General features: G+C 40.6%; 3 protein-coding genes across 8 annotated transcripts; 2 read left to right on the top strand and 1 right to left on the bottom strand.

Annotated features, from left to right (window-relative positions):
- Positions 1–8342: 8342 nt before the first annotated feature.
- On the top strand, positions 8343–11148 carry LOC311000542 (serine/threonine-protein kinase NIM1-like; the record flags this gene model as incomplete). Its single annotated transcript, XM_083991281.1, has 4 exons — positions 8343–8412; positions 8531–8806; positions 9962–10230; positions 10393–11148. The coding sequence occupies 4 exons, from the start codon at positions 8343–8345 to the stop codon at positions 11146–11148; spliced, it is 1371 nt and encodes a 456-aa protein (XP_083847407.1).
- Positions 11149–26757: 15609 nt separating this feature from the next.
- Positions 26758–40872, top strand: ranbp3b (RAN binding protein 3b; the record flags this gene model as incomplete). 6 transcript variants are annotated; one of them, XM_083991840.1, is made up of 17 exons in its annotated part: positions 26758–26811; positions 29045–29100; positions 29883–29919; positions 30021–30098; positions 30187–30258; positions 32486–32551; positions 32765–32857; positions 33670–33779; positions 34003–34122; positions 34551–34651; positions 34746–34821; positions 34938–35034; positions 36517–36641; positions 36730–36850; positions 37457–37599; positions 38700–38895; positions 39719–40872. In XM_083991840.1, 17 exons carry the CDS (start codon positions 26790–26792, stop codon positions 39760–39762), a joined length of 1557 nt encoding a protein of 518 aa, XP_083847966.1. In that variant the 3' UTR covers positions 39763–40872. The 6 variants fall into 6 exon arrangements, with proteins under 6 accessions (XP_083847966.1, XP_083847962.1, XP_083847963.1 ...); XM_083991836.1 differs by having other exon boundaries at positions 26762–26811; positions 36514–36641; XM_083991837.1 differs by lacking the exon at positions 32765–32857 and having other exon boundaries at positions 26762–26811; positions 36514–36641.
- Positions 40873–60138: 19266 nt separating this feature from the next.
- Positions 60139–61226, bottom strand: LOC311000935 (uncharacterized protein; the record flags this gene model as incomplete). The annotated part of the gene is made up of 2 exons (XM_083991854.1): positions 60914–61226; positions 60139–60575 (listed from the first exon to the last, which is right to left on the bottom strand). The coding sequence occupies exons 1-2, from the start codon at positions 61200–61202 to the stop codon at positions 60139–60141; spliced, it is 726 nt and encodes a 241-aa protein (XP_083847980.1). The 5' UTR covers positions 61203–61226.
- Between the last annotated feature and the right edge of the window lie 7415 nt (positions 61227–68641).

Genomic DNA, 68641 nt, shown 5'->3' with positions numbered 1-68641 from the left:
TTTTCTTTTTCATGGCACCTTACATGCAAGCCATAAAACGTCTTCTTCTTAGATGAAACACTAAACTGCCACAGAAAAGTGTTGTTTCACACTTTGATATCAAAATAAGGAGCTATTAACAACTTGCACGTGTGTTTTTTCAAACAGACATTTGAAACGTTGGGTCGCCTTTCATCTGCTTCTTCAAAGTTGTGTTCTCCCCGTTTGACCCTGATATTTATTCTAATTAGGTCAGATTTCACTGATTCAAACTCTTGACTTCTGCTTTTAAACAAGAAGTTCCTATATTTTTTTAATTCAGCTTTACAGAAATTACTTTAATGTATAAAAACAAAACTTTGGCCACACAAATTATCTGTTTTGCTGTTATTGTTGTCTAAGTTCTTGGTGATGTAGACAACCTGTGAAGTCTTTCCAACATATCCCATGATTCATTTGCAGTTTGGATAAAAATGTAAAATAAAATGTGTTGCAGTGGTCCAACGACAGTCCATACAATATGGTATTAAAGATGTGGTATTAAATTTATTTACAAAATTATCATTTTTACATATATTACATATAATACAATAATACTTTAGGGTAAAAAAAAAAAAAAAGGCTTCCAGCCCCCCCCCACAGGTCTCGGTAGTTGTTTTCCAGTGGGGGGCGCAGTGTTCAGTTCTGGCAAAAACAGGAAGTGATGGAGAGGACGGTGCGTAGCTGGCCATGCTGGTTGATGAAGCTGTGGCTCTCGTAGCCTTGAGGGATGCAGGACCTGGACTGTCTCTCCGCCCATAAGTGGCAAACTGCAGGATCAGTTGGACTCCTGTGGCAGAAAATAGAAAATGCATGAAGATTAGAATCACTTTGTTCAGTCTGTCAAACAACCCATTTATGTGCTGTGATTGCATGAGTCACTGTTACTGTGCAACAAGTAGGCTACAGCAACAGGTTTGTGGGCTCCTTTTGTGGTTGTGAGAAAAAAGAAAAGAGAGAATATCCGCACACTGGATTAAGGCTCCCATATGTTTAATTGATAAATGCAACGTTTTCGAAATGCAATGTTTCGACCAAAAGTGGTCTTTGCATAATTAAACATATGGGAGCGTTAATCCAGTGTGTGGATATTCTCTCTTTCCTTTTTTCTTTTTTCTCTGATCCTCTGATTATCCGGCACCTGGCCTAAAATAGGACTGGATGTGCGCACAACCACTCTGGTTTCTCCTTTTGTGGTTGTGCCATGTTAAGTGTTCATCCAGTGAAAGTGTTGATGACTCCTGTTGAGTCTTTGTATGAAATTAATCGTGACTTTGACAGCAGTGCTGATAAATTTGTGTTATCACTGTGCAGAAGAGATTTTACTGGTAAAATGAATCTAATTTAGACATGCATTAATTAGATTTAAATTAATTAACCAAAGTTCTATACAGACCGTGGGTTTTGTTATTCTACACTGTTATGCTGTTGGAGGTTTGACACAGTAGTGTAGGAATTAACCTAAAAAGACCAACATACTGAGCCGAGAGGGTGTTGGAGCTCACAGGCAATTGTAATGAGGAGGTGTGTGTGTGTGTGTGGGTGCAGCAGCTGTGGTTCATACTTACCTGAGAAGGCATCGGTTTCCTGTAGTGCAGCCTCCCAAACATCTGCCCACATCTATTTCCTGTGGAAAATTAGCAACACAGAGAGAAGGCAATGAGCTCACAGCTGGTCGCAAATATTGACCCACTTGAGCCGGGGACCAGCTGCTGTTTAACATGTTAACTGCTTTGATTCGACACCTGCGGGGACCATTTGTGTTTGCGCTCCACTCACACCTTTGGTGCTGAAACACAGCAGATGACCAAGTCTGGGGCTAAGGATTCAACTTCAACTGTCTTGATCAGGCCTCTCATTTAAGAAATGAAAATAGCATCACATATAATTACTTAGTTGTGTGGTAATGAGAGCGTAGTAGTGTAGACAGGTAACCCTTTATTGGGCAAGTAACCACATTCACCAACTTATCTTTGATGAATAAAATAAAAAAGTTATTTAAGTTTAAGCCAAGTACTTCAGTTTTATATATATTTGTTTTTTCACATATTTGTATGTATTAATAACTGTTCCTTTAATTCTACCAGTGAACCACCATAAATGGTAAAATAACTGACCTTGATTTGAAGTAAAATCAAATAAATAAATGAAATAACTCTTCTAATATCCTCCAATAGTGAGTGCCCTATAAAGGGATGAAATCAAGAAAAAACTGAATGGTCTAGTGCAACCTATGCAAAGCTTGGACTCCATGTAATGTGATGAGAATAAAGCTTTTGTGTTTTATGAGGGAATGCACTGGTTTCACAATAAAGTTGTTCTTTACTGTAAACTACAACTGCTGAAGGAGTTTATGGAGTCTATGCAGCCTATTTTCCTTTTCTGTGCACATTGGGAGGTGAAATGGCAGAAATCCCTGCTCTGTTTAAATTCAAATAAGGCCCATCAGTCTGCCATGTGTATTGTTGCAGGTTGTGCATGAATAAGCATACACAACATCCTGAAGTCCTTCACACCAGGGTGTGCGGTGCCAGCCACTGGCCAGTCCTTGATTAAGTGCTGTCTTCCACACATGTCTGATGAATAAAGATACTTCATTACTGTCTGGCACCAAGCTAGGCCCCCGTTTCCTCTCAACTTGATTACAAAAGAGAGTGTGAAAGTGGCATCACAAATGAATCACTGTCTAGTGAACATCGATAGAGGAGTCTGTGTTTCACTGCTTGTTTACTGAGTTTACACTTACTTTGAGCCTCTCTTCTTTGATCCCACCTGCGTGGTGGACTGTTTCGTAGTAATACTCCACATATGGGACCCTGTAGCAGCTTTCCTTCAGCTCACAGGCTGCAACCGTCTGGATCAGGTCCATTTTGTTTGGGGTTTCCACCAAGGCCGAGTCAAACTTGGTGGGGACACAGGAGAATCCCTCTGCAAATGATGAGTAAAGGAAACATTAGATTTATATGTGCAGGAGAAACAGCTCAACTATCATCTATGATCCAAGTCTAAACATCAAATTATGGTGAAACATGTTCTCAGATCTTTGGTCATTCCCAAGTAACTGACAGGTCTGTCAATACACAAGACAACAAATTACAGCTTGCCTTTTTTTTCTCTTGCTTTTAAAAGTTCGATAAGTTTTGTTTTGTTTTATCTTATATACCCACCAATTATATCTGTAGATTTAGCAAATTTTTCGAAATCATAAGAGCTTCAACTTTTTTTAGTATGGCCTCATTAGACCGTAGACTGCATTGTATATTTCTATACCCTAGATAGCTACTGTATGTAGTAAAATATCCCACTTAAATCTAAAAAATAATGCAATTAAAGACATTTTTATTGTGGCATTGATTGCATACTGATTTTTTTAATGCTGGTTTTAATGAGATGAGCCTACACCAAAAGTAAGTTAAACTTGGCCTATACAGTATAATCTTCTTTTTCAATTGAATGTAGCCATATTGAGTCACTTGGCCTCTATTATGCCACGTGTTACATCATTTGGTGTCTTACATGACAACATGGCAAAATCTTCTGTTTCTGTTTGTTGAACCTCTTCCTGCTTTTGTTTGTTGTTGTTTTAAGCAGGTAAATCCTCCACACGCACACACACACACACACACACACACACACACACACACACACACACACACACACACACACACACACACACACACACACACACACACACACACCTGGAGAGCCCTTGGACCGGGAGCATCCTCCCACGTCGATGACGGTCTCGTACGGCGTCTCGGAGTAGTACGTCCTCAGCGCGGGGACGCGGATGCACTGGGTCAGCTTGATCTCGCAGTGGCACTCCTCGATCACCTCCACCTCGCGGGGTCCGTCCAGCAGCAGCAGCCGGTCCACGCGCATCCCGGTCGGCTCGCACACCTGGTTCATGCCGCAGGACGGCAGCTGGTTCAGCGGCTCCGGGCTCTCTGGAGCTGCAGCTCCTCGAGTCCTCATCTTTTGAGAGGCAAGTCAGACATGTTAAAACTTGTTTCTGTGCCTTTCAATGGTGAATAGGCTATAATAAGCAATTTCCAAAATGCACTAATAGGATGAATTACTATGCAAACAATATTAGTGTCAGGCTTTTATATTTTAGTATATGTGCAAAATTACACTACCACTGATATTGATTCAAAAATAATGTGCTAAAAAGTTTTCACACTGACTTAATTTATGTCAGTTCATTTATAATCACAACGTCACAGCGCGCCCTAGTGGCGGTGTTGGGAACCATCACTCACTTTTTTGCTCTTGAGAAATTCCAGCATTGAGGCGTGTTTGGAGTATTCCTGCTGCTTCACTGGTTCATGTGATGGTCTGGATGTTGCCCCACAGTGCGACCTGCACATCCCCACATCCACACTGACAGGACTCCCAGAGATGTCTGAGGACACACACACACAGACAAATTAGGTTTTGACTTCAACTAGCAATAACAGGGGGGAAAAAAAATCCTGTAATTCCCACAAGCCTGAACACATCTTCTTAGGTTGTGATTTTCTCAAACTACTGGACAATTCAGGGATAAAATGTGTCAAGATATCATGACTGGGTTTTTACAAAAGATACAGAGACAAACATGTTGGTAAAATACATGCACTGAGGGAGGATTAAAGAGCGTTACCTTGTCCGATGTACACAAAGTTGCTCTGTCTCTTGCAGCACACTCTCTGTGTGAACAGGTTTCTGTGATCAGTGTGTTTGCCCGTCACTCCAGTCACTAGAAAAATAACACATAATCAAACATTAGTGGCTTGAAAATCACTTAATTTAGAGTTAAAAAACAAACAAACACAAGATGAGTGGTTTAAATTACAATTCCAGGAATCAGTTTTCTTCAAGGCCATTTGTTGATGAAAAACATTCATTAGAGGTATAAAAATAAAGGAATTAGTTTATTAAATGATCTTATATAACACAAGACTGAGCTCATCTGGAAATATTCATTTTGTATTTGTTGGGGAAAAGAAGAACAGACTTTAGTTGAAGTGATTTGTGCCCACTGTTGCACAACACATGTGACCACAAGACTCACATCTTCCAGCATCACACCCTGTCCTACCACTCTGGTTTACTGGCAACATAACAGTGCATTAGCAAGTATATTTGAGCAAACTGGTGTCAGTCCAGTTGAGTTAATAGCTGCTCTGTAATGTCCCGGCAGCAGTAGCAGAGTAGAGCAAAGCAAACAGTACTTACAGGTCAGGTAGAGGGCACAGAGGAGAAGAAGCAACGGCCGGGGGAAATCCATGGCTTTAATCCGTTACTGTTCCTGCAGCTGCCAGATCCCGAGTGTCCCTGTGCTCAGCGATGCCTCTGATATTTATATGCGATCAAGCTTCAACCCCAAATGTCGCCCGAAAACAAGGTCTCAGAGTGGTGTGGAGCCAGGAAAAAAGTGAGAGCTAATCAAATTTCCATGCTGAATGCCTTGTGGGATGGTGTTCTTACAAGCCGGGGCCACTTCAAAGGAAATCTCTACAGCTTTTCTGTTTCTGCTGCGAGAGGACCCAGTGGCTCGAGTGTGTCGACCGGGCCTGAGCTCACTCTAATGAAGTGCTTAAGTAGCCTTGAGCCATTAAAGTGTCGCTCATTCAAAGGCATTAATCATCTTTTATCTCAGGGGGAAGGTGTTTAGCACCTCTGACTTAAAACAAAACCTGGCCCAAACACATAAACAGGATCAGCGTGGGGGCCTGAGCCTCCCCTACAGAAAACTCCAGCACCTTTGTGTTTATTCAACATGACACCAAATGGCCAGACCTCTCAGCACTGCTCTTGAAATCCCAAGCTTCTTTTTCTCCCCAGGGAAAGTGGAAAGATTGAGAACAGGAGTGAGCATGCTGTTTATTAAACTGGTTTCCAGACGTGCAGGTTTATGATATTTATTCAGGTCAATTGGAAACACAGTATAGTACTGGGAAAAGGGACAAGAGGAGACCAAATGTTTTTTTCAATTATACATCTAAAAGAGGCAACCTATAGATAGTACTTCATTTAGTTATTTGTCACATGATATAGCATGTTTTATTTTAATCACTGGAAATAAGTTGATAAATTGATTCTCCATTCATATCTTAATAAGGTGTTAGTCCGTCTTTGAAGTGTTGATGTGATCCCCTCATTTACTCCGGGATCAACGGATCATCGTTCAGAGAGCCGTCAGCACTCAGACACCTTGATTAGGGTGATGTCTGCTGCAGTTTCTATTGTTGATTCCTTTCATTGAGTGACAACAAATCTTATTGAAACTCTGTCATAATCCTGGTAAATCCCAGATTCAGTCGTAGTAATTACTTGATTTAATTATGTAGATCCTACGATATGTTGCCAAAAGACTGTAAGCACTGAATAAAAGTTGACCACAAATAGTTTTAAATCTGGTTTTGGGGCCTTGAGGGTGAGGAGGAGTCTTCAGTATTGTAAAGTAATAATAAAAGTAAGATTCAGTCTTCAGTATTTGGTCCATTTGTATTTTAGAGGTCACCAGGGGTCACAGATTGAGACATACAACCAAATCAACTCTGAATTTTATAAGACTTAAAACTAAAATGATGTTAAAAATATCTCTAAAGTCATAAATAAATCACTCAAGTCACATGACCTTCCTTTACAGATGAAGGTTTCCCAGGTGTCGGCCTTCACATGCTCACTTTTCTCTTTGCTCTTTAAGGGTTTCAAGTCCACATTGGCCTTAAAGTTGACAATGAAGGACCCAATATTCTGATTTGACACAATTATTTCCAATATGATGTCATTTTACCAACTACTTGTTCCAAGGTCAAGAAATAACTTTCATCTAAGGAATTAGAATATATAGTATGTCTGTATGTTTTTCCTTCATCTTTTCATCCATTAGTGTTTATTTAAACCACAGATGATGAATTTCATTGTTATTTTCTGTTACTCAGAGAATGTCCTCTGATTTTTTTTTGTGCAGGAATAATAATGAAAGCCACCTGTCTGAATGCTGAATGCAGCCACTTTCCCCCTACAGTAAACCTCATTATAGAGGAATTTAATTCAACACTGCATGTGCCTAGATAATCACCGCAGTGGCGATGGGATTAAAATGAGTCATCGCAACATGAACATGCAGCTCATGCTCGATGGCTGCTGAGACAATCCCCTGTCCAGTCTGGGTGGCAGAGGTTGACGGGAGCGGCAGCTAACATGTGTGTACTGTCTGGCCGTGAGTCTGTCTGGTGCCATGCTCAGTATCTGGGTCATTGTGTTAGTGTGTAGCCTGGTCACAAGGCCACATCACACACTCTTTGTGTTCATTTATTTTAGGGTGAGGTTTTGTTATGAACATTTCTTGTTTTGATTTGGTGGAAATGACAAGAATTTGAAAGTGCAGCCTGTTTCAACACAGTAGCTTTTAAATCACAATGCATTAAACCAGTGGTTCCCAACCTTTTTTGGCTTCACAAACTTATGACGACCCCAAGACCCCAGCGTCAATCAAGATGCGCCATCTTAGATATTTTTGTATGGTGCATTTTATTTGAACTTGATTTATATTCGAGAAAGAGAAATACAGTTGTTTAAGATTGGGTGTGGTTTTTTTAATCATAATTTTAAAAGGAATAATAATTAGTAAAAAAAATGTTTTTATCAGTCTTTTTTTTTTATCAATTACTAGACATTTCAGGCGACCCAATTTGAATTCCAGGCGACCATTCGTGGGGGGCCCACCCCAGGGTTGAAAAACACTGCATTGAACTAATAAAGTAGCAATGCAATTAAAGTTTGTCTTCATAAAGGTGTTACACCCCAGAAACCCACATGCATCTTAAAATGTCTTCAGTCCATTGACCCCTAACAATAATGATGATCATATGCAGAACGTTACATATGCACATAATCCCATCAGTGTCTTGTTCATGCCACCGTATATCAGACTCCACGTTACGTCTAGGGGTTAGAGAGGGCTCCGTAAAGCCTGTCTATTGTCTGTCTGCAAGGGAGGAGTCCAGCACTCTGGGATTACAGCTGGAAGTTGTGGATTATACATCAGGAGACAATACTGCAGCACACGCTGAGAGCCGGTGAGGAAGAGCAGTGGGATTGTAACAGTACCTGGACAGGTAGCATCCGAGCATCCGAGAGAGAGAGTTTTTCCAGATGCATGCAGATGGTTTTATATCCAAATCATGCATCCTGTATCATTTTTTCCCCATTTTTTGTCTGGTGGAAATTTGTTTTCTTCGTAATTTACCAACTTTTCGTTTTCGCAAATCCCCCCCAAACTCAGATTACAAAGGAAAGCAGAGTATCCCGTGGTATCTGATTTAGGAATCATGTATCTGAACAACAGGAATAACGCCATCAACACAGAGAGGAGCAAGAAGAACATAAAAGGCAAAGCATGTAAGTACTGACTCATCTCTAAATGTACAATTTTGGATGTTATGATAAAAGTGCACTTTAATTAGACCCAATATAATGCAATAGCATGACACCAACTTCATCACTTTCTCCATCTCAGGGAGCCACATGAAGACGGCCTCATGTCAGGAGGAGAGCATCAACCTGATTTCCCCGAAGTCTTTGAAAAAGCTGGAGGTGAAGGAGAACAATACGGAGGAGCAGGATTCGGGACAGCGCACCGCGTTGGGGAAGGCCCTCCATGATCTGAACCACTCAGAAAAAGTGATGAATGATCTGATATTCGGACGACGGGTGGGGCTCTACGATCTGAGAGGGGAGATTGGCTCTGGAAACTTCTCCCAGGTTAGATTGGGCAAACATGACCTGACCAAAGGTGAGATACTGAGAGTTTGTACAAAATGTCTTTCTGTACCTTATTTTTTCACAGCTTCACTGATCAGGTATGTGACTCTATGTAAACCCTTTTAGCACTGACTGACATGTTTTGGTCACAGGGCAATGGTCAAGGTTGATATATTATTTCATGTTTTGGTTACAATAATTGATATCACTTGTGTTTCTAACTGGCACAATTAAAATGCAATAAACTGATCCAATAATTTACAGATATGTTGGCCAGGGATGGCTGCACCTCTTCTTATCATTTCCTGGAAAACATTTGAATATGATTGCACATGGTCATATTAGGTGGCATGTCAGACGTCATCCCCTTATGTATTGAATTCAGCTTGGATCTCATTTGATATCTCCCACTTTATGGGACAAGTTAAGATTATATTCTATATTTTATTTATCCTATTGTTTACAAAGGCCACAAAAAGACCAAAGCTAACATTAGACTATCCCTCCATCATTTCCATCTTCATCTCCAGTGGCTCCCAGACCCAAGCCTGTTTGTTTCTAATCAGATTGTACAGTATATACAAACATATATGACATGATGATATTATGGGCATTGTAGGTTTTTTTTTGCAATGGGAATACATCATGCTTTTATTTTAGCTGCTATTTTGGTGCTCATGCACTTGTGAGACTGGCTCAGTGTTCATAATAATAAGGAAACATGTCTTCCAGTTTTCCAACAGCCCTATATCTTAGACATTTGTTAGTTTGCTATTGGCTTTGAGGGATGGACTCTGTGACCAGACAGTAAATACATAATAGCACGTGCCTCATCCTGAATTTATAATGACTTATAAGACACTGCTGGAGTGAGCTCATCTTGGGACAGCAAGTCCAGTCTGGGTCACTGCACGTGTCAGAAGACAATAGATAATCTCATCAAGCAGCCACCTATAATCCACAGTGTTAGCCTTCAGCCGTCTCAGACTACACTGTACAGCTTGTGTAACTGATCATGAGCATGCATTTCTGAGTTGGAGAAAGTTTATGTCATAAACTTCCTCCAAAAGAAGGAAGGAAAACAAAATGAGTCACATCACAAGGAATGAGAGTGTTGAAATAAAACAATAGGGGAAAAAGTGCTACTTGTTGCTTAACTGCCTTTGTCAATGTCTTGATCTGACAGAGAGAGTGGCGGTGAAGATCCTGGATAAGGTGCGTCTGGACAAGCACTCCCACACGCTTTTCGCCTCTGAAATCTCCTGCATGGAGAATTTGGCCCACCCCAACATAGTGCGCCTGTATGAGGTGGTGGAGACGTTCAAGCGGCTCTACCTGGTGATGGAGTACGCCAGTGGAGGAGAGCTGTTCTCCCGCATCAGCACCAGGGGGCGCCTCTCGGACCTGGAGAGTAAACTTGTGTTCTCCCAAATACTGGCTGCAGTAAAACACATGGTGAGTCAACAGCAGAGACCAGAAGCTACTACTTTACTAACAGAGACTGTATGTTAGTATGTTAGAGTTATTGAATAGACTTGAAATTACTGCTTGTTATGTGGCTTTGCCTTTACAGTCAATGAATGTCTTTAATACGTGTCCGTTTTCTCTTTTTCCTAGCATGAAAACAATATTGTCCACAGGGACCTGAAGGCTGAGAATGTTTTCTACACCAGCACCTACTGTATTAAAGTGGGTGACTTTGGTTTTAGCACAGTTTGCTGCCCCAGCGACGTCCTGCACACGTTCTGTGGCTCTCCGCCTTATGCGGCCCCTGAGCTGTTCAAAGACAGAGCTTACAGTGGTCAGTCTGCAGATATCTGGGCGCTGGGTATCCTACTTTACTTCATGACGACTGCCACAATGCCATTCAAGGCCACTAACACAGCTAAGCTCAGACGTTGCATCCTGCAGGGCTCCTACACCATCCCCTCCTTTGTATCTCAGTCATGCCAGCGGGTCATTCAGGGCCTCTTGAGGCCGACGCCTGTTGATCGCCTCACTATGGCCCAGATCATGTCCAGTGAGTGGATGAGAGGCATTGAGTATCCGCAGGCCTACCCCTCTTATAGCCCGACACCTTCCCATCTGGTTGAGCCTAACTACATCCTCAGCTCAGATGAGCTAAATGTGAAAGCAGCGCTGGAGGACCTCGGCATCACCAGGACCCAGCTGCTCAACAACAACCTGGACATAAAAAGCCCTATTACCGGGACTTACCGGATTTTACTGCATCGCATCCAAAAGAGGAGGTCCGTGGAGGCCGTGGGCTACAGCCATTTGTGCGCCAGGGAGTCCCAGAACAGACTGCGATGGACAGCGGGCTCAGACAGCCAGCTGAACAAACGCCACTCTGTTGTCTGTATGATCATGTAGTTTGGTTTTTTCAAAGAATAATTCAACATTGAGAAACATTTTCTTATTTAACTTCTCCCAAACAGTTTGATGAGAGAATCAATACCATCCTTATACCTGTGTTCATGGAGCTGGAGCCTGGGGGTTCTGATTGTCATAAAAGATAGAAAACAAGGGGGAAAAGTCACCTGAGCTTCTCTAAAGGTAAAAAAAAAAAAAAAACAGTTTACCAGCACCTCACTATCAGTGGTTCTAGGGGGAAGTGACGGGCTTTGGCCACGTTTGGTGAACAGTTGGGTTCAGTGACTTCCCACAGTCTTGTTGTCATGGGTTTCCAGGCGACCAGTTTCTGCTTGTCAAGAAATAGTCAAGCAAACCAGATACAACATGGTTGTTGGTGAACTCTGAAGGTGCGTTAAGATGTATTTGACATTTGGAGAGAGATAGATCAGCTGTTTCCCAGGCTTTATGCTAAGCTAAGTTAAGCTAAGCTAATGTCCTCTGGCTCCAGCTCCACATCCTGATCCTGTTCTTTTCATCTAACCATCGGAAAGAAAGCGAATAGGCAATTGTTCAAAAATGCTGTATTAATGTTCTTCTGTGTTTTTAGTTGATCTAAAACAGTAGAACAATGTTTCAGATCTGAGTCTGGCTGATGTGAGTAAATGCTCCTTTGCTGACGCCAATCATGTGTAGACCAGTAGCATATCTGTGACCATACTTGGCAGTATTGTCTGCACTTAGATAACATCAAGCGTTTTTGAAGTGTGTATTGTATTTTAACCAACTGAGCATGAATGAAATTTCAACGGGGCTGACAATAAACCACAGATCCATCTTTCAGTAAAGAGACAGGAATGTGGAAATAAAACCACATAGTTTTTTTTCCCTTCTTTAATGTTTTGTATTTCTAATGAGTGAAATGTCAAACAGGAACATAGCAAGGTTTTAAATATCCTGGGGTCTGACATTTTCAAATGCAGTTGGATTTAGTTTCCATCCATAGATGGTGTATGATATGATATAGGATTTCAATAATATTTATGTTCAGGTTTTCATTCATCTTTCCTAAAGCTTAGATATGTTTTGATCTTGGCGATACAGTTGTATTGTAGGAATATGGAAATAATAGACTTATTGGTAATGAAATAGCCTTTCAGTAAACAAATGAATCAATTAGAAATGTTGTTCTTGCCATCATGCTTTTATACAATGAAATTTCACATGCTTGTTAGTTTTGCTTCTTGTTTACAGTACTAAATATGATTTCTGAAATTCTGTACTGTACTGTTTACTATAGGTTTTTCAATTACTTCTATTGAGAAGAAAACAATTATGTCAAAAAGACATTATACTGTATTTCTACCCATGGAATTTGTACAGTAATTTAAATCTTATGAAAATTCTATGTACATACTGTATATAATTATTAACATGTTTATTTTGGTCTCAGGACATGTCCTGAAACCTATACACGGTGAACTTACTTGTGTGCAACACCTTCACTATTGAACTCTTGAATGGACTAGTAAATAATTACAGAGCTGCAAGATATCTCCATCATACTTAAGAGCAAAGACAAGCTGTTATTCATGATGCTGTAAATACAGTTGACTGCTCACTGTGATGGAAAGTTTCTGTTTTGACAGTTGTAGGGATAAAAGGGTATAAAATGTTAAGGCAATAAATACATTGTCAGTAGACTCTGTGGTGTGCAGTGTTTTATGAATGCTTTAATCTTTTTTTGCCCTTTCTAGACTCTAGACTTGAAGCGTGATGTATTAGTATATCAACGTTATTATCTCTGGCACCAAACTTTCTGCTGACATGAAATTCAAACTTTCCATATGAAGAAGGCAAAGTTACAACAACAGGAAACAAAAGTCTGTTCCTTATCGCTTTTACCTGTGTTTTTAAATCCTCCAGCGACATATCAAAATCTTATTTTCGCCATTACTGACTTGTACGTGTTCAAACATCCCATTTGTGTCAGTGTCAAGACTTTTCCTCATATTGATTTCCAGTCTCATACTTTCCTCTCATGGTTTTTCCCTTTGATGAAACAAGGCTTAAGTTTCTCGTCTTGGTGCCAGCCAGTTATTTCTGTGTGTCTCAGCATGCAGAAGTAAAGAGCACAGCACATATTTCAGGAATGGTTGACATCCACTCAAGAAGAAACAAAGCCTTTCCACCAATATGTTTTCAAACCACAACCAAATTCTTTGACCACTGCTCATCACACTCAATGGAAATGTGGATGTCCATCAGTACTCTATATGCTCTTAATGTCTTGGTACAGTAGTTATTAGGTATTTATCAGGCTGTCTGTCACATGTACCTTTAGGCAAAGTTGGCGGCCAATGCAAACAAATACTTAAAGGGATAGTTCACCCTAGAATGATATTTCGCTCATTATCTACTCACCCTCATGTTGACTAAGGGCTGGAAGAATTATCAGAGTCCTCCGTCCCTTCTCTGAGTTACAGGGGGTCTCGGCGTAGCAGTGCATTTCAATGCAACGGTTGCAAAGGGACACCGGAGCTCTTCGTAAAAAAACACACACAAAAAAACATCCAAATACCTCCATGATGCTCGTATGTAATGTCCGTCTTGTGCTGAAGCCCCAAATTGCGGTTACTGCGAATCACCGCACTGACGCCGGCGCAAATCACGCGATATTTGGACGGACCAGGAAGAGGAGCTTCGAGAAGCTTCCGCTACAAACAAGCTTAAAATATAGACTTATTTAATTTTTTTCGGGACAATTACGCAATTTGGGGCTTCAGCACAAGACGGACATTACATACGAGCATCATGGAGGTATTTGGATGTTTTTTTGTGTGTGTTTTTTTACGAAGAGCTCCGGTGTCCCTTTGCAACCGTTGCATTGAAATGCACTGCGACGCCAAGACCCCCTGTAACTCAGAGAAGGGACGGAGGACTCTGATAATTCTTCCAGCCCTTAGTCAACATGAGGGTGAGTAGATAATGAGCGAAATATCATTCTAGGGTGAACTATCCCTTTAACCTTCGTGCGGGGGGAATTCTCTGCTTTTTAAATACCAATTGCCCTACTTTTAACAACAGTCACTTTCACTCACGTGTACTACAGTGTCTGAGAAGATATCTTGACTTCTCGCCCTCTAACATCAGATAATTTATACACTGCATTGCACAGGCTTGTAGTCCATGATGATAATGTTGCTGTTGTGGCACATTTCTAACAGTTTGCAGCACCGAGCCACTGCAAGGCATCGATGTAGGGAAGTCGTCAATCTACAGAGACACGTCAACATCAAACACAGTATTAGTCAGAGACTGATTTTATCGGCTGCGTGTCCTGGCAGTTCCTGTGAATGCCCATGGACATAAGAGGAGCACACATAAGATCACCCAGTAAATCCAGCGCATGTCAGACCAGATACTGTTAATGAGCACTTTGAATTCACAGGAACTCTCACTCACTTTTTTGTGCACTGCACTGGAACATTTAATCATGGGATTTTTCCAGTATAATTTGTTAATAGTTTGATCTAATTAGCTCTGCATCCTGTGCAAAGCAAATCAACTGCAGTCAAAGTCCTAGTGTGTGGTAAAACTAAGAGTGACGCTGCAAGATTCAATAGCTGAAGCAAAATATCCTCATGCTGCTCAAGAAGAATATCTGGAAAATGTGGAGGTTTTAGAGTATGAAATGTATAATTACATGGATCCCAGTATTCTGAGAGCAGCTCATAAACAAGAGCTTAGTGTGTGACGTTATTGCAGATGTGAATAAGCAATAAGTCTAGTGAATGTGTTACTTACTTTACAGTACATTGCTGCCTACATGTCAAGAGTGAGTTCAGATTTGTTGTGCTGTATCATGGTTATTGGTGGTTAAAACTGTGGCATTGAGGCCACTTCAAAGGTTTATTATGGTGAGAGGAGTTATACATCTACTGATCATGTTATCATTGGGTTTAATCATGATAACATCAGGTGATGCAAACATTGTAAAGAGTTTATATTAGGCAAGGCAAGGCAAGGCACCTTTATTTATATAGCGCATTTCATACCAAGGCAACTCAATGTGCTTTACGTAAAGACAAAACTTTTTTTTTTGTTTAAGAACAGCATAAAACACAGAGTTAGAAGAAAAATTAACAAGTAAAAGAAAAGAAAATAGATAAAGTTTAAAGTTCTTAAAAAGAGCTCAGCTATAAGCACATGAAAAGAGAAATGATTATTATCACTGTATACTAATCTGGGTCATTTATAAACTCTTGAATGTGCCCTATAGCATCTGAGTTTGAGGAAAATCATGAACTGATATGGGAAAAATATCCCTCTCATATAATGTCACTCACAAAATATGATAAATTCAAATCTAACAAACAACCAGAAACAGTAAAAGACAAAACAGTGTGAAAAGCCAGTTTATTGCTAAAATGCTTTTATGAAAACATATACTGTAATAAAAGCTAAATACAAATGCATTACATTTTAGCAATTTAGAAATTAAGAGTTGAGCTTCTCCATATGGCACACATTACAGACGATAATTTACATTTAACTCCACTCCGTCACCATTCATACAATCACATGTTATTGAGCATTAAATGTTCTTAACAGGCAAGAAAACGGCCACAATCAGTCCTATCAACCACGCTTTTGAAAGTATTTATACATATTGTGTGGAAAGACCACTCGCCACCAGCAGCCCGATCCCCAGGAGTGCTGCTGCGACTCTATACAAGCTTTTGACCCTTAACTCGTTGCAGAGCAAAAGCGAAAGTAATGCTACAAAATGGCCTCCTTGACTGCCGTCCGGTCAGAGGCCATAAAAGTATAAACTGCATCTCACTGAATGATATGGGGTCAGCGAGGCCAGCAGCCTATCGCCTTCAGCCTCTGTGCTCCCATTTTGGAGGGTGCTGTGAAGAACAAAGAAAAACAATTAAAAACCTGTCCCCACTTCTTTTAAATAAAAGTTCAGAACAGACATATTTGTTATATCAGGTGTTTTTTTTTTTTAAATCTGTGGATCTCTGGAACATAATAAATACCATCACTGGCACATGACTTGATAACATGAAGACCCACTTTCCCACCAGACTCACCTTCTTTATCTTTCTGTCAATCCTCTTCTGCAGGTCTTCGACCCATTTCTCCCTGGGGTCTGTGCAAAACACTCGCCCCTTCCTCATGGTGAATCTGAACAGCGATTGATACAAACAGGTGTTATTGTCCTGATGAGGAAACCATGAGCTCCCTTTGTAAAGTTGGTGGGTGGTGAAAGTGTGGACTTACATCACAGCACGGATGTTGCAGCCTCCATCTGTCTCCTGCATCCTGTATTTCACTGCGTGTTTCTGAGCGACCTGGCTCATTTTTTTCACGTATTTCAGACAGCAGTCGTCATAGGACACTGAGGGGTCGGGAAAAATCAGAAATCCGGTGTTACACAACATATACAACATGAAGTGCAATGAATCAAGCCGGATAATTTAATGGCAATTGACTCAATCAGGGAATGCTGAAGCTGCAATAAATACACAGTGAGGACACATCTACCCACGCAGGCGATAAAACAGCCTCACTGACCCTCATTTTATTTGAGCTATGTGTTCACAGTTATCTACTGCATGCTGTATATGACACCATCAGCTGTCCATTTACAGTCCCTTACCTTGTGCAAGTGCAAGACAGAGACACAGGCTCAGGAAGAAAAACAGCACGCTGCACCTCATGGTGAAATCTGTGGATGAAGCTCTGGAGGAAAAGAAGACAGATGGATGCAAAGAATTATTACGATGTTTACCTGCAATTAGTCTTATCACCTTGTTCCTCCACTCCAACCACACCTTCCGTGTTCCAGCCGATACTTTGGACCTTGAACAAATGGTTTACACCAGCTCTCTCTGTTGTCTTTATGCAACTTAAATCTTAATAACTCTTTTTAATGCCACCACTCCACATCTCAGTCTCCTTCATGTAGGATTTGTTTAAGCAGTCATTGTTCTTTTACATGAACAAATTTGTATTTAATATCTATTAAAGTTTCTTGCATTTAAATGTTTTTTTGTCTTTTGGACAACATGGAATTACTTTATTAATGAAAAGAAAAAAAATCTAAATCACAAAGAAAAATGTGGCATTCACATCAAAATCATCTGAATTGATAATTATTATAATATCAATTAAGGTGTGCAGTCACAAGTTATGAAAAAAGAGGAAATCAAGACAATGCTAATCAAATTAATGCGAATATGGAAAACCTTTTAAAATTCTATGATTGAGTTTTATCTGATGTGATCAAAATGACTGGAACACATTGGCAAATATTATTTTTCTTCTCTAAAAACCTCACTGCTGACAACCACAGATTGTAATGTCTCTATTCATATGTCAACACTCACCTCTAATGCTCCAGGTGTAGTTTGAATCTCCCTTCATGTGTCTCTCCTCCTCCACCACAGGTGAAGCCTCCTTATAAGCACTCAGGGGGAGGTCTCAGGTTACCACCTGTGCACTGCGGCCGTTTTTTTCTTTCTTTCTTTTTTTCCTCTCCAAGAATTCATGATCAACATAGGAAGACTTGTGTGTGTCCTTACGATATATGTCCCCTATAGAAAACGAGTTAAACATACATATGACTGAAGTGCAGTAACAGATTTTGCATTGTTGATGATGACATCTCCTCAATTCTGAAGAAGTTGGAAATTCCCAAGCATGTATCTGGGTGGTGGGTGGATGAGTGCACTCTTACAATATAAAAAGGTGTTTTTCTTAGATATCATTTAGATTTCCTTCTTAGATTTTTAGATTTAATGTGAAGCAGATAGTTCAGTTCCCACGTTTGCCTGAGGTTGTTGTACTTGGAGTCTATCCTCTTAAACACTTAACAGTCCCTCGCTCTGACAGTTACATATTGAGAAATATTACATCTTCAAAACTCACTGTTGAATGAAGGCAGTGTTCTCTCCATTACCTAACTTGTTCTTAACCTTTATCCAAAAATTCAGTTGATGAAATTCTTGTGCTTAATAACAGGTTTTAACAAAAAGGATGAAATAACAGACCAATATGGTGCCAAGATTAAACTGTTAGGTCTTATTCTACAGAGATCCTCAGCCTATAGGAGTGTGTTAACATAAACAACTTAACAGGTATTTGTATCTTCTTGCTCAATGATGTCTCAAGCACAAACCATTATACCAGGTTGTCGTTTTGAAATATAAATCTAATATTCATGATGATGACTTACTATTTAGCTCAATATGGATACGATTCACATGTACATGAATATAAATGATTATATGTGTTGTTTTTTATCTGCTTTCACTATGAAACTGTGTATGGTAAATGGTAAATGGACTTATATAGCGCTTTTCTAGTCTCTTGGACCACTCAAAGCGCTTTACACTGTAGGTCACATTCACCCTTGCACACACACATTCATACAGCACTAGGCACAGCGTGGGAACTAACCATTCACACACATTCATACACCCAATGGACGCATCGGGGGGCAAGTGTGTGACACTTTGACATGTTGACTGTAGGAGCCATGCACAGGAATTTTACATTCATAGTGCAAATCTAAATACAAAGTCACTGACATACTCACATTTTGTGGAGGAGACTTTAGTGCCTGTCTTGTTTTTCCTAAAACTAACCCACATTCCCAAGACACAGGCTGTAATGACCTTCACTGTGTCCACAATAGTTACCTGTTTGGACACCTTTATGACTGATACTGAACAAGCGGAAACACTGTCCTCCATTGGCTTGGTATCGATAAGGAGGGAGGAGGAGGACACCATAAACTTAGACAATGTTGTCTATATCTACCATCTACAGTCCAGGAAAAGAGCCAAACACATGAATTCGCTTGGTAAGAATATGTAACCGTGTGGATATTATTGACAAATTGCGCCAGCAACACATTTTTACACAATAGCTGATCAATTAATCAATCAGTCAAACTTTATTTATACAGCACTTCTCACACAGAAAAAAAGACACACAAAGTGCTTTATATAGTAAAACCAAGCAAACAAAGCAAAAGGAAGACTGAACACCACAGACACACACTTAATCTCACACGTAACACATGCATACACACTTGAAAGGAGGCAACAGAAAACAAAAGAAGCACTATTCCTCTCTAAGCAATGTACAGTCAGGAAACACGAGAGAATGAGTAAAACCAAATACATAAAAGGGACTAAAAAATAAATAAATAAAATACAAAGTTCATTTTCAAAAATTGAAAATGACAACTTAAATAAATTCAAACCCGAATTAAAACAACTTAATTAAATGGGGGTAAAAATGAATTAATTATAAATAAACTAATTGGTCAAACAGTTATAGACAATAGACTATAATATAACCTATAAATAAAGTAACTGTATTTTTCTGATCTGATTTTAGGAAATAGTAAAAGACCTGGATGTCTCATAATAAGTTAAAAGTAATTCTGATGAATCGGTAGGACTAAGACCACCAAGAGCTTTAAAAACCAATAAAATAATCTTAAAATCAATCCTGAAGCGTGAGGTGCAGTGAAATGTTGCGACCATGTGATCCGAGGAAACACAGTCAGCCTGTCAGACAATAAGACAGAACACCTTGAGAGCTTTGGTGTGGCCATGTCACGGTTCATCTGCTGTCATCGGTTATCGCTTTCTCTCTGACGCATCAACTGTAAAAACTTCCTCTGAACTCTTGGCCTACAGGTTTTCTTCAATCACACATCGAACATCATTATTGCATACTGGTGCAAGTAATGTACCATAAGAAACATGCAAAATAGAATAATTGATATTTCTCAGACAGCCATCTTTTTTCTCTGGGCTAATGACAGGCAATGGTTTACCATCATTTATGCACGACTGACGTTTTTGATGTTATGGCATCTGAAAATAATTCCTATTTACAATGTTGAGGACATCCTGACAATTTATATTTGAAGAGGATAACACATCCTGAAACCTCTCCATGTCCAAAGGTACAATATATGTACAAGGCTTGTGCATTATGAATTTCTCCTATAAGAAGTATCAGACTCACAGTTTGTAAGCTTGCTGTGAACTAATATCTGAACTTCATCTGATCAAATGAAGCATGAATTTTATGCACAGACACTTTGTCCTGCCTCTGTTTTATTTGGATTTGTTCTTTATGGCTCAGAAACCAACAGTATTGCCTTGAGGTAAAATGTGATCCTTGTCCCTGGTCTTTTGAGTTTATGTATGTTTCATATTACAAGTATAAAAATGAAAGTGATGAAAGTGACAGGCTTCTGTTACTCATTTACTTTTAATGGTGTGTGAAAGTCCTCTGCAGATGTTACACAAAGTTTTATTCGAGTCATAAACATTGTATCTCAGTATAAAGTTCACCTGGCCTTACCAAAATCTGACCAAGCCTCACCACTGACAAGAAACCAACCGGAAATTAGTCCCTGCATATTAAAAATGAATGGCAAATCTATGTGATAATAAATGATGACGAATCGTCCTTTTGACTCTATTGTAATCAAATCAAATCAAATAAACTTTATTGTCCCACCAATGAAGTTAGTCTTGGGCAAACAGTGCTTCGGGGATAGAATATGATAAAAAAAAAATAAAAACATGTGAAAAATGTAGTCAACAATATTAAGACAAACAATGTTAAAAGGGGGACAGAATAGAGCATCAGTATCTGAGACTTGATCCTCGTTCAGTTGGTGCAATTTGCTTTACATAGGAATAACAATGATAATAGGCTAAAATAAAATATAAAAAGTTACAAAGAATTGCACTTGCACCGAAAGAGTCATATTTTAAATCTGATTAAATAGCTAATTAATAATAAGAAACAAAGTGCAAAGTGCCGAAGTTCCAACGTCATCAACACCTTGGTTCTGCCGGGAAGGTGCCACAGAGCCAGCAGACGGTGCATATACCAATGAAGATAACTGGAAGATATAGGCCTAGGGGTCATTATAATGAGACAGTTTTATGGGTGTCAATTTAGTGCAATTAAGTGTGTTTTAGTCTAATGTCAATATTTCCTGCTTATTTATAGAGAACCTATGCACTTCTAAATGGGATACCTGCACATGGGAACATAGAAGTTTAACAATGAAGGCTTGTTGATGCCCTCCGTTACGCTCAACAGTATTTTCACAAGAACTTGATTCTGTCTTTGACTGTTGTATGAAACATCAGTTGCACAGAATCAGACATGACGAGTCATCCCTTCAGCCCTATTGTCTTCTGACAGCTCAGGAACTTTGCATTAAAACACTTGTCAGCAATGTCATATCGCATATCCACCCATATCCTGTAAAATCCTGAAAATAGGTTGCTGTTTTCTTTTCACATGGACTTTTTTTTTTGCTGTTGTTGAACACTCTGACAGATATTAATGAGCTTTGAGTGCCTGAGTGGACATCTGATAGCACGGTTCACTGTTTATACTCTCACCACTTCTCCCATCCATCCTCAACTGATGCATTTCATGGACCTGCCCCTTTTTTTGTTGCCTTTGCCTGCAGGATACTGCTGTTGACTGTGGTTGTTCAGTAACAGAGCAACATCACTATGCGTTTTGTTGCATAAAAAGGGATACAGTGGATTTGCCACCTAGGAGGCTGTAAATCTATTCATTTGAATAACATTTGTGAAGATTTATTCACAAATTGCCTCAGTCCTTTTTGTGCAGATCTGGTCTTGCTGTGACTGTTCCTTGCAAGTTGTGTGGGTTTGAGCTATGCATGTTCATTGGCAAAGCAACCTCTAACTTCAACAAGAAAAAAAAAATAGAATTTGCTGTGATTATCTGTAAATCTGGTTGTAATTGTCCATTATGAAAAAAAATCCTGATGGATTAATGGCAAATATCATTTGTCAGGAGATGATGGTCCACTGCCAATAGTAGTTGGACTGAGGCTGTGAGATGATCCGCTGCGTTGTCTTCAGCATTCCTGTCAGACAACCTGATATGTTGATGCAGAGGTTTGCACAAGAAAGGAGACATGTCCAAGAAGTCATTCATCAATGTATAAGAAACGTCACTTGGCACGCAGTACTAAACAAAAAAGGTTTCACAGTGTAGATAAGGACAGAGCTGTCTCACATGCTGTAGACAGAACAGTGAAACTGATTTAACGTTATTGTTATTGCAACCATCCATTCGTAAACTTCATGTACCTGAAAAATAAAAACAAACATAGTGGGAAAATAATTCCACTTTCAAAATTCCTCATATTTTGTTTCTCTTTTTCCTTATTTTTTTTAAAATTGATTTTGAGATGTCGGGGGAGGAGAAGACTTCATGTGTGAATACGTTTGAGGAAATGTCATGGAGTCAAGCTCATGACGGTAGACAGTAGTGTGTCACAATCCAGTTGTTACTTTTAAGATGATTATAATGAATAATCATTATAAAAACAGAAACATATTACAGTAAGCTGAATGATGTCCCTGTCTCTGTAACTGTGTCCCTTTTGTGACAAGATCATCTGGTTGGGATATCAAACACTGAGTGGTCAAGTAAGGAAATTGAAAATAAATTCAAATTACCGACAAATTGATAATATCGAAAGATTTTTAGTTGGACTTTGTAATTATCAACCATGAGGCACAGGCTAACAAATGAAGTGCTCTGTTTTCCCCGAAATTAAATCCAGCATTTCACGTTTTTAATAAAAATCTTTTGAAAATTATATATTACATATTTATGAGTGGTCTTTGGAGATGTGCACACTGTATACCTGATGTGTCATTCATGCTAAAAATCTGCATATTTTTGAAGGTTTTTTTTTCTAACCTGCCAGCAATGTTCCTAGAAATGAAGCTAATGCCAGACACATCTATTCACCAATGCTTCATGTATTTAATGTTGCTAAATTCTGCCGGTTGACTGGTGTGTGTTACATGTGGAAATTAGAGTTCCTGTCAAGTGACAGACTTGCAATTAATGTCTTTAATCTTTAATCTTCTTTTTCTTTAATCCTTACCATGAACTTTCCTTAACCTCACCCACAGTTGTCACCAATACAAGAAGAGAGAAATCATTTTAAAACGCTGGCAGCAAATGTAATCTGCGGTTTTGCACATTTGTCCCATATTAATATTCTCTCTGTAGAAAATAACCTGTCACTGGTAAATTGGGGTTGACCCGTGGAGCACACTACAAGCCTCCCAGACACCTGCTATATTTGCACTGTACGTTTTTGTTTAGCATGAAAAATCATATGCAAATTGCACACCTCTGAACCAAATGTGGCTAAACTGTCCAATTTATACAAGAGCTTCAAGACAGTGTTTGAATTAGATCCTGATTTATTCGTCCCTCAGCTGTATGTATCGTTGGCTGTGTCCTTCTGACGACCCTGCTCGAATATCAAATATATTACCAAATATATTACGTCTCAACAAATGAGATAGTTTGGGGGTTACATGAAAGAATGGTTGTGTAATAATTACCCATGTATTTTCACAGTCAAATGTCCCTGGGTTTCATCTTCAGGTGTTAGTTACAGTCATCTGGAAAGAAAAAGACGTCTGTTATGTAACAGTGTGTGCAGCAGAGGTGGTCTTACATTACTTCAAAGGAACTTGTATCATGATACTCATATCACACACATTATGAGGCCAGAAATCCAGCTCTGATGGATTCTGAATGGAGGTCCACACATTTACTATTTGAACAATATTACAGAGGGTGTTTGGAAATCTGCGGACTTGGATGGTAACAGACAATTTTGTCAGGTATAATGTAAACATGACATAGCCTTGGCCTGTTACCAATAAAACTATGCTAACACAATGATAGAATGTAGACATTTGCTAATTTGTGCAGTGATGGGCAGAAACAGAAACGAAACTGTTATGGATTGGAGCTCAAGCCAAGCTCTTCTGAGGCAAATAGCACCAACACATGCAGTGGCTTGTTTGAGTTGAGCCTGGAGGCGAATGTGAAGTAGGCCTATGACTCTTTCTAAAAAAACTTTTGGTCAACATTGAGCAATACAATTTCTTATGAAATGTGTTCCGTGCAGTGTTCCTTAACCATAAATGAACTGACAAGACAGAGAGCTTGTATATCTGGGCCCAAATGTTGTCTCTTTGCCTGTTTTTATCTGGCCTTTGGTCATTTTCTAAAATGAAACACTTCATCTGTTTGTGTGTGTGAGTCACTGATTTGACCCAATTTCTACAGCAGAGAAACTGTTTATGAGTGAGTGGGAAAGAGAAAGAGAGAGTAAGATGAGGAATCAGTTTGATTAGAAAGACGCTGTGACTGTAATTGCTCTTTTAATCCCATTATTGCGAAATCATAAAATAATTTTCTAATTATCTTTGCATTATAAAGGCATTTTCAAACGATACCAGGTTAATGGTCTTCTTATCTCAAGAAAAATAAACAGCTGGTCTGAAAAGACTTACAAAAATGTTTGAAAAATACTCCATTTGAAAAATGTTATGTTGTTATGTTATGTGTATGACTAACTGTCTGTGAATGAGAGAGAGGTTTAGCTCCAGCTTTACATGTTTGTTTGCCCCCTGGTGGCAGATGAAGGGAACTACACTGGCTTTATATTGAAAATTGACACATGCTCTAAGCAGCAGATAAACAAAGCTTTAAAAACACCCACATGGAAATAGCTTGATCAGACACACATGTAAGGGACCAAATTCATTCAATTCATGCAATTCATGCTTGTTTTTGTCTAGAGTCCCCAAATCTCTAAGCAAGTGTCTCTCTGTGTCAGTCACAGAAACTCTTTTTTGTTTACAGCTCTGGGAGCCAATCAGCAGACCGTAATGTTTTCATGTTTGATTCACGGCATAGTGAATGTGGCCTCCATAAAAGGTACCAAGGCACCAATAAAAGAGACGCAGATGTAATTTAAAAAATCCTGATTTCAAAACATCCCAAAAAATTAGGAAAAGGCTTTGCAGATGTTTTATTAGAGAGGAAAAATGTGTTTAATGTGTTTGTTAGACTTCAAGTACACAGAACACTGACTGCAAATGATTAAACTGGTTATCTTTGATCGAGTCTGTTAACTGAAGATAATTTGCGTTATCTCATTTTTGACATACGGTGACTGTTTTCCAGAACGTAAAAAAAAAAACAGTTGATGTTAATTTGCAAGTCAATGGAGTATAGAAATAAACATGTAGGCCAATTTCCATCCAGATGTGAATGCATCTCAGTGAGCACCATCATGCCTGTTTTTACCCAGCTGAGCCCTCTCTCACAGTGAGGCAACACCGCACCACTGTGGGCAAAAGAGTAAACATTGTGATAGCAGGAGCAATGGAGTCTGGAGCTATATGAAATGTGAACCATGCCTTGTTTGTTTACCTTCACACTACTGGCTGTCATACTAAATACCACCTGCACCGGTACAGTGGTGCCTCTGGGGAGGGCTGTAGAACAACAGCTGGAACTGGAGAGGTAAATAATCAAGAATAACAATGTGGAAATAAAAAAAAAATAGTTCACAAATTGTTTATTGGAGGCTGGAATGGCCCTCAATGTGAAACTATTGTGAGAATCTTTCTTCCTCTCTCCTTTTTTTATGTAAAGCGTTGGCTATAAATTCATTACTTGTGACTCATCTTTGCTTATGAGCCCCCTCTCCTCCCTGTCACATATGACTGTTATTCCTCAGGAACTTGTGGCAATTTATTATTCCCCTCTGGAAATTTTTCATCCTTTTTATGTGGTTTCTTTTGCTCGAGTCGTGTGCTGAGAGCAGAGCGTCGTGTCTGCACAGCACATCCTCCTCCTGGCAATTTTGTCTCATCCCCTCAATACCATGGGAGCTCATTTATTGTAATGATGACAACAACTGAGGTAGCAGCTATCTCCATGAACTCTTTTGAACTGAGAACGGCTGTGAGATGTTTTGGGAAAGTTCAGAGCAAGATAATTAAAATAAAAAGACAAGTTTTCAGATAAGGGATCATTGTCAAAGTGCTCTATATAGGGTATGGTCAGTTTGTTTAGTACATTTAAGCGTTCCCTGCTCAACATTTTATAGCAGGGAAACATTAAATCTCTTATCACACCATGGTATCACATTTGGGGCCTAACGAGTTGCTGTAGTAGCAGATTAACAGGGCTTCAGATTAGCCTAACTTGTTTTACTAGATGCACAGTGGCCCCTAACTTAAAATTTAAGGAGCACAAGCAGAACATTTCACGTGCACACAATGAATTGACATGCAAAGCAAACATTCACATGTCCTTTTCATTCATGATCCTCACACACATTGGCCTAGCAACCTATAATGAGATTCAGTCGCCTCTTTCACGTTTCAAAAAAATAAATAAACTGCAAATTCACTGAAAATTTTACTTGCACTGTCTCAAATTTTAGGGGGGGGGGGGAGCCCACATTTACGGATGAAGATCTGCAAGTAAAGTTTAACCTCCCTCTGTGGGCTGGTTTTTGATTAAAACATGTAGTGACTTTAGATGACGGGCAGTGTTTTTTGGGAACAGGTCAGTGTGTCGCCCTTAAAGCCTCAGTAGACGCCGGTGAGAATATGCTGCTGTGTGCTGCTGCTGCCTGGCTGCCTGTGTGAAAACGTCTCAGCCCGGCTGCCTCGGCTTGTGTGTATTATCTGCGCGGTGGGTTGTGGGTGTGTGAGCGTCGAAGTAAAATGGCGGACTTGGCAAACGAAGGTGAGTTAAGTGGCAGTGTGAGAAAAGAAAAACAACAATACCGCTGCTGTGGCGTTATTATTATCATTATTATTAACACACACCCCGTATATACCGTCTGCTATGTTTGATAACTCAAAATCAAAACGTACGTGGCTGCATGTTAACGGCGGGGTTAACCGGGTGTAGAATTGCGGCGTTTACAACACTACACCGTTAGCACGCAGGGCTAACAATGCTAACGGACTGGGCTGCGTGTAATACCTGGAATGCTGCTTCGGAACGCCCTCGAACGCTGCTAACGTTAGCTGGCTTAGCTGCTAACGCTGCCCGGCTATGGCTATTTATAGTTGGTGTGTTTTGCCATTTGTGGGGAGCTAAACGGCGTCTAATGTGTGGATCTATATCAGAGCCTGCATGGTCAAAGATGAAACGAAAGGCGCTATGCTTCTAGCAAAGAGGCTATGCCAGTTTTATTGCTTTTTTTGTTTGATGTGAGATGTTTACAGTACAGCACGGCATCCATCCATCCACCACCCCTCCTCCTCCTCCGTGTTATTTTATGTTAGTTAGCGCTCGGTGGTTTGACGTTCATTTAGGCGCGTAGAAACAGAAACGTCAGTTAAGAGGCGATAGCTAAGGTGTAACCACCGCTTTCTTGGTATTAGTCACACATTGGGTTCAGATCTGATTGTCGTAACGTCGATATGTGGACCGAGGGGGGATTTTAGCAAGAATCTTGATGTCCTTTGCATGTCGGGCACAAGATGACTCATGCGGGATGGTGCGCATTAGCAGGCTAACTGTGCTAGCCTGTAAGCTAAGCTAAGCTACGTCCTGCTGCTTGAAGGAAACAACCTGTGGCGCCGAGTATTTGCTGGAACCGGTCAGACAGTGTAGTGTATATGCTAGCTGGTTAACATAAGCCGGGAAACATTTCCGAGCTACTTGAATTTCTGAAGTGAATATCACTGTTGCACGTTTGGATTCATTCCTTTTCTTTTGCATTTCATCAGCCAAGATAACAGATTTGCAAACCAATGAGCGATGCAAAGCTGGGTGTTAAATTTGTTAAATATAGGTCACTCGGCTTTTTCGTGTTTTCTTGCAATAAAATGTGAATGATTCACAGGCAAACACTAGTGTTGTTAGCCGCCTGGAGGGGTTAGTGATAGAGACGCTGGATGTCGCCTCAGTAAACAATCCTTGCCTGTGTTTGGCTGCAACCGCATGGATTTATGCCCCGGCAAAGGCTTGAAGGCTCACAACGACAGCGATGCTACACCTGCTCAGTGTTAATAGGCCCAACCCCAGACAGAGGAAAACCTTTGTCTGCTAACGTTATAGGATTACACATTTTACAGGGGTTACCGTGTGAAGGTAGACGCATTAAGTGGCCTGAGGTGAATTCAAATTAAATACCTAGTGGCCTGGCCTGGCGATTGTTGTTCACGCTGGTTATGACAAAAGCTTAAAGCAGTAACATGATGTTATGAGACCAATGAATAAAAAAAAATCTCCCTTTTTAATTTGTGAAAGTAGATATAGTTACTGTTTGACTATATGGAGTGTCTGGTAGTTTCCTGGTTGTTGTGATAGGTGGCTGTACACATAAATGTCATTTCAATTGTCATTTTCACCCCATTGTGTCAGTATTGTAGGATTGTTCAGTTTTAGGTCATAGTTATGTCATCTCTGCTTTCTTGTTAACTCCTGATTGAATTGCACAGTTAGCATTGGTGCATTCTGCATTTGGCTGGTTAACATTGAGTGAAATGAAACATTCAGCATCACTATGGAAAAGTGTACATTAGTGTCACAGCGTGTTCAGGTAGTTTTCACAGTTCCCGCTTGTTTCATTCACTTACCTAGACCTTACCATCAAATAAATTGAAACTGTTGCTCTACCTCACCATATGCATTACTTTAAGTATCTTAAAATGGCAATGCAAGTCTAAGGAATTCAATTTTTATCCAGCACATAGTCTGTTTGATGTTGAGTGTTTTTGTGGCATCATTTGTGACGTATTGTGGTGCATACAAATTTGGTGTATCCTGAGTAAGCGCTAGATTGCTGATTAGTACTGATGCACTTCACCTTTTATCTAGGTTTTCTCAACAGTCATGCTGTCACTGCCTTTACCAGGGAACTAGAGGCTAAACAGTGAACATGTCAGACAGGGACTTAACTATTTTGTTTTTTAATCATAAAGCATTAGTGCTTGGATGACTAGCCTTCATCTTCTCTTAACAGACAAGCCTGCCATAGCGCCTCCTGTGTTTGTTTTCCAAAAAGATAAAGCACAGAAGGTAAGTTTCTCTATGTTATTCAAATCAATATCAAGGGTGAAACTCAAAAGTTTTTTATGTTGCAGGCTGCATTATGCTCATATTCAATCTGGACTGAATTCCTGGAAATAACAAATTGCCTGAGAGTTGCTTTAACTCAAATCTGTCACGATTAACATTATAACTGATAACTACAATAAATGATGACATCAATACAAACTTAGGTGGCAGTTTATCAGTTATTGCAGTAATACAACAGTCCTGCATTAAGTGTACGATCATGAGCATTGTAATGTTCAGTTCTTGTTTAAATTGTAGAGATGTTGCTTTAACCTCATAAGTATGTAGTTTGTTGTGTGGTTGAACTGTATTATTTTATACAGAGATTTGGTTCTGTTAATTATGCTGGCCTCATTGATATATTTAGGGTGAAAATTGATAGAGATACCTCTCTGTAAAATGTAATACAGGTCAGCAGCTGAATCAACACCTTCGACACCGACTCAAAACAAACTGCACATGATAACCTTCATGACAGTAGAATTTATTGCAGGACTGCGGTGTTATATTGCATTAGTTTCTGCTAAGTGCACTAAATAAAGCCAACTGAGCATGTGTTGACATCGTGTCAAATACATCTTGTTTGAGCTGATGTCACTTTTCACCTTGCAACTCCAGGCAAAAAAAAAATCACTGAGCAAAATGCAGTTAATTGTTATTTTATGTGTGCATGATATCAATGATGAGGAGGGGTTCTATTTTTGGAGAAAGAAGTACTAAAATACCTTTCTGTTTTCTTGAAGCGATCTGCGGAGGGCTCAAGTGCAGAGGATGGAGAAGGTAAGTCTCGCTGGCGCTCTCTCGTAGTAAATATTATCTTTCATGGCAATTTATTCATTCAGATGGGAGTAGTAGTACTAATATTTCACTGTCACTTTCAGATTCAGATAAAGATGAGGGAAGCTACTGCCCCCCAGTGAAAAGGGAAAGGACCTCATCATTCCCACCCCCACATTCTGGTAAGGGCATGGGGCGACTCAACTTGATTGCTTGTGGTGTACCCATTGATTTGTATGCTGACTGCAACGCCTGTCTGCTTCTTTGCAGTTCCCAAGAACAATGTATTCATGCCCTCAAGTTTCTGCCAGTCTCCTACTGGGAACTCTGACTCTGAGCCAGGTGAGACATCTAGACCAACATTAGTTTCTCTTAACAACTTGAAGGCACCATGCAGAAAAAAAACAACAAAAACTTTTGTTTCAGATGCCAAAGATGTTTATTTATTTCCAGCTGCCCAGGACGACAAACACACTGATTTGACTGATAAACCATAACCTCTGCCTGCCCTGTATCCATACATCTGAGATCATTTTCGTAAATGTGTTTAGTAGTTAAGTAGTTGCACATTTTTGCATTTGCACGCAGCGAATAGGCAAAACTTCTTACATCTTATTTGCAATTACGAAATGCAAAGCACATCGTCCATTGTTATGTTTGGGATTTTTTCAGGAAGGATTATCAACAATGGGCATGCACCTTGAAGAGGAGTGCAGTTGTAAAGTTAAAATAATCAAGTTATTAATTGAATTCCCCCTCTCTCCTCTCTGTATATTGTAGTTAATTCAGTAATCTAGTTTGCAAGTAGTTATTTCAGAAAAGACGACTTCTCTATGGGAACATTATGACCTTGTTTGACCCATGACCATCACCGTTCATAATATAGTTCTGTTCTGCATTATGTTTGTTAAAACAGGCAAGTGAAAGCAGGGAACAAGTTCTGAGTTTATCAACCAAATTTATGATGTCTGCATTGTGAAAGGCAAAAAAAAAAAAGTTCTCAGTTTACGTTGACATTTGAAAAGGCGGAAAGTTTATTCTTAAATTATTTAAGATGGTGGTTGACTGCAGTTTGTGTGGCTCTCCTGAACATGTCTGAAGAGAGGTTTATCTTGGATTTTAGGACAGTTGAGTGTTGTGCTTGTGGGCCACCGTGCCTAATTTTGTGAAGACCTCACATGTAGCTGTGGTTCCCACATTGGTTATTTTGAAATTAGTGGGAAAATCTTTCTGTCTCCAAAGAGCACTCACTGGACTCGGGGGCTCATTTTGGCAGCACGAGTCGGGGTCAGTTGGATGTTAATTGGATGTTGGTACAGAATATGTTTGGGTCAATCCCATGCCAGTGCTGTCTTATTGATGTGGTTAAGGGTAAAACTCAAAATCAATCGCATTTGTCACACAACAGTTGGTAGCGTACTGTTAAGGATGCACAACAGAATATTTGTTATGGTTCACTGCGTCCGTTTTGTCAGAGGGGAGATGCAAAAGTGATCAGACGCATTGGCAAGTGAAGCATCGCTGTCATTAATTTTTAAACTGACAGTGGTGCAATCACTTAAAACGGAGTGAGATTCAAACTGGGACGTAGGCAAAATGAGAAATACATTAACTGATCCTCTATGCAAAGGGGGGAAAAAAAGACTCATTGAGATTTACTGAAATTATTACTAGAGCAGGACCATGTGGTTTAATGTTGTGAAAAATGAAATGTCCCATCAATTTTTGCCTTGGATCAATCTGCTGTTGTTAGTATGTGGCCATGAATCTTGTCACCAGCTCAGTTGTTTGGAGATGCAGCGGAGTGACGTCACCATTTAACACAGCTTTGCAGAGCGGACACAGCATCAACTTGAGCAAACAAAAAGGCTAAAATAGACAACCACTTCAGGCTTATTACATGAAGCTCTTATTAGAGAGAAAAATGAACTGGTTTGATGCAGAAGAACAGCGAGTATGGCAGGTGGAAGCTCTGCAAAAATATTGGATGTAATAATTTGAACATTTGATTAAACACCCCAAGCTGGATTTGTTAATTTATGTGATTCAGTTTTTTTTTTTTTTTTTGTATCACTGTTCAGCTGTGTTTAGCTCTTCTGTGTCCTCAGAGCGAAGACGTTTAATAAAATGAAAATGAGGTCTGGGCTGAGGGGATGGAAATGAATTTTCATTTAATCTAACATCAGTGTTCACTAGACACGGGAACGGTGTCATAAATTGTGAGGGAAAAAGGGCATGTGGTTTTTTTTACAAGTGCTCCAGGTTTTCTGCTTTAGCGCTGATTAGGGCCGGGTCATGTCAGGCTACTAAAGCCACTGAGATAGAGAAAGAGAAAGAGAGAGAGAGAGAGAGACGCCGACTAGAAATGGATCAGAAGCCCTAGAGCCCGTCGCCTTATGGCACAGGAGTTGGATCTTAACGCAACAGTTGAGTCTCTACAAGGGTTGCTGTGGTAACTGCTACTGTGGTCTGAAAGGTGCAAAGACAAAAGCAACGGACATACCCTTTATAAGTCGCTGTGTAACTCTTGGATCTCTTTTTTTGTTGTGTTTTTTTTTTTTTCTCTCAGAGGAGAAGCCTGTGGGATTCCGCTTAAAGCCACCGACTCTCATACATGGACAGGCGCCAAGTTCAGGTTGGTGTTTTATGTTGCTTCCTCTTTTCACATATTATCTCACACTGGGTTTATTGAAATTTGAAAAAAAAAGTGGCGTGCGCTTGAGCCTGGTCTTGGCACTTTTGACCTCTCTTTTAGAAGTGAAAAATCCGTAAATCCACTCTCTAGAGCTTGCGGACGTGGAGCATCTTGCTGCTTCAAAAGTATGAGACGAGTCTGGTCTTTTTGCAGGTGTCCCAAGTCAGAAACCCAAGGAGCAGCAACGCACTGTCCTCCGCCCGGCAGTTCTCCAGGCGCCGCCCTCTAAATCGCATATAGAGTCCAGTGAGTCATTAGCCCACCTTCCTTAGTCGATACTTTGGAAAACTGTTTTAAAGTTACCATCCCAGGCGGCTGGACATACGATTTTTTCCCCCCGAATTGCACAACTGATTAGCACCCACCCCCTCCGTCCAATCAGGAATCACCAAAACCGTTAAATAAATAAAACAGACCGTTGCTACTAGGGACGCCGCTCTGATCGAAGTAGCACAGGGCAGAAGAACTATGCAGGATATTTACCTAATGCTTAATTTTTACCGTCATTAAACGGCTTGGGACTAATTGCGATGTAGATAAATGACTTGTAACTTGTGATGGGGAGAGTGGAGGCTCTCTGCCTTCCACACCGCTGCTGAAAACCAAACCTGTGATCATAGCCTCACAGCTCTCGTCTCTGTGGCACCGCAAGTCTGCAACGTAAACGTAGATGGTGGTTGCATGATTTGGCAGTTTGACTGACAGACGGGCCATCCAACCAAAGTTGTCTGAGATTAATTTGATTGGTAGAACAAATTTTGGCCCCTGCTCCTCACACAGATGACCAAATTTCGTCATTTATATGTCAAATCACTTATGTCATCGATTACTGTCTAATACTTACCAAATATACTCAGATTTTTATAATTTTCCCAAAAATGAGCCACCTGGGATTGTACCTTTAAACATTGAAATACTCCTTGTCTAATAATTAATTTAACTTTGAAAACCGACAACTTCGATAGTATCTTGTCTGCATGTACCTTACAAATTAACCTTACAAAATTTTGAACCAAAGGAAGGTGACTTATTTTTCTCCTTTTGTCTGCACATTTAAGATTCCAGTTGTGGAACCAATGGCGTGAAAAAGTCATCAGACGGGCCACCTGGGTCCCAGTCCCTCTTCCTGAACAACACAGAGCACTCGGCCACCCCGGCCAAGTCACAGGTGAGAGGCTGAATCTCGTCCTGTTTATAGTGAAAGGCTTGGTATTGAAATATAGAGTTGATTAGTTTAGTGCAGGCTTTAAGGCAGGAAACCATTGATTTTTATCAGTGAAAGTTATTTTGAGCTGGAGATGTCAAGAGCAGTCGATGTAAACACACACACATAGAAAATATACACTGGTGAAAATGAATAAAAGTTCGCTTTTTATCCTTCCTCATTTCAGAAACATGAAAATGAGGAAGATGGAGCAAGTGGTAACAAAGATGGAGGCGGAAGAGAGAAGAAGGAGACAGATGTAGCAATATCATTTGTGTTTGGTCAGAATATCAAAGACAGAGCAAAGGTGGGTGGTTTTCCATCTGTTCACCAGTTCTACACCTGTCTGTTATAAACAGTGAGGCAAAGCTGAAGCAGAAACATGTGAAACAAAAACAGATTAAAGAAGTAAAAGTGAAACCTTGAGATTTAACAATGTGTATATTTTCTCACTTGGTTATTTAAATGACTATTTTATATTTAGAGTCTCACTTCCTTTAAGAAATTTTCCCACATTTGGTTGTGTATTCATTTCCTAAAAATAGCCTGCGCCTGTCCTCAGATGTTTTGTAGATGCCTACTCTTATTTTGTACAGTTGTCATGGTCAGTCTGGAGCTATTGTGATAAAAAATATGTGGAAACGGGAAATGATGACTTTGTTTTGTTTGTTGTTGTTTTTTGTTTGCCTTAAAATCTTAGATCATGTAAATTTAATATGCTTTATTTTTCTCTAGTTGGAGGAGAACAGTACAGAAGACAAGTCAAAGGATAGTGTGCCACTGGACTCTCAATCTGAGGGCACTAATTATTTCTTACAGTACATCTCTACCCCAAGGTAATGAAATTGTGTCCTCCTTTGAGTATTTTTAGAAACTCATCTTCATCTATGATTAACTTCATCAACTCAACTTCTTTTTCTTCCTTTTCAGTTCAAAAAATGCCACAAACAGTACAGACAGTGGGGCAAAATTTGTTTTTGGGCAGAACATGTCTGAAAGAGTTCTGGTGAGTTACGCAGCCCTTTGTGTGTATAGACATCGTCTGCTTTTTGTCCACTTGGAAAACCCACAATGATTGAGCTTTTGAACAACATCCAATGACCACTTGTGCTGTATTTTCAGAGTCCCCCCAAGGGTGAGTCATCAAATGAGGAAAATAAAGAGGTTCCAGCCCCCCCTGCTTCAGAGCCCTCATCACAAGAAGCCACCCCAGAGAAGGGTAAAAAACATGCCATGACTGAAAAATGTTTTTGTGTTTGGTTACACTGTGAATAGATTTAAGAGACACTTGGCTACATTACAGCACCACAAAAACAAAACAAAAATGAGTCTAGGAATAGTAAAAAGAAAAAGAAATTGAATTTAAAAAAAAAGCTGAAATATGTTTTCATCTGTTGGACATGTTACATTATGTCTTTAAATATCAGCGTCAGATTTAGTTGGGAGTTGGTGTTTGATCAGTGCTCCCTGCAGAGCGGTGGGTGTAATAAATATTTCATCTGTAATCTGAGATGCAAATTTCACACGACTAGTGATGTATTCCAGACATTTCCTTTAACCTTAAGGCAGCGCTCTCTGTGGAAAAATCAACCTTTGAATTGAAAGAGCTGAAGGACTTGGAGTGAATTTTTAGTTCCGTCCATTTCCGACCATAGATCATGTGAAAGTTCCTCTGTTTTATTTCCATTTCTTTTAGTTTACTTACATTAAAGCCAAATAATTGCTAAAAAAAAAAAAGGAGGAAGTGAATATCAGCTGCTTGTTACAGGCGGAAAACAATAGATTGTGAAAGTGAATACTACGTCATGTCAGGAATTTGATGAACATGTTTTTAACATAATAATCGTGTTATTTGTGAGGCTTCACTTGGTGAAGTAAGACTGTGAATAGAGTTTTGGGTATTAACAAGGACTGTCCACTTTGTCCAGTAAACAGTGAAAAGAAACTCAACTCATTTCATAGCCGCTGCGAGTGCCGCGTGCTCTGGCATTCGTTTACGTGGGTGCAGAGCTCAAGTGGCTCTGTTGTGCAAATGATGTGCGGCATGCTGAAGTGACAGACTGCCACCCCGTGTGCTTCATAGTCAGCCTGCTGCACTGGCTAAGTCAGTGAATAAATATACACTACTCACAAAAAGTTAAGGATATTTGACAAGAATATCCCTATAAGAAGTTCATGCTACAGTGATATTCTATCATGAAAGCCTTTTAAGTAGAAGGATGCAATGGTCATTTCTTTATCTCAAACAAAAGCTAACAACAGTGGTGGCTATAGCATAACAAAAATCTCAATGTCTCAATAACTTGATCAATTTGATCAAAGTGTTGGGAGGGAGAAAGAAGAGGACTGTATACAAACTGTCATTGAACCATAACATTTAGTGGTCCGATGACAATTGAACCACTAAATCAGACGGTGCTTGTGATTTTTGTGGTTAATCACCTTGTTAGAGAACAGCATGTTAATCAATAAGTACTGAAACATTGAACAACTGGACATGTGCATTCAAAAGTTTAGAGAAGGTTAAATTAGGTTCACCTGTAAAGGTTATAGTGCATTTTAGGTGCATTCTGAAATTTAATCCAAAAGCCAAACACTCCTAACTTTTTGTGAGTATTGTAGTGTGAGAATAAGGATGCGAGAAATAACTAACAATTAGAAGGCGGTGCTAATTTCTCCCCTTTTTGTTTCATCTCAGCAGTGAACAGCGTGTCGGAGTCTTTGGAGGAGTCTGCAGCAGCGTACACCAAAGCCACAGCCAAGAAGTGCATCTTAGAGAAAGTTGACGTCAAAACTGGAGAAGAATCAGAAAGCAATGTTTTACAGGTAGGAGCAGGGAGGGCCCTCTCGGGTTAAAGATGCAACCGTAAATGAAATGTGGCAGATGTGATAACAGTCCTGTCTTTCCCCACAGATGCAGTGCAAGTTATATGTTTTTGAGAAGACGGCTCAGTCGTGGATAGAGAGAGGTCGAGGTTTGCTGAGGCTCAACGACATGGCATCGACGGAAGACGGCACGCTACAGTCCCGTCTAGGTAAACACACCTGCATAGACATCTTGGTGGATCAGGGCATGGTGTGTGTGTTTACTCGTGTTGTGGATTGTTTTGTGTAGATTGGCGGATTAGACGTGTTTGCCAGAGAGATATGGGCAGATAAGGCGTTACAGTGGAAGTAGACCTACCTCGAAGCATTTCCAGCTGTGGTTTTATTTGTTATGTTTACAGTGACACGATGTTGAACACAAGGTGGAGCTCTTACCCACATTACACTAATGTGGAACTACACACCACAGCATGCGTTTAATACACAATGTGAATGGTTTTCTGATGTGTTAATCAGTTGCAGACAAGGAAAGGATGAGAAAGCACTTTCACTTCCTTTATTTAAAAAAGAAATGTTTTCTTTTCTCGTGATTTCAACACTAACTGCAGGCTGGAGATTCAAATTCGATTATCACTGTAGATTCGCTGATGAAATTATGACTGTTAAAAATATCCCCTATAGGTCTATAGATGTTACTAATAGTGTCTGTTTTTAATCTTTCGTGACAACACACTTAACCAAAAAGACTGTAAAGCGAGAAGCTGCTCGGGCCTTTAGCTCATTGTTGCTGTTTGTTTGTGGTTGATGTTTTCCAGTGATGAGGACCCAGGGCAGCCTCCGGTTGATCCTCAACACTAAACTTTGGCCCCAGATGCAGGTGGACAAGGCCAGCGAGAAGAGTGTACGAATCACTGCCATGGACACAGAGGACCAGGGGGTCAAGGTCTTCCTAATATCGGTATGTGTGTAAAACGTTAAACAAAGTGTGTGCAGTATTTATGTTCAGGCATGGGGGCAAAAAGACGATTGCCTCCTCTAAAAAGAGATATTTTGTGATATTTTTTCAATATCTCTCTGGACATTAAAGTGGCACCAAAGTGTTTTTATTCAGTCATTTTAATTTGCATGATGCTGATTCAGTTTCTCCCGTTGTCTTGATAAATTTGGGATAATGTGAATTTTCACAGCATGAAATTCATCTGTACAGTTTAGTCCACTCTGAAGTTTTAATTAACAGATGTACTGTTTACAACCACTTATTAATTCCTGTTGGAGCCAAACTACTGGTGGTTGTATTGGAACTGCAGAAATGAGCAGTGAGAATCCTTTGTTTCATAAATTTGGTATCTTGATATCTATCAGATTAATCACCTCTGAATTTCTCAATTTGTATACGGTTCTTTAAACGAAACACTTCCCTCCTCGTTTCACAATTTATTTTCTACAAACAGTTTCATAATTTTTCAACCCGTAAAGCACATCAGCTTCGGCGGCCACAATCGAGAACTGTTTCATCCCTATTGAAGATCTCCTACAAAGGATCCAAGATATGGGATTCACTTCCTCCCCACTTTCTTAAACTCTCTCAATCAGTTTTTAAAAAGTCTGTGAAACGCATCCTCTGTAATCAAGGACTGAATATCTTGTTTTAACTTTACTAACAGCTTGATGTGTGTGTATGTGCCCGATCTGTGTGCTCAACTGTGTTTTATTCTCGAGGGTGTGTATGTGATGCGTGTGCCTTGTATAATAGCTTGTTATTCCCATCCATGCTTTGTCCTTGTTTCTGGAGTTTCGGTCTTCCTAGCATGTCTGCTGTGTATAATGTTTTTGTTTTTTGTTTTTCTTGTTTTATTTTTATTTCATGGTCATTGTATTACCTTGACTATGTGCTAAATCAAACACTTCCTGCTCAGATGTTTCACATTAAAAGCTTCCTAGTGGCTCAAACATTATGAGCCCATGTGTAGGAAGACGTGTAATGAAAGAGTGTTGGGTTTTTATTTCCCCCTCCTTCATCCCGGCTGACTCCTCTGTACCCTTGTCTCTCCTCTTCAGGCTAGCTCTAAGGACATAGGTCAACTGGCTGCAGCGTTACATCACCGTATCTTGGCCCTGAAGAGCAGGGTGGAGCAGGAGCCTGAGACCCCGGCAACAACCATCCCTGAGGCCGAGGTACCGCAGTCCAACGAGGACGACAGTGACGAGGAGGGCAACGCCTCTGCCTCTGCTTCAGCCTCCACTCCTGCTACAAGTCAGTGATTTTTATTTCTTCTTCAAGTGTGTTTGGGTTTTTCCCCTGGTCTGCTCGCCTTAAAACCAAACTTAATGAATGTTTATTTTATTGCTGCTGTAGATGCTTATTGCTTGTTTGTTTCACTGCTGTTTGCATTGTGATATACGCTCAGTCGGAAGCTTATCAAGCTAAACCTAATGCAGCAGTCCTGCAATTAATCCTCTCTTCACCAAGGTCATAATGTTTAATTCTGTGTGGCAACTTTTCGAAAAGTTGTTTATTCCACTTCCTACTCATTTGAGGCTGCACAGACTCCAGACTAACTTTTTTTACTAGGAGCACAGTGACCACTGACTTAAGATTTTAGGAGCACAAGCAGAACATTTAGGGGCAAATTGACTTGCAAAGCAAATATTCACATAATTCACCTTTTCATTCATGATTCTTACACACATTGGCCTGACACAGATTCTTTGAGTCGCCCCTTCAACGTTTCACCAGTGTTTAAAGAAAAACAGCAAATTTACTGGTTGCACATGTACAAGTAGATGAAACATTTACTTGCACCGTCTCAAATTTTAGGGGCAAAATGCCGCCTTGTCTGTGATGATGTGTTATACAGACAACGCTACGATTATTTTGATCATCCCGTCAGTGAGAGGCTAAATGACAGAAACACCTTTCAACACTGCTGTAAAAATGTAACATTGAAAACTTCATGAAGAAAGGACTGCATTAGTTTTACTGAGATATACCTAATGAACGACCATCAGTGTGTGTGTGTGTGTGTGTGTGTGTGTGCATTCAGACCACTCAACCTGCTGTCGCCTTCTTCCTGCAGGTAATTCAGAGGGAGCAGAGAGCCAGGCGGCGGGAAGCACATAGCGTCACTCATGGACAGCCTGCTAAGATGCTGCTGTTGAGGCATTTTGCTGTAGGCACCTCCATGGACACCCCTTGACCAACATGGGTCCTCCAGACCAGTACTTTTTGGATATTAGAAGTCTAGCTCCAGGAAATAACCCCCTGTGCCGGAGTGTCTCACCCAACTCGTGCAGTTCATCTTCTCTGCATTCAGCGTAATATCTGGAGTCGTCTCTTCCCTCCCTCTCCTGTTTTGTGTTTTATTTTTGTTTTCGAGTATTTTTTCCTCTCCCCGATAGCAAAAATAAAGACTTCAAAGCTTTGGTTTGGGACTTTTCTGCTCATCATATTGATGAGTGTAAGGGTGTTTTCCTCTACATTTTAAAGTATGGCACATGTTAAGACTGCAGTTTCTACTTTGGGACCTTTTTACTCACTCTACAGCTGTGCCTCTGGACGCCACACATCCAGAGGAGCTTCATTCACAGTGTATTTGACTAGTCATCCTGTCAGTTGTTCCTACATCGAGTCCAACCTCCCCTCCCCCCATCCCTACCAGTCTGTGCGTTAGGTTTTGGCAAATGTAATTTATTTTGGGCCGTCATTTTCATGAGGCATCTCAACACATATGTGCTGTTTGTAATGGCTAGCCAAGACCACTCAAGTTGTCATTAATAGCAGTTTCTTATATTTCCTATTGACCTATATTATAGTGAATAAAAGACTGAAACAATGCAGTTTCTGCTAATGTGAGTTAATGATGGGGACAAAAGGGCAGAAGGATTCACCTCAAATTTATCTCTAAATTAATAAGATGTGTTAGTCATTCACCTTGTTATTATTTTTCCCACAATCAAGGAAATTAACTCATCAGTCTGCATTCTGCATGTAACTGTTACTTCTGTTTTTTCGTTTCAGCATCCCAAGGGTTTATTGTGTTGATACATTTTTTTTATTTTGAAAATATACAAAACTTTTTATCCATTTACACTTGGAAAACATGTTGGAATGAAGACTTAACTTCATGTGTGGAAATTTGAGTGATAACTGTAATACCCTTTGAATGTCATGTACATTTGAATATATCATCATTTAGTAGCGCACCATGTTTTCTCATCTCCTCCAACTGCCCCCTTTACAAAATAAACCATTTTGGACTGACATGTGCCATTTCTCCTTCTGAAATTTGATTATATCTTAAGATCCTGATTTGAAAAACCCAAAAATTTTAGAGTAAGATGTCAGCAGATTGTGACACACTTTGGCACTGCGAGTCTGTAGTAGCTGTACTGAATCAAAACACCACAATAAGGATCATGAGCCAAAGAAGGAACAGATTTCATCCTTGAATCCTTGCGTAGAATGAGTCATTCATCTGTTTTGTATTCATGTGTTGGGTCTGACTGCACTAAACAGGAATCATCACAGAGAGCCTTTGCTAATATACTGTGATATATACTGACACAAGGTTATGAATATTTGATGCATGTACCTATCGTAGCAGCCCAATACCATCTATACCTACCTGCCTGCTGCTCCAAAACTCTCCTCCTTATCTGCCTGTCTGTAGTGCTGCAGCAGAAAAGTGTTTTTTACAGTGTCACCTGTTAATCAAGAAAGTCTAAACCAGTGTGAACCAAAATGAATCTGCATAACTTCAAGGGCGGTTTTGCCTGAGGGCTTCAATTCCGGTTTAATGAAATCTTAATTTGAATTTGATGAAAATTGCTAAGAATTGTCTTGTTTATTGGTAAAATTCCCTTAATTATGATGTAACTTTAGGCAGTTACAATAAAATACAGCTAAACAAAGTAGCTAGTTTATATGCGGCGTCATCAAGAGCACCAAATGGGTATCATCAGAAAAGATCCTTAACTCAAAGCCCACAAATCCTGAGGAAAAATTCAGTTTGGAGTGTTTTAAAGAGGAAAGGGGAAAGACAAGATAAAACAAAAAGTAAATAAGCGTACAATCTATTAAAAACTAAATGTAAAAAAAAACAGAAAGTGACAAAATCAACCTCTGTTTTTGTTGCCTCCTTGCACAAGACTGCAGGATGTAATATAATAAAACATCAATTACTGTTTTTTATTTCCGAGAAGTTTTTTGACTGGGAACATGTAGTCCTACTTTTTTTGTGTGTGATTTTGTTTTTGTATATAAGAGTGTCATGTTATTATATTATTATTTTATTCCCAGGATGCCCTGAGGTGAAGGCACGAGGGCACCACTTTTTGACTGGAGGAAAACAAACAGGGAGAAGACACACATTCATGATACAGGTGAGACAGTGTCAAGCAGAGAGCGCAGAGGTGTGTTATTAGCATTAATATATGACACAACATTAGCACCTTACTCCAGTCAGTTGTTGGCACATGAGTTCCTTGCATGAATAAAAGCTGTCGTCTAAATGCCTCGTTATCACAGTCACTGCAGGAATAAAAAGATTTTTCTGAAAAGCAGATACCAAACACCTTATTTAACTCCAGCCTCTGCTCTTGGTAAAAAAAAAAAAAAAAAAACTCACAGTCCCCCACAGGTAACAACCAAATTTATTTTCCACCCAGCATCGTCTTCTTCCCCTACTTTGTTGACATTTTCAAACCAAGTGGGTGGGCCAACACGCTGTGCGTAAGTGGCTGCCAACCTTTAAACTTGTGACTCCTTAATATAAAGTTATCTCCACATGTGGCTCCTCAGGGTGCATGAGTATGAGCTGAATCCTGAGAGGTAAAAAGCTGCACAGAATTTCACACAGAAGAAAACCCCAAACATTAAAGAGAAGCTGGTATAATAACCCTTAGGTCCATCTTGTAAACCTTTGCGGTGGTCCCGACCACAGATGAGGAACAACTGTTGAAGGAGCCGTAAAATAAAACAGAAACAAGCTCCATCTCTCAATGATTTATAGTCAAGTCTGTAAAGAATTAGGTTTTTATCTTGATACATAAACTCCTAGGTTTGAGGATTTAACATAAAATATTCCTCAAAACTTTGAAGTTTGAATGTAAAGGTCAATAATTCATAATCTAGACATTATATGCCTCTATCAGCATTTTGAGTGGTTTTGAGATTGGGTTTTAGCTACTAGATAGGAAACTCCTATGAATAAAAAACTCTTTCCTCTTAGTCAAAATAAAACGCATCATAAAACCATTCAGAATATATCATATCCAAATCCTGTCAATGTTTTAAACTGGATATTTCCAATATGTGTTTTGCAGCACTTCCTATATGAAATATCAAAAAAATTGTGAAAAACCACTCCTCGTAATTTGCGCAAAATCCTTCAAATGGCAATTACCAATCTGATTAACAGTCTTAATGTGTTAAAAACCAAGCCTATTTTCTAGGCCTTTTCTCAAAAATTGCATATCCATAGCCTAATAAAATGAGTATAGCCTATCTCTGCAACCACAAGGTCTATTTGAATACTTTTGGTGTCGTAGTAAAGGGAAAAATTTTTGAAATTGCTGAGATGTGTACATTTCAGTATGTGTTACTGGTGAAGAGTAAATGAAGATGTCACACAGAAAAAAATAAATAAAATGGATATTCGCCCCCCCCAAAAAATCATATTTTAGATGACTGTCCTTCAGAATGATGCTGCTAAAGCTCAAAACTTCTACCAAATGATTATGTGGTTGATTCTGATAAAGAGAAGCAGTACAAAATTATTGAGATTTTACTACAAAATATTCAGGCGAGCTTTCCAAAATGTCAATTTTTGGCACAGTTTGGACCCACCTGCCACTATAAACTATTGTTTAATCTTTATTTTCACACAATTTGCATAAACTAACTGAAAAAGAATCAACCGGGACTAAATAACAACTGCTTTCTAGGCCCTCTGTGTCCCTCTGCATTGCACTGACCTGCTGCAGTTACGCCTGGCTCTATCTCTGCAGCGGATTGGTTGATTCGACTGATTGACAGCTCATTCGAACCGTTAGAGCCAATAGAATGACAGTCGTGTGACGCGCAGTCTGTTGTGTGCGGCGCTCACAAAGGTTCCGCCGCTCCTAAAGCCCGTCCGGACCGATTTAGATGTAACATCGGTCAAAGTTCAAACTGGAAATATTGTGGATTTACCAAAGATATTAAACCGTCTTTGGATTTACCAAGTGGCAACCTTTTATATAGGCTACAGTCTATGGGATTTACCCATAAAATACACTTTTCACAGCAAAACAGCAAAGGTAAGAGGAAATTTACAACCATGTTTTGGCCAAGCAGTGTCTGTGTTTTGCTCGACTTTGCTGGTTTTTGTCTTCTCTCTCTGCCGTGCTTCTGTGTTAGCCACGGGTGCTATGTATTGTTCCAATCTTGCGCCGGCTCTTTCATATGAGCGGTAGCTGATGTGTTTTGCATAATGTACAGTAGTAGACGAGCCAGAAACGTGGCGACTGGGTCCACACAGAGGTCCTTCATGAAGTTTGATGTTTAGTTGTTTATTTGAGTAGTGTTTGGTCTGTGTTTGGGTCATATAAACATGGTTTTTACACGTTGTGGGCCAGCTTCTGCTTTTTAATTTGACATATAATATGACTAGTAATATGACTATTCTTTCATAATTAGTGCAGTGGTGGCTCTGTGTTCTGCATGTCTTCAAGTCCTCCAAATGGGGGACTTCACCTTAATATATTAAATTCAAAATCAGATAAAACACAACAAAGCAGGTATATGGGTTAGCAATGATTAAAGGTCAAGCTAAAATACTTTCAGCATTGGGTCTGTCCCTCCCTGATGTGACGTTATTTGTATCTCTCAAGAAATAAAAGATTATTCACCCGCAACAGAATTATTGCAGGACAGTACATTTGTCATCGTGGCTTTTGATATGCTGTAAATAGTATTCTTTTTTACCGCCATTTATATTCTTTTTATTATTATTTTAAAGCCCTATAGAAAAAATCCTCTCCCAAATATGGTAGTGGCACAAGTTCAAAAAACGTAAGCAGATAGAATAATAAAATGTTTACCTTGTATCTCTTCATTGTTGTAATGGGATTAAACTGAGATTATCTCTCTTCCTGAGAAGAAGATGCTTGTGGATTTAACAAAAACAAAACTTCTGTGTGCGTGCCTTTTTAGTCCTTGTTGATTTAGGATTATTATCTACTCCACAGACTATTACAAAATGTACTCAGCACCAAAATAAACAAATGACAGACGATACACTTGAAGTAAAAGTTAACATAATATTCAAAGCTGGTCTTACCTGTTACAAGTTGCAAGGTAACACAACTGTTTTTCTCAATCATTCTCCTGCTCTTTCATTCAGCCCTTAAACATCACGGTCATTTAGAGACAAAAACAAAATACCCATAGGGTAGGATTAGCAGTGCATCATGGTAGATATGTATTTGTGACTGCTAACGGTTATCAAAAGGGTGGGCGAAAAACAACTAATTTAAAATGAGGTATTGTCTGCCTGTGACCAGTTGTCACACAAAACAACTTCCATGTGAACAAAAAAGTGATTTTTCTGTCCAAGATTGTTTTACACAAGATTTTATTTTAAATATGGAGAAAAAACAACTGTCACTTAGTGAAACTGATTCTTTTCGGCCATGCATGAAGCGACCGATTACCATGGTTTCTGGACACCAACTCACCACAACAATTGCTTGCACATCAGAACATAATCAACAAACACAATAACTCTTATATTCAACATGTGTTATATCAAACATCATACAGTGACTAATATGAATGGAACGTACAAGAGTTCATCATGATTTATAAAATGACAATCAAATAAAGTGCAGAGCCACAGACACAACACGCAACAAAAGAGTAGACAGCGATGAAAAATCAACAAACACTGAACTAAAACAAAATCAAAACAAATGTGTTTCTGTTGTTTTTACCCTCTAGGTCGTGTCTATTGGCTCCGTGCTAGTAGGCCTACAGGCTAATGTTAGCATCAGAAGAAGAAAGTTTATTTCTATAGCACCTTTCCCAGACAGTGCATTTTTAGCTGCTTTTTAAATGACATGATGGATGAAGCAGCTCTCAGCTCAGGGCATTAAAAAGCCTCGGGGCCACTGATTCAATGGCCCTGTCACTCTTTGTTGTGAGCCTAGTGAGGGGGTAGGAAACCAAGTAGGCCTTGGTTTGCGGATCGCAGTGGTCGAGGCGTCGTGTATGGATTCAAGGGTTCGGAAATGTAGGTGGGAGCTTGTCCATGAATGACCTGATAGGTAATAACCAATATTTCAAAATGAATCCTGAAGTAAACCAGAAGCCAGTGTAGAGAAAACAAAATGAGGGTGATATGGTCTGATTGGTGAGACCTGGTAAGAACCTGGCTGCAGCATTTTGTATTAATTGAAGACGGTCAATGGAAAATTTACTAAGGCAGGAGAACAGTGAATTAGGGACCCAATGCAATTTTTCACACTATTAGCACCAATGATACAGCGTTCCAATTCGTCGGTATTAAGCTGCAGAAATCTGCTGGCCATCCAACTTAAGATTTCAGCCAAGCAGTCACATAGAATATAAAGATGACCATTACAGCTTGGGTCGAGAGACAGATATACCTGAATATCATCAGTGTAACAGTGGTATGATATACCTTTGTACCTTCTAATGATTTTGCCTATAGTGGGAGCATGTAGACGGCAAAATGCATTGGACCCAGGACCGATCCCTGAGGCACCCCACAGGATAAGGGAGCAGACTCGAAACTAAAAGGGCCTATGGACACAGAAAAACTTCTTGCTGACAAGTACGAGATTAACCAATCAAGGGCTCGCCCAGAGATACCCACACAATCCCTAAGTCTATTGATAAGGATACTACGGTCAACAGTATCAACAGCTGCACTAAGGTAGGGCAGTTTCTGTAGAGTGCTTCTCACAAAACCTAGACTGAAATTTATCAGATACTCAACACAGTATTTAGCTGACTACTAGCAACTACTTTCTCTAGAAGTTTGGAAGGGAAGGGCACCTTAGAAATTGGTCTGTAATTGTTCAGGACCGATGGATCAAGGTTGGGTTTCTTAAGAAGACGTTGAACAATAGCTTGTTTGAAATAGGCAGGAACATGGCCGGTTTCCAAAGACATATTAAAGACAAGGGCCAATGGGCTCTATGCACAGCTCCACCACTTCCTGAATTTAAGGCAGGTCCTTCATTTCCTGTCTTACATTATTGGACAAAGTGATTAATCCAGGTGTGTCTGACCATTGTGACTACTCAAACACACCTGGATTAATCAGTGTGTCCAATAATGTAAGACAGGAAATGAAGTTTTTGGGTGAAAAAGTGGTGGTCAATCTTTTTTATGTTTACATTTTTTCTGCCTCACTGGGTTGTGCAAATTCAGTTGCTGCTACCTTTAAAAAAAACATCAAACTAAGATTATAAAGATGCATTTACTCCAAAACAAAGATAATTTACACACAACAAACCAAAGTAACTGTTCAGCATGTCATTCGACACTATTAGCACGTTAGCATAGTATTAACCCTTTATAGGACACTCATTGAAATACTTGGAAATTCAAAATTTCAAGCCTTGCCCAAGGTCAGTGATGTTACCACATATCTTTCACCCTTTGAAGGTAATAATTTATTCCCCAAAAATTAATTCATGAACCCATATAAATGTATGTAGGCTATAGGCTAATACAAAATACTTTAATACTTCAATAACTTGTCACAAATGGGTTACTGAATTGCTCAATAAAGGGTTAAGCATACAGTGTATGCCTCAGAGAGTCATTAGTGAGGATGTATAGCTCTGGTTTAATATAATTTGTCTGGAGGCATTAAAATTATGGTCAGCAGGAGTATTCAATGTTAATTGGGAAACAGTAAAAATGGTCTTTGATGTAGCTGCTCAAATAAAATGTTCTCCTCTGCCTCTGCACTGAATTAATTTGTATTGTTTTGGATCAAATGAATATTCAGACGGTGTTTTTCGGCCCATTAGATGCCGCAGTGTAGAGTTGCATTACTTCAGACCAGGTGGAAGATGTTGTAAAACGATACCTCCCAGTTGCAACGGGGCTTCTGAATTTCAGTAGACTTGGACAGGTTTCAAGCCTATACATGTCATGATGTCAGAATAAGAAGCACCTAATATGCATTGTTAAACGTGTATGGGACCAGGAGTGAATCACTTATGTCATTACTCAAACAGCGTCTTTAAAGAATTCCTTCGGCGCAGAGAACAAATTACACCTGCTAACAGTCCACTCATTCCTCGCACTCACCCAGCTGGCTCCGCTGTTATAACTCATTGAGAGTTAAAAGGGAGTGTAGAATTCAAATTACCGCCATAGACACCACATTTTTAAGACTTGTTATCACCTGTGAGCTGCAGCATGTTTACAAAAGGCCGATCTGTAAATGAGTCATCCACTTTTAGTCAACCTGGGAAGTTTTGGCAGCACTTTAAGGACAATCATGTCAGGGTGGATTAAGTACAGAGGGAGAGGTTGATCGACGACGGTGATGAAAATGCTTAAAATGAGAATTTGTCTGAGTGCTCCAGTGGAGACGGGGAGTGGATGAGGAGTCTTGTTTTCATATCAGTGAAGAGAGGTAAATGTATCAAAGTCATATTATAGCGGTCCTTGTGAGCAGCTAAGGTAAACAGCAAGAGCCACATAAAAAACAACCATCAGAGTAACATTTATGTGATCTCCCATAAAGAACATCTGATGATTCTTTTTGTCTTTTATTTCCTTAGAAGGAATCAAGTAATTCCTAACAGGGCTGGGAAAGTAAGAATCACTGCACATGACTTTGCCGACCATGAGGAATTTACAAGAGGCATCCTCCTACCGGATGGAAATGTTGTATAAATAAAGTACGATTACTTACCGGAAAGAATGAGGAGCATGATGTGGATTTTAGTTAAAAGTCCAAACCTCATCTAACGTATAAATAAATACATTACTCAATAATCAGATATGGTTCACAGTAATTATTGGACTCTGAGTAGGGACCATCCCAATGTTCGAGGACAGACACTGGAGTCAAATGTTTTGTCTGCTTACCATGCTGATACCCGGGGAATATTTATCTCATGACATCAGATTTTAAATATGTGATATACATTCAAAGTGGGTCTCTCATTTTTCGGCTGGCTGGACCAGAGTGTTGGCTCTTTGTTGTGCATGTGGAAGAATTACTTTATTATCTAGCAGCTGCATTAGCAGCGTTTTCACTGTTATTGCGTCCTCTTGAAAGCAGGCAAGGCTTTTTAGAGTTTGTGTCTGTGCAGTCACATAAACTAATGAAACGAGGCATCTCATCTGTCCTCTCTATTCCATGTTGATTTCAAATTAAACTATAACTGCAGTTTACTCTGTGATATTATAAATACTCCTTCCAAACAAGGCTTGGATTGCCAAGTGGGCACAGACCCCAGGCCTGCTGCCTCAGGCTTCAGGGCCGCACAGTCATGCAGTGTCAACTGGTTTGTGGTTATTTGATTAAGTACAAATTTACATGGGGATTTTTACCACTAAGGAAAAGTCACTGTAATGTCAACAAACACGCTGTTATATTTCATCTTGTTTTATAAAATGACACTACTGGTCCAACTTAGATCCTGCATGTTAAGTTAATCATTTTACTGAAGTAACAATAGCGTGTTTTTACATTTAGAGAGATTTTTTTTAACATACAAGTAAAGGATCTGAACGGTTAGCAGATCCTGGAAGGGATGTGAGATGTGTCATGACAATTAAAACTGTGTTTCTTACTCTTTTGCTGTTTTTTAATATTACATTTATTTATTCAATTCTTAGGTTAATGTACACTATTGCAAGAAATGGCCATATTTAATCCATGACACTTGAAAATGACCTACGGTAACCCCAGTTATTGATTTATTTTCAAACTGGCATTCTTCAATTATTCCACAAGGGGGAGCTATGAGGTGAAAAAGCTGCAGTGTCTCAAATATCAAACAGACACTGCACTTTACAGTACTGGAGAATGTATTGATGAATCTCAGATAACCATCGTGGTTTTTCAGCACAGATGTTGAAATAACAACTGGCGTACTCCTTAATTATCAGAGACATATGGGAGCCACAGGGGGTCTGAAAATCCTGGTCAGTCTTGAAATGTAAAGCTCCCTCAGACGACAGATGACTCATGACACAGTCATAAGGCGTCCAGATGCCCACAATGATAAATAAAGAGAATGGGAGGTTTTGCAAAAGTATTTTCCAAGTAATTATTACAAAATACAGAAGAATGCACAAGCATCTTTTCTCAATATTTTAAATGATGTCATCAAAAAAAAAACAAGACTTAGAAGATGAATGGAAAAAATTATGATTTACATGGATCTGACAAATTGTGGTGCAGAGATGAACACAGGAATTGTTGTAAAATTATTCTTCAGTTTCATGTAAAACATTTTAAAATAAAGAAATAAAATTATTACATTAACTTTGTCAACATAATACAGTGAGAAGGGGACAGAAGATGTATGCTCTGGAGGCTCACCACTTCCTCCGGCCTTCCAGTGCTACACCTTGCCCCACTTCTCCCTCCACTCCCTCTAATCCCCCTATTCCATCAAATCCTGCCACTCCCAATCACCGCCTCACCCCAAAGCCCCTACAAAACACTCATGCATACTACAAACACTCACACAGCAGCTACCAACACTGTAAGTAAACATCCTGGCACGCACAACCCACAGTTTTATTTTATTTTATTAGGCTTAAATTGAAAGCATTTAAGTTTAAATACCTCCTCTGTGCCCATACAGTGTTTGAACTAAGGAGCCCTAACATAAAGAACGTCAATGAGAATGGAGCAGTTTAAAGGTTATAAGGTGTGGAGCATATTCTTATAATGAGCCACCAGTAAAAAATGACAGCTAACAAAAGCTCCACAGCGCAAAGTAGTGAATGAAAGAAAGAAAGGAGTTTCCTGAGGCAAAGATAACTGTCATCATTCCTGCAGAGGCGTGACATATCTCTCCGCAGCATCTATAACATGAAAGATGTTTTGTTAAACAACGTGTCCATCTTTCAAATGGCTAGCAGCTTTCCAAAGAGACGGCTATCAGCAAGCATTTCCACAACCACTTTCACCTCCGGAAGAACTGAGTAGGAACTGTTTGCTGAGGCTCTGAAAGACGCTGCCTCCGACTGAAGGACATCAAAACCAGAAAACAGTGGATCCTCTGTTCACACACGCACTCACGCCAGCCGGCTCACAGAATGGCTGTCATTCTTTTCAGCAGTAGAGATGGTGCCATCCAAGATCTATTTAGAGACAACTTTCGCACTTCGCACTACCACGGCTTCAAACTGCGACCAGCCAATCAGAGAGCACCAGCAGAAGCCCATCTGGACCCCGTCAGATAAGAAAACGCGGTCACCTCTTTGCTCCAGGCTATAAATTAACTCTGTTTACATATAATAGATGTCAGTCAGCCATTAAGAGCTGCCCATTGAACGGTTACTCTCTAAAACATAATGTCATTAAGGTCATCAATTATTTATGATTATTTATGTTTAAAGGTTTTAAATATTTATGGATGTGAAAAAATGCACATGAATTATGAATGAACTTGTGGGGACAATGAACACATTTCTATGACTCGCACGCATCTATCTCTATTAGAAAACGATGTGTCTGTGAGCTAAATCTTAAAAAGTAATTAAAAATGTAAAAAAAACCGAAATCATCTCTAAAAAAAACTAAAAAAAAACAGCCAAGATGGATTGTGTTAATACATCTTTGGAGAGCTCAGAGTTGCTCAGGAAGAGGAGAAACACCTGCTCGCTGCAGTTGTTCAGGCTGTTTGGGTCCTCCAGAGTCACCGCTGCATCCTCCATCCCGCTATCTCCCTCTAAAGATGTCTGAACTCACCAACATGCTGCAGCTGGACATGGGAGGGGGTTGTAAAACTTTGGCATGTTTATTGTAGATCTTGTCAGCACCGTTACCAACAACAGCTGTCTTGTATACACTAACACTATTATCCTTCCAACACGCTTGAATGCTGACACGAATATTGAGGGGGTTTCCTTTAAATCCGCAAAAACACAAATAATCTTTTTTTTTTTTTTTTGCTCAGATGTGATTTTCCCAAACTCCAGTGAGCAGACAGCTGTCAGTTGGGAGCAAAAAAAGCACAAAATCATGACAGCTCATCCATAAAACCAACAAGAAGAACACATAAAAGGGAGGACAAAGGGTGAAAAGGGTTAATTAGGTTTCACTGAGCATCCTCTCTGTTCACTTTAAGCCCCTTGTTTTCAAAAAGTTTCTCTTCTTTCAAATTTAGACTTAATTAACTACCGCTGGCTCAAGGTCTAACTTGCTATTATCACCCCATGAAAAGGAAAAACAAATCTCGATAATGATTTTTTTCTTTGAAAATGTCAAACCACACAACTCCCAAAGTGGTGCAAAATTCCCATGGATTAATCGTACACGGCGATCAAATGGCTGCCATGTGTTATCGCGCCGTTTGATTCTGCTCGCCAGTGTTTCTGGTGATTAAGCAACTATCATCTTTTCATTCCTGAAGCTCGCTCTGGTTTTTCTGCAGAGAGTTTGTAGACATTCTGGTCGAAGACCGTTTACTCCAGTGGCAAGTTGCGGAAATGTCTGTTTATATCAGAGATGAAGTGGTTCCACTTTAATACCGTTATAAACATTTTAAAGCGTATTTTTGGTGCAAGGAGTATAAAAACCATACCAGGAAATGACATAAAGAAAACTATGTAAATACAACATGCTGCAGGAATGCTCTGGTTCAAGCAGGAAGCTGGAGTGAAAGTTGCCATTTCAGATTTCAGGGGTAAATTCTTCATTTATTTATGAAATATGAAATTGTTCAGAATACAAACCGTTGAAGTCATTTCTCCCCCCACAGCTGTAGTAAATACAGTAGGTCACAGTCAAATTGAAACATGTGCTCCACTTGGCCAAATAAATCCCAAAGGGGAAAGGATTATTTTTCACTCACAAATATACAAGAGTTACCACGGACCCATACGTCAGCTACATCATTCTGCCGCTGATCGTCTCTAAAAGACGAACTCAAGCTGACTCGTGTTATCCCCAGATGCCTGCAGACATGGTACAAACTCCATGAGGTGGAGTGAAACTGTGCAGGAAGTTGTGTAAGTTGTGTTGTCTGGGCCCTTGTGTTAGGGTTGTGTCTCCCGGGGGGAAAACAAGCACGATGTGTTAATGCGTGTATAACTCAGGAGGAGGCGTTTCCTGCTTTTGCTATGAACGAAAAACGAACGAAGGAGTTGATATATGGTGATAACTTATTACATTTAATATCGTCCACATCCAAAGTGCAGTGCAGCGTGTGGATTTATCGCATGGGTGGGCTGAGAAGGAGGCAACCCCTTCACCCGCAACGACATACAGCACCAGTACTCTAGTGCACTAGACTTTGCTGCATGTCTCCAACTGGACTCTGCAGGGCTGAATACACTTTAAACAAATAGTGTTCTTGAATTACCTCCACATGATTAATCTTAAAACAGTACAGTACATAGTGTGTATATATCGCTGCTGTCACATGAAAACTCTCCGACTCCACTTTGATTTTTTTTTTTGTTTAATTCAAAAACCAAATTCCTGCTCAGATATACTTCTTGCACTCTGGTTTATTTGATCAAACTGTGATTTTCGATGCATTGTGGGAGTCGTCATTCAAACGTCTTGTTGTTGTTGTTAGCTTTTCAGATTACTGTAAACCACATTCCCCAAACCTGTCTCCACTGCTTTTCCTCCAGATAGTGATACCCCAGGGTGTGTTTCAATAGTAAGAATAAACAGCACAGAGGCCTTTCCACAACAAGCATTCTTACTTTTCCTGGTGCAACTAGTCAAATCATTGACTGTGTTTGTTCCAGTCAGGCGCCCCAGGGAGTCGACATGCATGGCGGCCCGGGTCATAAACCTGACACACATGAAAGGAATGCAGCTGCAATTAATGACATCAATTACACCTGTGCGTTACCTGTAATGACATGTCACGATGTCTACTGTGAGAAAGATTATGGAGTTTTTTCCCTGGAAAACACATTGTGTACCCTATATCTACCCGGCTGACTTTTTATATGTGAAACACATTTGTTTTTTCCTGTATGTGCTCACGTGACATTGCAAAATGATACATAGCCTAAATGCTTTTATTCTTTAGTGTCAGTTCCTCGAAACCTAATGTCAATTGCAGCCATTCTGAATTTATAAATTAATAAGTATTTAAAAACAAAAAACAAAAGAAAATCCTTACCTCTGGGCCTGGTGTCATTTTGCCATCATGCAGACAGATTTTTTAGATATCCGTCTCACAGATGCGGCTGCTGCTTCTATCAGCATCGTCCAACACAATGGAAGTTAAATGAAGTTTGACTCATGATGCATTCACCAACAAACGACAACTCACACAGCATCATCTCTTCCCAGAACTTGTGTCGCTGTTACTCAGTGAAATCTAATGAGGGTTGAGTTCATGCACGAACACACGGCAGCACGTACTGATTCACCACCGTCATTCGTCACATGCAGCGTCTTGCTAGCGAAGCGATTAGCTAGCATGGTCCTAGTTTTCCACTACTGTAATCTAAATGTAGCAGCTTAAAAACCCTCCTGTTGTCCTCCTGGGTCAAGGAAGAAAGGAAGGAAGGACAAAGGGAAAGATGGGAGTAAAGAAGGAAGGGAAAAGGGAAGGAAAGATAGAAGGATGGAGGGAACAGATTGGGTCAATTGGGTCAAAAAGGAAGGAAGAAGTAAGGATGAAGGGAAGGAAGGAAGGAAGGGAAAAAGGATTGTGGAAAGAAGGAAGGGAAAAGGGAAGTAAAGAAAAATGGAGGGAGGGAACAGATTTGTTCAAGGAAGGAAGAAGAGAAAGAAGGAAAGATAGAAGGAGGGAGGGAACAGATTGGGTCAATTGGGTCAAAAAAGGAAGGAAGAAGTAAGGATGAAGGGAAGGTAGGAAGGAAGGAAGGGGAAAAGGATTGTGGAAAGAAGGAAGGGAAAAAGGAAGGAAAGAAAGATGGTGGGAGGGAACAGATTTGTTCAAGGAAGGAAGAAGGAAGGTAGGAAGGAAGGAAGGAAGGAAGGACAAAGGGAAAGATGGCAGTAAAGAAGGAAGGGAAAAGGGAAGGAAAGAAAGATGGAGGGAGGGAGGGAACAGATTTGTTCAAGGAAGGAAGAAGGCAAAGAAGTTAGGGAAAAGGGAAGGAAAGAAAGATGGAGGTATAGGGAACAGATAGGTCAATTGGATCAAAAGAGGAAGGAAGAAGAGGTAAGGAAGAAGGGAAGGAAGGAAGGAAGGAAGGAAGGAAGGAAGGAAGGAAGGAAGGAAGGAAGGAAGGAAGGAAGGAAGGACGGACGGACGGACGGACGGACGGACGGAAGGAAGGAAGGAAGGAAAGAAAGAAAGAAAGAAAGAAAGAAAGAAAGAAAGAAAGAAAGAAGGGAAAAATGATTGTGGAAAGAAGGAAGGATGGAGGAAGGAAACAGATTGAAGGACAAGGAGGGTTAACCAGACAGCAGACTTGAGGAAATGAAGACAGTCAGAATCAGCTGACTCACTCGTCTACGTAAAGAGCGAGGGACATTTGCGCTGTCATGGCGATTGTTTAACTTTGAGGAAAAGAAGTGAGGGAAGTGAATGAAATGATTCGAATCCACAAAGTGATTGGGATTTTCCACCCAAGTGCGGTTTCAGACCTCCAATCTGCCGCCCACACCATTTTTTTTTCTTCTTCTATTCAAATTCATCAGACATTGTGCTCCCTCCCGACGGCAGTCCCCCCCCCCCCCCGGTTGGAAAACCCACCAAGCTAATCAAAGCTTTGTAAGGCCGGACGAAAGAATGGGCTCATCGAGTGTTTCCTGCGCCAGGGGCAGAAAAATGGTGAATCTAGCGCAGATGAGAATAACGACAATCCACAGGTTGTTGTTAAAGGGATAGTTCAGTTTTTTTTTTAGTGGGGTTGTATGAGGTACAAATGGCCAGTAAGTATAATATCTGCAGTAGAAAGTGTTATGTTTGTTGAAGCAGAGACACATGACAACCAGCAGCAGGTTTGTTCAGACAAGCAGACTCATTCAGATGTTGCAGGCACTGGAGTTACAGCATCTGCTGTGCCTGGGATATCCCGTAGACCAAGAAGGACCGTTAAGAAACCCGACAGACTGATTGATAGCATGTAATGGGTTGTGTTCTTAAAAAAAAATTTAAAAAAGGGAAAAAAGAGGGGTTTTAGTGGTGAATGTGTGTGGTAATATGCATTACATGTTGATTATTGGTTACATGTTTTTGCATAAGATATTTTTCTAATGCTGGTTTAATGTGTTATGCAGATTTTTCAGGTTGGTGACATGGCAGAAGAAAACAGATATGTGTTGTGTTTCTTTTCTTTAAGAAGGGGAGATGTGTTGATAGTAGTGGTTGAACTACATTACCCACAATGCCATATATGCAGTCACATGTTGGTGACGTCAGTGTTCAATATGTCTACCTGAAGTTGGTCAGTAAAGCTGCATGAAACCTATACCGGTGTGTTCATTGAGAGCAACAAACATAACAGAAAGGTCTCTGCTTCTCCCCAACTGAGAAACACCGGCACATCGCGCTGCACCGAGACACAGGCAGTGAACTGTTGTAAGTGGGGGATGATTAATCAGCGTATTTTCACCGCCTACACCAGTTCAAGAGGATGATATAAAGTAAAAATTTACAATGCCTCAGTTTATCTGGAACTAACCGACTCACTCAGTATTCCTCCGCGCAGTCGGGCTTCGCGATGATGATCAATTTGCTTATCAGCTGTTTAATAAATAATAATTGTGTAGTTGATTGCTGTTTGCAGCTTTTACATCAATCAAAACAATTCCTTTGCATTCACTGATACACTGAATGGTTTGGACAAAATAACAATGGCTATTATGCAGAAAACAGCTGACTAATTATATAAAATAAGATAAAATGTCAGACTAAAGATGACAGATTAGATAAGATAAGATAAAACTTCAGACTAAAGATGATAGTTCAGTTTGCTGTCAACAGTTTTCACAGGAATGTTTTTGTAGGAAATAGTCGCTTTGAAGAGTTTGACAAAGTGGATCACTCACTCCGACCAGACTACTGAGTCAAGGAAACAAGTCACGGCAAAATATTTCCAGTGTAACTGTGACGAACACACCTTTCAGCTGAACTCAAAACTCCATGATGGCCACTTTAAAAACAAAAGATGTTTATTTTTTTGGGGAGGAAAGTTTATTTCCTCCAGACATGACGATCTGGTCTATAATGCATGAACTTTTACCAAAAAAGACATTCCCAAAAAGTTATGTAATTTCACTGGAAGGATACGAGTCATATTATTTGATATTTAACAAATTCCATACAAAAGTGGGTATTTTATTTTGTAACTCTTCTGTCTGTGGCTCATAAGTAGGCTATAACGTCACAAGGTTATAGTTTCATACTTTAAAATGCTCTTTAGTTTCTTCAAAACACATGGGAACTGTAGGTTTTAGCAAAATCTCTCAAAATGGAACAAGTGGACTATTTTCAGCTGTGGATTGATCCACATTTGGGCTCCGGTAAGTATTTCGGGCTGTGTGTGTATAAATAAACTACAGTTCCCACATTTTCCCTGCCATGGGGCAGCGTCACCCAGGACGATGTTTCGGCTGATGTGTTCTCAGTAATTGAGAGACAACGGACCCATAGTACAGAGGAATAAGGTGTAACAGGCTTTTGCTAGACAGATGACTTTGTTTACTTTTCATTACTGTCAATAATTTGTCACAGTGACATCCTCTATTAGCTCCTGATTGTTCCTGCTCATCGGAGCGATCAAAGCGTCTGGTCACAGGATTTCATTTTGTAAACATACCGGTTCATTAAGTGTAATCTGATCGTCAGCATCATCTTCCTGCTGCTGTAAATTTTAAATTTTGCCTGCAGGGTCTTTATATTTTTGGCTTCATTAACAGCATCTTGTGTGATGTGTTTTTATTATTGAATATTTATTGATTTCAGATACAATGCAAGTACAGAATATCTGACACCCTAAGATCAATATTGGGAGAAATGATGAACATCCATACCTCTGAAATTATGTTTATTCAGCAGTCAATATAGAATGTTAGATAAAACATTTTTTGGCACAGTTGCTTAATGATAATAAGCTGTCCCATTTCTGTGTGGTACTCTAAATAAATATGCAAAACCATAATTTACTTCCCAAATAAATACAATATAAGCTACAATAAAAGATGCACCGCATCCGCTTCTGCGCACTGCACCTTCTCGGAAAAACAAAAACAAAACAAAACATAATTTATTGTACTTCAGGCAAACAGTTGTAATGGGTTTCGAACCAGAACAGATGCTTGATAATTCATTTCAACAGCTTATTTTCCCCCTACAAGTCTACCAGGCAATACAACAAGGAGGCATTTGATGGGCCAATAGAAGGCTGTACTGTGGGCTCTGGGTTTTACAGATGGGTGCAAACATATTCCTGGATCAGGTCTTTACTTCATAGTTAGTTTCCCTGCAGCGAGAAAACAAAAGAAAAACATGCCACTACCGATCATGAAAACCATTCTTCTCTTTCACACGTGAGCCTCAGACTGGCTAAAAGCTCTGCGCGTAAACATTCACAAATTACATCCAGAGGTGACATCAAAGAGGTCGACTCACCTGGAACATGAGACGTGAGATGTTTATGGATCGAAGTATGTGAATTCATCATGTGTGTTGTGTGAACTTGGTGTGTTTTGGCAATTCTTTGAGAAAAATAATTCCAGAGGATTATGGGTAATCGCAGTCCTGGGTTATAAGGGAGAAGTTTTTTGTTTTTTAAAAAAAGAACAGACAAGAAGACAACTTCTTGGAGTGTGACGAACTATTCTATGAAGAGCAAATGGGAGAAATTGTTCATATTGTTCTATTGCTAAAGTGAGAGTGTATGTGTGTGTCTGTTTTAAAACTGGTCCTCATTGTTAAACTACACAACATCAATATACAAAACACGTGGGTACCAAACCTGGAGCTATAGAAAAAGGATTTTCTTTCATTGTCAAATTCTTATCAATACTTACCTGTGTAATAACACTGCAATCAGTAACAGTAATGCAAACAAACAGGTCACTATGTCATGACGTGTGTGGACAACAATCCAACACACCTTTAAGTCAATATATACTCTCTGGAGACAGCCTATCACCAGACGTTATGAATAGGTCAGTGGTCCAAACTGTCCTGCACAGAACTCAAAGTAAACATTGGTGCGTTAAATGTATTTTTCTGATTGTTTGTTTGTTTTATTTATGGCTTTGAATGACAGCTTATTAGGGTCACTGTAGGTTAAAAAAAGAAAAAAGAAACAAACTATAAGGCGGATTCTTCAAGTTTAAAGAAAAAAAACTCACCAATTCACAAAATGATTTTACAAATTTGCAGATTTTGTGGCGATTATGAAAATTGAAAGAGAGTTGGATACCCTCTGACAAATTTGTCAAAAAAGTCACAAATTTGAAAGTGAAAATTTGCAGGTTTACGAGAAATAAACTCACAATTCGTGAGGAAAAAATACATAAAACTATGCGGGAAATAAATCCCAAATTTGAATTTTTTCTTTCAATCAGCCTACCAATTTAATTCATTTATTTGCATAAACTTACCTGATCCTCGCTTACTGCAGACTCACATTTTCAAGGTTTTTCTTGCAAAGTTTTTTTTCTCAGAAAACTGTTTTTATCAGAGAATATCTGAGTTTTTGTTTCCATAAAATTACCCCCCTCTTTTCCAGCTTGTTATTTTTTTCTTTCTTTTTTTTTTTACCTACAATTTACTGCTTTTGAGCACTTTTTTTCCTTTTGCCTTGCCCTTGGGTGATTTACTGTCACCGTTATAATCATGTAAACTACGAGATTTGGACTTTATTTTACCGTCCGTGGATATGAAGTGTTGTAACAGCAATAATCTAGTCACCGTGGCTCATCGTCAACATGAGTCTACCACCTGTATCACTATTCAAATGAAATATCACAACCATAATATTGCTACGTTGTTGTTACACCACAGTTTACAGTGTTACTACACAGATAGAAAAGATAATAAAAATGTTTTTTGTCATGAACAGTCATTTCCTGTCATTTTTTTTACATGGAGTCCACACACAAGCACAGTAGCTACGTGCCGTCATGAGCTGCGGAGACAGTCACAACAAGTCAGTCTGTCAAAGATGGCCGCCGCAGAGCAGCCATGATTATATTCCCATCCTTTCCTCCTCTCTTTGAATTTATATTCCACAGTTTTCTGATTTGTCTTTTAACAGCATCCTCGTTCAACTCTTCCAACAGGGGCCGAGAGCAGCATGAAGAAATAATAAGTCTGTTTCTCTGGGTCATACACACCCGCAATTCTTCGCCGACACGTTCTGTATCGTGTGATAGCGGCTCTTATTGTCCAGGAAGGAAAAGTCGTTTTCAAACGCTATCGGCCGGCAACAGGGCCCGTTGCTGACCTTGTCCTTGCGGCCCTTCTCTCTGAAGCCCGTCCGCATCATGTGCGCCATGGTGATGTCGTAGTTGCGCTTGTGGTTCATGCATTTCCCGCTGCAGTATCGCAGCAGCACCGTCTCGTCGCTCTCGTAGCCGAGACCCAGTTCGCTCACGGTCAACTCCAGCTCCCTCACGGCGCAGAGCCTCGGCCTCCGGGCTCTTTTAGTCCTACGGGCCTGGTTCTCGCCCAGGCGCCGACTCTTCCTCCTCTTCCTGTCTAGCAAGGTCCCGACCACATGTTGCAGCTCGCCCTCGGTGAAGCTCTGGAACATCATGGAAACTGGAAGAGTGGGGGATAAATCAACATTTATAGACAGGTGACAGACAAATTATCTGATTGCTGTGCGACCGACGTGTATGGCAGGGCAGGTATGTAAACAACACGGCAGATGGGTCACAGAGATAGAGTCCCATGAAGCCAATCGTGTGATGAATAACTCGCAGTGAAGCCATGGGAAAGAGGCAGTCGGTGAACTATGAGGTGTTAATTGACTGCAGGCTGTTGTGAGATAAAAACAGCGTCAGGTACTAAGTGTTCTGTCTGAACCTCTGCAACCTTTTCACACACTTAATCTGAGCGCAGACAAGGAAAAGGGTAAAAAAAAATCACAGTCTTACACTCTGAGAGGAGAGAGTTCATGTTGTTGTCGGCTGAGCGGACTCTCCGGTGAAGACCGCCCGCCGTCGTCCGCTGCGACGACGAGGCCGCCGGCTCAGCTAAGGATCTGGAGGTTCTGGATGTCGACTCTGACGACGATGAAGACGGACTCGATGAGGATGAAGGTGTGTGTGGATGTTTTGTCTTTGGTCTGAACTGTCCGACAGTGGCCATGTTTCTAACGAGGACGATGGACAGGGCTGCGCCACAGAGCATGAAGGCAAAAGTAGCACCTTTCCATAACTTCATCTTAGAACGTGGAGGAGCATTGAAACTCTGCGGAGAGAGAAGGAAAAGGGGTCAGACAGCGTTCAGACAGTCACACCTGGTAACCTGTCACATTTAAGCACAATGCCATAATTGTTATCTCCTCACCGTCACATTTTGGCGACCTTCCCGTTAAGAAAAAAAGAAAAAGAAAAATCCACTTCTTTCAACTTTCACTCAAACAGGGCTTTTTATTTTACCGTCAGTTTACTTTCTCTGATTCCGCTGTCAGCTCATTTTCACTCTTAAGTGGGTTCACGACGTGTAGAGCTCGACATCGCTCGCTGACACCTGAGAATGCAGTGTGTTTTTAAAGTTATATCGAGGCGGCCTGAGGGTGAAAGAAAATAACATAGCTGCAAAATATTTTATTCTAACCAAAGGCACGGAGGGTTGTGCAAGACACTTTCCCATGAAACCGGTTCAAACGTTTCCGAATTATCTAAAAAAAAATACAAGATGTGATTGAGAATTTAAGCATTTTCTTTTTAAATTATTATCATTTCTGAACAAAAAGTGTGTCCCTTAAGTGCTTATACATTTTTTAAGGGAAGAGGAGGAGGAGGGGGTCATATACGGTAATCTCTTTGCCACACCTATTTCCAAAGCAAATGTATGATGAGGCCTCAGAGAACATGTGCTGGTACATCTTCACCTTACACAGCCCCTCCCTTTCAACCAGAGGCTGCAACATAAAAGCCACAAAACCCACTTATCATGAAGCAACTTATCATTCTCTTTCCACTTTCTCCCCTCTTTCCCCTCCTCATTGTCATTCCACTGGTATCGGAGAGGTTTTACCATCCCCACTTCTTTGTATTTTTCATATCATGTCACCAGTGAGCAAAACATTTCCCCAGAGCCGGAAATGGTATACTGGCAGCGACTAACAGCAAATCCAGACCAGCGTTACAAAGTGTTTTGCCAGACTGGATTCTGTAGTGTACACATATACAGACTGCTGGATTGTTTACAGTGGGACAAAATGTCACATATCTTTGTCCAGCCTTTTTTTTGTTCTCTTTTCTTTTTTTTTATAGGAACAAAAATCTGAAATGAATAATTTCTGAAAGTTTGCTCCTGCAGATCAAATGAAACATAAACATTTGTGAAAAATAGTAAAACAGTAGGAACACTTTTGGTTTCCCCTTTGTGGAGTTAAACTATTTGCCATGGGGTGAACAAAAAAAAAAAAAAAAAAAAGGAACTATAGGCAAATTCAGACAGTGCTCCTCTGCGTCTGAGTGTTTTGGACACCGCAGAGGGAAAATACAAAGTCGCTGGCTGCACACATGAGCTGCAGTGGTGTAATCAGCGTATAAACAGGTACGACCAGTCCTATCAGTCAAAAGCTTGACTCATCACTCATAATTCCACATGGGTTCGACGTGGTGAGCACAATGAAGGGGTAGAGCAGTATTCATTTGAAAGTCAAACATTTCATCTAACAATCTCAGTAAATCAAACGTGGAGCCTGCAGAGTGTCGCCCCCCCCTCCCAACCTCCCTCCAAGTGCCACCCCGACCCTATACGTCTGAAAGTTTTGTCTGTGTTCACTCGGCGGGTGTGATAGATAGAAGCCTCAATGGAAAGTTTCATTTTGTTTCTGTTGGTTCAACACCAGCTCCTCACACCAGGAATCTCACCGCCGCTGCCGCTGAATATGATGAATCCTCAATTTTAGAACGAGCCGGTTTGTCATGATGTATGGCAAAAAGCATGAGCTCATTGTTTTCTTATGCTATTAATAGGTCATTTTGGGGGGCAATTAATCTTTCTCAGAGTTAATTGTTTAGCACAGCAGCGATACATCAACATCCTCAGTCCGTTAGCTCTGTGGCTCATCTCGATAAAACAATTAGATCATTAAAAAAAAAAAAAAAAAAACCTATGAGTCCCGCGATGTCTTGGTTGCTGACACTGGACGAAGACCGGCCATCAAACGCTGATCTCACGTCCCTGAAGACACTTTGATTGTCATAATCGCTCCACTCAGAAACGCATTAGTTCTTTCTGCAGTCGATTGGCGCCAATAAAAGTGCCAAAGAGCATTCTGCAGCTTGTTCAGATGGTCACGGGTGATTAATCAGCACAGACATTTAATATCCACCACTGGCCCCTTGCTGTCATGGACATAAATATACAGACAGTGATAGGTGAAGGGAGCGCGGGGTGTTTTCTTAGGGAGAGCAACGGAAAAGGCATGAATGGGGAGTCCTGCTCCGCTTCCTGACGGGACAAATGCTGCTGTTTTCCAGCAAACAGAGCGGGAGCAACAAGGATATAGAGGAACCCCAAGAGGACTCTCCGGCAGAAGGAAAAGCCATCCTCAAACAAGAGACATAAAAGCACAGATGAGTCGCTAAGTCAACTAAAACAGCTCCCACACACGGCCGCGGCATGCCGGGCCCTTCACCAGCGCTGATGTGCCCGTGCATGCTCCGTGTGTGAGGAGATAAGGGCCCGCCGGTCGAACGCATGAGGCGCAAACACAAACGCAGAAAATCATCCATTCACAGAGAGAGAAAAGGGAAGGATTTGCACACATGAAGGTCCTCATTAGGGGGTTTTTGTGTTTGCAGTGAGAGTTGGGAGTGAATACGCCGTCGACGTGAAAGAAGCAGCACACCTGATGTTTGCAACCGAGCCATATGTCACCTGAAGAGCCACCAGCTGAGTGAAGGCTGTCTCAGAGGATCACTGACATGTTTTAAGGGAAACCATGAAAGTGCAGCTGCTGCTTTGCCAAGAATTCCTAAGTCGGTTGGACCCACGCCGGCGGCCGGCCTGAGACATTATGTCTTCTCAAATGCACAAGCCTATACAATGCATCGTACAGTCGCGGCCGGAAACTCGCCCCCTCAACTGAGCTCTTGTCGTTGGCTCAAAGATCGCATTATTTCAAATGACACAATAAATTTGATGTTTTCAAAGGAATAATTGGGTCAGTGGCCGCGGCGCAGCTAAGCTGGCTGTAATGTAATTACAGTAGCATGGCACTCGTGTCCTCCCCGCCCTCCCACGCCTGAAGGAGACACTCCACAGAATGCCACAGCCCATGGACGATGAACTGGAGATCTGTCAAAATGGGGATAAGGGGCGTCTGTGGTTAACACTTTTGAATGAAGCCGGCAGACAAGGGGGGGGGGCTTCTTCTTGTCTTGCTTGCTTGGATCTTGACCAGTGTGACATGATTACAGTGGGAGAAGATCACAGACCGAGCCTGAATGAAGAGCTTCTTTGTGCCGGGGGGGGGGGGGGAAGCAGAGACCGACTTTTATGTGCCCCCACTCTGTAGCATTTGTTCCTGTGCATTCCCTAAATACAGCCTGGTCTGTCTCACTCACTCTCTCTGCCTCGCAGTGCTGTGACTCACACATACCATAAACACACACATACAACTCTTGCGTGGCTTCACTTTCCCCCAAATCATATGACACACCGCGGGCCTGCCTGCGTAGAAATCAAGACAAAGTCCAACCTTCCACTGGCGTCCAGACACCCACTTCACTCCCAGAAGCACCATCACATAACGCCAGATAATCCAGCTTACATAATAGTGCTGCTTCTTGATATCTGGAAATGTCCACAGGTCTGAAGCAGCATTGTGTTATTTATTTGCCACTGCGCCACCTGAGGCCTCGACCTGCAGAACATTATTAACCACGCTGTGGGTGCGTTTCGGCTCAGCTCCACCCACGTGACCGGCTGTCTCCGGCGCTACCGTGAACACACCCCATAAATACCTGTGCTGAAAAGATAACAGGAGCGTAACAAACAGCGGGAAAGGCACCTACTGTGTTGTTGCAAGGAAACAAGGTGCTTTAGGGAGTCCTAGAGAGGCCTTGTCTCGTCTTTTCCCTCTTAAGTGAGCATCAGGAGGCCTGGGGACAGCTAGAGAGTGCTTGGGGAGGTAATAGGGACATATTCCAAAGATCAGGGCGGGATTAGCACTAATGCCTGCCGGCTTTATCTGTAGTCACGTGGGTTAACACCTGGCTGCAGTGTTGGTGGCGGAGCCCAGACCTTGCCTTATGTGTGTGTGTGTTGGTGTTAATCCACCAGACACCTCTAACTCAGGGGTTAGGCCTGCATGCAGGGGCCCACCGATAGAGCACCAGCAGGCACTTCTATCTCTCTCCTGCTAAAAAACAAAAAACAACAAAACCTGTCCTGATTTTTAGCCCAAAAGAAAAGTGACAAACGCCTGCGAGTGACAGATCTGTGGCGTTGGCACCAGGGTGGGCCAAAAGGCTGTAAAAGTAGATGTAGATGTTCTGAGCCAGGATTGGCCGTGCTAAATCCAGCCCTGGTTCTTCTAATGCAACTGAAAAAGGCTTAAGTTAGGTTAGACCGTGCTGTAATTTTGCTTCGGTTGGCCCCGGCTCTGTCACTCAGTAACCATAGGATAATTAAAACAAGCCTGTTCCTTGTTAGCGTGAACGCTGCCTGCCGGTCGTTATTGGGCAGAAAAAGGGGAAAAAACATCTGCGGGCTGCAAAAGCTAGAAAAACAGCGATCATTTTTTATGTTTCGAGCCACAACTTCTGACTTCTGCTTCTGTTTACTTCAACGTCAAGAAAGTGGCTAAAACAGATTCAATTTTCTTTTTTTTTTGGAAGACCTACTATCACCCACGGGTTTATACAGATTAATCCAGTGACCCAACAGCCTAGCACGAAATCTCTCCTCTCCAACCTGTTGCAGTGAGGGTGGTGTTAATGAAGTGTGAGTGGAAGACGCACATTTGACACCTGTCCCAATTTCACCCGCCTTTTTGCTATTTCGGGAAGAGCTGAGTAAAGGTATAGTTGTGGCGTGCATTTAAATAGTTTTTTTTCTCCCCCCCTCCTCCCCACTCCCAAGTCCCAACCAACAGGGTTACATGTGAGTTGGCAGCCGAACGTCACCTCGCCCTCGTCAATTTTCTTTTTACAAGTCGGTGTAGGAAGATTGATGTTGTCTCCCAGCTGCTTTCTAAAGAAGAGTCTGTGAGCTGCTATTCTGGCAGCTAATCTGTCTATGCCAGATCCTCTTTTAACACAACAGCATCGGCTCTAAACCCATGTTAAACATGTTGATGTTGCTGTTACAAAAGGTTGACGGCCATCTGGCACTCGCTGAATACCACTTTCAAATATGACCCACGCCACGCCAACAAGCACGAGCAAGCACAAACATCTGAGACATGACGACATTTTGCTTCCTCGAAAAGCCCATTAACCTCCAATTTTGTTTTTATGCAAATGAATATTTAGTCATCAAAAATAATCTTGCCCAAAAAAACAAAACAAAAAAACAATCAAGTAACGCCAATGACACAGCGAGGAGTGATGTGTCAGTCCAGCTTCATCCTCAGCTTCCTCCAGTTATGACAAGCTTTGGCAGGTTATGAAAGTTGAACAGCTCAATTGACTTTAGGCTTAACCTCTATCTGGCCTCTCGGGGCTCCGCTAGATTCAGTATAATCTCTACGTATGATATGGGCTTAGTGAGAGGGGATCATCACTTCAGAAAAATGCCCAGAGTGACTATCATCAAGTTTCTCTCAGCGTGCCCCCATTATATTTTCTGATAACAAGTTTAGCAATTTGATCCCAATCTTCTTAATTATTTAAACTATTAAAGGTGCAGCTCTGCAAGGGGGGGGGGACGTAATTAATTTCCTTGAAATGATACATATAGAGGGAAAATAATTAGCTGGAATCATTATTTTGTAAAGATCAGTCTAAGTAACGGTCTAACCTTTCGGGGAGGGAGCGCTTGGAGAGCAATTATGCATGTTAATGAGGCAAACCACCATGTTGGATAAGTGACACGAGGGGAAAATATCCACCCCCCGCCCCCTTAGCCTGACAAAATAAACTTTCTGTGCAGCGAGAGGTCTTTCAGATACTGCAAGAAAACCATTGTGATACTTTCTTTCCCACCACATGGCCATGCTTCTTGTAATCAGCGGTAACTGCTTCGCAAACATTTCGTGACAGGCTGCTGCGCGCTATTGACATGTGGCTCTTGCAAGGGCCGCTTGTTGATACAGATAATCCAGCGTGTGTTTTCTGCCACTCGAGCACTTGGTGAGGCATCCCTGTCAGCGGCACCTAACGCCTTCTCCATAAGCTGCTGGCTTAAACCAACAAAAGAAGATGTGGTGTCCTTACCGTTCGGCCGGCTAATCCAGACTTAGCTGCGTGGCGTCGTCTTCAGCTGACCTCCACAGGCAAGTGCTGGCTAGGTAAGTCCATCATCATCACAGGCGAGGTGTGAGAGCAGGATTCCTGCTAGTTCCCCTGAAAAGCATCACAACTCCCTGTGCCTGCAAGTAGGGGAGGTGTCCTGACTCGATTCAGGTCCAGGCTCTTTTATTCTTTTATCATATTTGCACTTCCACAGAACTCTTAGGTCACAAAGATCAATATCAACATTCCTCCAAATGTCAGTGTGGGCTTCATGGCTCCATGGCAGGTTGATCCATTCAAAAAAAAAGAGGAGAGATGTGCTGTTTAGAGAGGACTCCCACTTGGCATCACTTCAAAAAAATTCTCCTGTCATGGTCCTTCTCCATGCAGAGTCGGTGGTCCCCCCGTTTGCACAAACCCCCCGAAGCTGAAACAGAGGAGCAGAGCAAAACTGAGGTGCAATGTCAGGACACGAGCAGATCTCACAGATGCCTTAACTTTTCTCCCATCTGTTATGAAACACACTGTGTCCTCACACCTTCCTTTTTTTTATCTGCACGCATGAGCGCCGTTGGAATGACAATGCTCATCTCCTTACCCTCTTTCCAGCGGCGCTTCTTCTTCCTCTTCTTCCTCTTCTCCTCCAGCTCCAGAGAGGGGGAACTCAACTGTGGGGTCGAGAAGATGGGTGAGGAGGGAAAGCTCGGTTACCGTAAGTGGAGCAGAGAGCTCCTCTGATGCCTCTGCCTGCCTCAACCCCTCAACTGTTGCTCCTCCTCCTCCATAGTTGTGCTTGTGGGCCGAGTCGGATTACTCTTGACATGATAATCTCCCTGGCTCTAGCTCCAGGAGCACTAAAGGATGCTTTGGCCTGAGCAAGGGCTTACATTTACCTTCTGCCGCAAGAGAGTCTGCCATCTTAAGCGGGAGATTGGTAAGAGCCTCAATTGGGCAGATCTGTCTGCTGAAGCAAGTGTTTTTCAATCTTTTAGTGGGAATTAAGAAAGTTCACAATTGGTTTAAATGCTGCTAAGACAACATTAACCCCAGTTAAAAAGTATTATCACAGCAGAGGTATTTCATGATGACTTCCATCTACAGTTGGCCGGGGATAAAACCCACGGCTGTTGTTGTTGAGGATCTCACGTTCAACGTCTCCCCCAATACAAACCAGTATTTTAGCCCTTGAGCCTGGAGGAAGCCAAATGAGGAGCAGATGGTTGCGCTTTTGGAAGGTATCAA

Source organism: Trachurus trachurus, assembly GCF_905171665.1.
Source record: "Trachurus trachurus genome assembly, chromosome: 17".
In the NCBI taxonomy this organism is placed as follows: Eukaryota; Metazoa; Chordata; class Actinopteri; order Carangiformes; family Carangidae; genus Trachurus; species Trachurus trachurus.
This window is presented reverse-complemented; position numbering and strand designations above follow the sequence as displayed.